Below are 72,089 nucleotides of genomic sequence, written 5' to 3'. Positions count from 1 at the left end.
ACTATCTCATAGGTGCCACCTTTGTTGTCCTCACGGACAACAACCCATTGGTCCACTTCCAGACTGCGGCCCTTGGCGCCTTGGAGCAAAGATGGGCATCCCAGCTAGCCCAGTTCAACTTCGAGGTGAAGTACCGGCCAGGTAGAGCCAACCCTGCCGACGCCCTGTCCCGATTACCATTTGTTTCTCATCCCCCATCCATATCCACTCCGATGCCCCCAGAAGTTGCACTTTCAGAAAGTGCCCTTTGCAACCACCAAAGCATCAGCACAGCAGTTGCCATTCCCCCTGATGGTGACGTGCCACCAGCTCCGTCCCCAACTCAGGAGACTCTGCTGCCACGACTCAGCAGACCCGAACTCCGACAGCTCCAGCTGGAAGATGTGATCATTGCACCCGTGCTGACAGCCTGGCCATCCAAGCCAAAAGCCAGCCAAGACCGTCAGGTACGCACCCTGTTGCAGCAGCATGCCCGACTGGTCTGCGAAGACGGTGTCCTGCTGAGGCGGATAACGGACCCCAAACTTGGAGCTTCCAAGCAACTGGTCCTCCCAAGCACACTTCGCCCCGATGTCCTCGAGATGGTACACGACCGCATGGGACATCAAGGCTACGAGCGGACCATGGATCTGCTGAGACCCCGTGTCTACTGGCCAGGTATGTATGCTGACACAAAAGCATATCTTACCAGATGTCAGCGCTGCACCATGAACCGCCTGCCCTCCAAGATTCACACCCCAGTTACCCCTTTACTGGCCAGCCGCCCACTAGAAGTCCTAGCCATCGACTTCACCAGACTGGAACCTGCGAGTGACGGCCGGGAATCCATACTTGTTGTCACGGATGTCTTCAGCAAGTTCACACAAGCCATCCCAACCCGCAACCAGGAAGCTTCAACAGTTGCCCAGGCCCTGGTGCGAGAATGGTTCCAGCGTTACGGGGTACCAGAAAGAATCCACAGCGACCAAGGCCGTGACTTTGAATCCAAACTGGTCAAGGAGCTGTGCCGCATCTATGGCGTCAAGAAGACCAGAACAACGCCATACCATCCCCAGGGTAACGCCCAGTGTGAGCGGTTCAACCGATCCCTCCATGATCTGCTGCGCACCCTACCACCGGAGCAGAAGAGACGCTGGCCCATACATCTGCCGGAGGTTGTGCAGGCGTACAACAACACGCCTCATGCCTCCACGGGGTTTGCCCCACACTTTCTTTTGTTTGGACAGGAACCCAGGCTCCCGGTAGACGATCTTCTAGGGCGCCCTGAACCGACAGCTGCAGGAGCTGTGGACTGGGTGAGGCAGCACCGACAGCGACTCCAGGTGGCACACCAGAGGGCACTACACCAACTGCAACAGGCAGCCCTGCAACGTGCCAAGTTCAACAGGCAACACAGCACGGCCCATGATCTACACGTTGGGGACTACGTCTACGTAAGGAACCGAGTCCTGGGCCGCAACAAGATACAGGACTTCTGGCAGCCAGACCTCCACCAGGTGACTAACCGCCCCTATGGACACCTACATGTCTACTCCGTGGTGCCATTGGCGGGTGGCCCCGAAAAGGTCATCAACAGAAAGCACCTGCTGCCGGCAACTGAACCCATCGCAGACTGGGAGCCAGACCAGCCCAAACAGCAACCTCCAGTTCCATCTCCACAAGACTCTGACACAGACTCTGATGATGAGGTATGGTTTATAATACCACCCCATCCCCAGCCCAGGTGTGGAACTCCTCCACCCGACACTGCGTCAGAAGCACCCCAGGCCGCGGCCCAGAACGACCTGCCTGCAGCATCGGCTCCTGTGCAAAGACGGTCCCAGCGCCTCAAAAAGAAGGCCAGAATTAAGAATTAACATTCTTTTCCTTTCCTTCCCCAGAATGGACAATTGAGGTTGAAATTCTAGTCTCACTTGCAACTAGGACTATTTCATCCACTCTATTTTTTTCTAGTCTTGCCTCTCCCATGCCCTTTTCTGCCATGTGGCCAGTGCAACGCAAACTGTTTCATCTCTTATGTACATGTTTTCTTATTTTGTTTTCATTCCAACCAGTTTGGGTGGAATTTATATTTTGTGGGTTTTGGTGTACTTTTTTTCTTCTATTTTTTTTTTATTCTTGCCTCCCCAAGGCCAGTCCTGCTAAGTGGTCTTTGCAAAGACAAATATTTGTTGTTGAAATGCTTGCTTGTTAATTTTAAGCACTAGTCGGGCAATCATGTGATACATAGATTGATATGCACAAAACTGAATGCTTTCCAACCCCTTCTCTATATCAAACTCTTCAAAGTTAAGTTAGGATGCATTTGACTAAATCCAAACGCTTAACTTAACCTGGCTAAAGCCACTTTGAATATAGAAGTAGGGTGTTGTTCCTAAGAAGGTTGCAGTCATTTCACATTCACTTAGCTATTAGTTATCAGCTAAATTATCTCCCTTACCTGCCCAATAATTCTTGTTTGATGCTCAGCTAAGTCTCCTCACAAGAATTACTTTAAATTAACCATCGCGGACGATGGTTTTCAAAAGATGGGGGGAGGTGTGACCAAGCGCGCTATGCTTGCTCCAACACTATTCACGCACAAGCCACAGCAGACGACAGTTTTCCCTCATAACCCGCGCACAGAATGTGTGACGTCACTCCGCTTACATCATTTTGTCCTCCTCGCCAGACACCTGCTCACAGCTCGCCCAATGTCGCATCCCGGTACGTCATTGGCTGAGAGCAAACTTGTGTTTCTGTTCCACAGTATTTAATTAATAGCTCTTTTGTTAGATCAGTAAACTACTAGTATTATATACTGGCAGAATCGTCTTAACTCCATCTTTAAATCTATTCCATTTATGTTTGCCTACGTGAAACTGATTTAACGCAGTTTGTAATTTTCAGCGACGAGCTCGTTAAAACTGACCCTGTTCAGGTGACTTAAATTAACATTATAAATTCATCTTAAATAATCAACACTTCATTTTACACTCATTATAAAGTAGGCGTTGAGCTCTTTCTTTTGCAACTTATCCGATGCAAATCGGTTCAGTAATCATCTAGAAATCTGTCACTGAACACCTTGTAACAAGCACAGTTCTCATCAGATTTCTTCAGATTAGTGACGATTTGGTTTGCAGCCCACGTGATTGTCTTTGTAGTTCGCCTAATTTGTATAAATTGGCCGAGCGGGTGATGAGTGGTCACTTCCACACCCGAGCCAGCCGCGGCCAGCACCTGCTCCCTTTGTCTCTTGCTGTGTAGTGGTCAGTGTCGTTCCCACAACAGCATCTCGCTACGTATGGCTGTAAGTACTATTGTGTAGAATGTGTTGACTTGTGCTTTAAAGGTATCCTTCGACACAGTACTTGTGTTCATATAAGTATGTTCAGTTGTTGCTTTGTTCAGTTAATTCTTTGTTTAGTTATGGCTTTGACATGTTAGGCACAGCTCGGTTATGACTGATCTAGAAAATCGCCATGTCGTCATATGTTCGTAGAAGTATTCCATTTGATTCTTTTTACGTCAGTCAATGACGTCTCGGGACACAAGATAGTCTGTTCCAGAATGTTCTAGGGGATGACTCATTCTCTCTCATCTGCTGTCACTGAAGGTTAGGTTACTTATCCCCGCTTCAGCGGAGACGATTTAAATGTTGAGCGCAAGCTTAGCTATGCTCATATTTGGCTTTGATGCAACGGATAACTTGTGTAAGTTCATTCTCCACATAATGGTTAAGCCATGATGGTGCTTCACTTACTCTCTGGTCTATCAGGTTGCCAGTATTATATCTAAGCCACTGATTCTCCATCTTGTTTACTATTCAGGTATTATCTTACATGCTGATCTCGGTTGTACTGCTACAGTGTGCTCAGTACTCTAAGATGTGTGTACTATTCTGTTGAGGTGATTACAAGATAGTGTTTGATTAATATCAGTTATTGGTTAAAACCACCTGATATGTATCAGTCTGTTGATTGTAAGTTAGTTATCATGCTCTCTCCTATACGGCTTATTCCCGTATAGTGCTACATGATAAACTTTGCTTCATTTGAGTCACTTTGACACAGTATGAGCTTTTTGAGTCCAGACCAAGTAATAGTCTTTCCAGCTCAGTTATCATGCTTTCTCCTATACGACATACTCCGGTATAGTGCCACATGATGATTGATTCATTTGAGTCGCTTTAAATTTAATACAGCTGAAATAGTTTTCCATGAATTAGGTTGTTTGGTTACTTTACCAATTAAGTATAACCCTAGCCCTTTAGTTGCATGGTCTTGGGGACCAGGTGAAGAATAACAGACATGTTGCTTTTATGAGTTTACTGTGTATGTGTACTTGATAGTGAGTATATTTTATAAATTATATGTTAAGTGTTTTGTGTACTAAGTTTGGGGTTTGATTTCCCATTTGGAGTTGATAGGATGAGTTTGTTGTATTTTGATAATTCTGTTGTTATTATTTACTATAAAGTATGTTAGTATTAATGGTACTTGACTAAGGGAGTTGCATATAGTTGTTTTGGGCAAATACCAAACCCAGAGGTAGACACAGCACTGTGTATGCTCCATGCTACCCACATCCATGAATGACTGACTTCCCACTTATGGTGCTTCCAGTGTTCATGTATTGTAGAATATGGTTTTTGTGTTTCGGTTTTGTTTTGTTTCCCTCCTTTATGCTTTGTTGATGCGGGTACTCTACCAGTCTTGGTCTTTGCCTCATGTATGTTCATTGTTATACATACATTCAACGTTGACATTGTATTTATGGCTTTTATTTGTTTGTGTCTTGCAGGCACTGTTTTCCTGTATGTAATAGCTGTAGTAAATAAACAACTGAAAGGGCGTCCGCTTTCATATGCTCCTGCCTGCACGAGAACCTGCAACCTTTTACTACTCTTAATTCCTCATTCCACTCCAACCATACCCTTACCCCTATCTCCACTCCACTCCAACCCTACCCTTACCCCGAGTCCATCACATAATTGGCGCTGCGAGCAGGGTTCCTTAAGGAGCAGAAAGTTACCATCCATACAACAACAGGAAAAACAGTGCAGCTGAATACAGCAAACTGAGCAATGGCAAACGAAGCACACGCCATCACCCTCCGCCCTCACAAGCTGCCCAAGTTCTCTGGGGAGGAAGGGACATTAGATGTCGAGGACTTCATCCGCGAGGTAAGGCTGGCCCTCGAACTCCAGCCCTTACCAGACTCAGTAGCAGCGGGGTGGCTCCTCGCTTCGCTGGAAGGCCGGGCCCGACAGGAAATCGTCAGACTGCCGACTGCTGACGTAAACTCGCCAGACAAAATTCTAGAGTTGATCAAGGAAAACTGGGGGGAGCAGCGCGATGGCCCCACACTGGCAGCTGCCTTTTATAGACGCCAACAGGGCATGGGGGAAACAGTGGGGGAGTATGCCTCTCAACTAAGGACTCTTTGGATGAAAGCCAACCATGCACAGGCCCACGTATTGCCACCAGAAGTGCTCTGTCCAACTTTTGCCAATGGCCTTCATCCAGCTGCTTTACGTTGCGACATAAAGCGGATCCTCAGGGAACACCCAGGCACCACCTTTGAAGAAGCCAAAAGGGAGGCCCAGAGGTGGATGAGAGAGGACAACCCAGACCCATTAGACCAGTTTGCGGTGGCAAGGATCGCTCGACTGGAGGCTCGAATTGAGGCCCTCACCACTGCACGGGCATCTGCACCTACACCTGCACCGGCACCTGCACCTACACCTGCACCTGCTGGCCAGAGAGAAGTCGTGTGGGCCCCACCAAGACTGCCACAGCCATCTCAGCACATGCGCCGGGATCAACAACCCCTGCGACAAGGACAACCACTCAAGCAAGAAGCAAGAGATGGAGGGAGATCACGACCACGCTGTCTGTGGTGTAGTCGTTTCGGCCACACTGAGCAACAGTGCCGCACCAAGCAGCGGTACATGCAGCAACGGGGAGGCAAGCCAGGACAACGACAGGGAAACTTCTAACCCCCGTTGCCATCAGTAGGCAGGCAACGGGGGGCGGGAACACACTGATTGGCCAGTGCCCCACAGCAGACATCACTCTCAACAACCAAGTGGTGTCTGCACTGATCGACACAGGAAGCGAGGTGACCACAGTGACTGAGACATGGGCAGCGAAACATCTCAGTCATTTGAAACTACAGGACTGCCACATCACAGTCAGGGCTGTCAACGGCGCAGAGGTACCATACACCGGCATCTACGTCGTCGACATCCAGCTGTTCGACCAACACTGCCCCAACGTTCCAGTCCTTGTTGTCAAGGAGCCCACAGATCCAGCCATGCAGCAACGCAAAATGCACCTGCCTGTACTGCTGGGCATGAATGTCCTGGGTCCATGTCTATCGAAAGCCCAGGGCCTTCCTCCCTACCTCCAGACCACTATCCGTGAGATTCATCTTGACAACGTCTTCACAAGAGGAATGGCACGGACACATCAGAAATGCTGCATCCCTGCAAACTCTATGGCGACAGTGCGGGTGACTGGGAATGAAACTGCTAACCACCTCTTTGCTTCTCCACTGGCCCAACCACTCCCAGGAGGGCTTCTCCTGGTGCCAACACTCATTGCTGCTGACAAAGCTTCCCGGTATGTTCGTCTGGCCAACCTTTCACAGGAAGACAAATTCCTGCCAGCACGCACTCCTGTGGCAACCCTCCATGCTGTTGTTGCAGTTGAGAGCCCAGACAACATCCAGGTCACAGCACATGCCAATGAACTTGTTGTCTCCCTCCAAACCAATGCTTGCCCACCTACCTCTCCCCCTCCCCAATCTACTCCTTTCCCCTCTTTCGATGGCACCGCTACCCAGCAACAACAACTCCAGGAACTGCTGTCTAGGCATGCAACTTGCTTCTCCACGGGTGAGAATGATCTGGGTTATACAGATGCAGTCTATCATCGCATCCGAACGACAGACCCCACACCAGTGGCCCAACCATATCGTCGAATACCTCCACACCAGTTCCAGGAAGTACAGGACCACATCAAGGGGCTCTTAGCAAAGGATGTCATTGTAGAGAGCTACAGCCCCTATGCAGCCCCAGTCGTCGTGGTCCGGAAGAAGGACGGCAGTCTTCGCCTGTGCGTAGACTACAGACGCCTCAACTCCGAGACAGTAGGCGATGCATACCCACTACCACGGATCCAGGAATCCTTTGATGCCTTGGTGGGAGCCCAGTATTTCTCAACACTCGACTTGGCCAGTGGCTACCACCAGATAGCTATGCACCCGGACGACCAGCACAAGACCGCCTTCATCACTCCTACAGGCCTCTTTGAGTATACTCGAATGCCCATGGGGTTGGCTTCTGCTCCAGCTACATTCCAGCGGCTTATGCAGTCAACAATGTCAGACTACCTGTTCCAGTTCCTCCTGGTATACCTGGATGACCTTTTAGTCTACTCCAAGTCATTTGAGGAGCATCTGGGACATCTGGATGCACTGCTGGGTCGCATTGCACAGACTGGTTTGAAACTCCGTCTGGACAAATGCCAGTTCTTATGCCAAGAAGTCACCCACCTGGGCCACACCATCTCTGCAAATGGCGTAAGCTGCGAAGCTGGCAAAGTCGACGCTGTCAGGAATTGGCCGAAGCCGACCACTCTGAAAGACCTCCGCAGCTTCTTGGGATTCGCCAGTTATTACAGGCGTTTCATTCATCGCTTCTCTCACACCGCTGGTCCTCTCCATGACCTTGTGGCTGAGGCAGCAAAACAGGGAAGAAAGAAACTGCTGATCACCCGACTATGGCAGCCCAAGCATCAAGTGGCGTTTGATCAGCTAAAGACGGCCCTCACAACAGCTCCAGTCCTTGGCTATGCAGATTTCACAAAGCCCTTCATCATGGAAACTGACGCCAGCCATGACGGGTTGAGTGCCATACTCTCCCAGGACCAGGATGGGGGTCGACGTGTCATTGCGTATGCCAGCCGTCGTCTACGCCCCACTGAGAAGAACCAGGCTACGTACAGCAGCATGAAGCTTGAGTTCTTGGCCATGAAGTGGGCCATCACAGAGAAGTTCCGGCACTATCTCATAGGTGCCACCTTTGTTGTCCTCACGGACAACAACCCATTGGTCCACTTCCAGACTGCGGCCCTTGGCGCCTTGAAGCAAAGATGGGCATCCCAGCTAGCCCAGTTCAACTTCGAGGTGAAGTACCGGCCAGGTAGAGCCAACCCTGCCGACGCCCTGTCCCGATTACCATTTGTTTCCCATCCCCCATCCATATCCACTCCGATGCCCCCAGAAGTTGCACTTTCAGAAAGTGCCCTTTGCAACCACCAAAGCATCAGCACAGCAGTTGCCATTCCCCCTGATGGTGACGTGCCACCAGCTCCGTCCCCAACTCAGGAGACTCTGCTGCCACGACTCAGCAGACCCGAACTCCGACAGCTCCAGCTGGAAGATGTGATCATTGCACCCGTGCTGACAGCCTGGCCATCCAAGCCAAAAGCCAGCCAAGACCGTCAGGTACGCACCCTGTTGCAGCAGCATGCCCGACTGGTCTGCGAAGACGGTGTCCTGCTGAGGCGGATAACGGACCCCAAACTTGGAGCTTCCAAGCAACTGGTCCTCCCAAGCACACTTCGCCCCGATGTCCTCGAGATGGTACACGACCGCATGGGACATCAAGGCTACGAGCGGACCATGGATCTGCTGAGACCCCGTGTCTACTGGCCAGGTATGTATGCTGACACAAAAGCATATCTTACCAGATGTCAGCGCTGCACCATGAACCGCCTGCCCTCCAAGATTCACACCCCAGTTACCCCTTTACTGGCCAGCCGCCCACTAGAAGTCCTAGCCATCGACTTCACCAGACTGGAACCTGCGAGTGACGGCCGGGAATCCATACTTGTTGTCACGGATGTCTTCAGCAAGTTCACACAAGCCATCCCAACCCGCAACCAGGAAGCTTCAACAGTTGCCCAGGCCCTGGTGCGAGAATGGTTCCAGCGTTACGGGGTACCAGAAAGAATCCACAGCGACCAAGGCCGTGACTTTGAATCCAAACTGGTCAAGGAGCTGTGCCGCATCTATGGCGTCAAGAAGACCAGAACAACGCCATACCATCCCCAGGGTAACGCCCAGTGTGAGCGGTTCAACCGATCCCTCCATGATCTGCTGCGCACCCTACCACCGGAGCAGAAGAGACGCTGGCCCATACATCTGCCGGAGGTTGTGCAGGCGTACAACAACACGCCTCATGCCTCCACGGGGTTTGCCCCACACTTTCTTTTGTTTGGACAGGAACCCAGGCTCCCGGTAGACGATCTTCTAGGGCGCCCTGAACCGACAGCTGCAGGAGCTGTGGACTGGGTGAGGCAGCACCGACAGCGACTCCAGGTGGCACACCAGAGGGCACTACACCAACTGCAACAGGCAGCCCTGCAACGTGCCAAGTTCAACAGGCAACACAGCACGGCCCATGATCTACACGTTGGGGACTACGTCTACGTAAGGAACCGAGTCCTGGGCCGCAACAAGATACAGGACTTCTGGCAGCCAGACCTCCACCAGGTGACTAACCGCCCCTATGGACACCTACATGTCTACTCCGTGGTGCCATTGGCGGGTGGCCCCGAAAAGGTCATCAACAGAAAGCACCTGCTGCCGGCAACTGAACCCATCGCAGACTGGGAGCCAGACCAGCCCAAACAGCAACCTCCAGTTCCATCTCCACAAGACTCTGACACAGACTCTGATGATGAGGTATGGTTTATAATACCACCCCATCCCCAGCCCAGGTGTGGAACTCCTCCACCCGACACTGCGTCAGAAGCACCCCAGGCCGCGGCCCAGAACGACCTGCCTGCAGCATCGGCTCCTGTGCAAAGACGGTCCCAGCGCCTCAAAAAGAAGGCCAGAATTAAGAATTAACATTCTTTTCCTTTCCTTCCCCAGAATGGACAATTGAGGTTGAAATTCTAGTCTCACTTGCAACTAGGACTATTTCATCCACTCTATTTTTTTCTAGTCTTGCCTCTCCCATGCCCTTTTCTGCCATGTGGCCAGTGCAACGCAAACTGTTTCATCTCTTATGTACATGTTTTCTTATTTTGTTTTCATTCCAACCAGTTTGGGTGGAATTTATATTTTGTGGGTTTTGGTGTACTTTTTTTCTTCTATTTTTTTTTTATTCTTGCCTCCCCAAGGCCAGTCCTGCTAAGTGGTCTTTGCAAAGACAAATATTTGTTGTTGAAATGCTTGCTTGTTAATTTTAAGCACTAGTCGGGCAATCATGTGATACATAGATTGATATGCACAAAACTGAATGCTTTCCAACCCCTTCTCTATATCAAACTCTTCAAAGTTAAGTTAGGATGCATTTGACTAAATCCAAACGCTTAACTTAACCTGGCTAAAGCCACTTTGAATATAGAAGTAGGGTGTTGTTCCTAAGAAGGTTGCAGTCATTTCACATTCACTTAGCTATTAGTTATCAGCTAAATTATCTCCCTTACCTGCCCAATAATTCTTGTTTGATGCTCAGCTAAGTCTCCTCACAAGAATTACTTTAAATTAACCATCGCGGACGATGGTTTTCAAAAGATGGGGGGAGGTGTGACCAAGCGCGCTATGCTTGCTCCAACACTATTCACGCACAAGCCACAGCAGACGACAGTTTTCCCTCATAACCCGCGCACAGAATGTGTGACGTCACTCCGCTTACATCATTTTGTCCTCCTCGCCAGACACCTGCTCACAGCTCGCCCAATGTCGCATCCCGGTACGTCATTGGCTGAGAGCAAACTTGTGTTTCTGTTCCACAGTATTTAATTAATAGCTCTTTTGTTAGATCAGTAAACTACTAGTATTATATACTGGCAGAATCGTCTTAACTCCATCTTTAAATCTATTCCATTTATGTTTGCCTACGTGAAACTGATTTAACGCAGTTTGTAATTTTCAGCGACGAGCTCGTTAAAACTGACCCTGTTCAGGTGACTTAAATTAACATTATAAATTCATCTTAAATAATCAACACTTCATTTTACACTCATTATAAAGTAGGCGTTGAGCTCTTTCTTTTGCAACTTATCCGATGCAAATCGGTTCAGTAATCATCTAGAAATCTGTCACTGAACACCTTGTAACAAGCACAGTTCTCATCAGATTTCTTCAGATTAGTGACGATTTGGTTTGCAGCCCACGTGATTGTCTTTGTAGTTCGCCTAATTTGTATAAATTGGCCGAGCGGGTGATGAGTGGTCACTTCCACACCCGAGCCAGCCGCGGCCAGCACCTGCTCCCTTTGTCTCTTGCTGTGTAGTGGTCAGTGTCGTTCCCACAACAGCATCTCGCTACGTATGGCTGTAAGTACTATTGTGTAGAATGTGTTGACTTGTGCTTTAAAGGTATCCTTCGACACAGTACTTGTGTTCATATAAGTATGTTCAGTTGTTGCTTTGTTCAGTTAATTCTTTGTTTAGTTATGGCTTTGACATGTTAGGCACAGCTCGGTTATGACTGATCTAGAAAATCGCCATGTCGTCATATGTTCGTAGAAGTATTCCATTTGATTCTTTTTACGTCAGTCAATGACGTCTCGGGACACAAGATAGTCTGTTCCAGAATGTTCTAGGGGATGACTCATTCTCTCTCATCTGCTGTCACTGAAGGTTAGGTTACTTATCCCCGCTTCAGCGGAGACGATTTAAATGTTGAGCGCAAGCTTAGCTATGCTCATATTTGGCTTTGATGCAACGGATAACTTGTGTAAGTTCATTCTCCACATAATGGTTAAGCCATGATGGTGCTTCACTTACTCTCTGGTCTATCAGGTTGCCAGTATTATATCTAAGCCACTGATTCTCCATCTTGTTTACTATTCAGGTATTATCTTACATGCTGATCTCGGTTGTACTGCTACAGTGTGCTCAGTACTCTAAGATGTGTGTACTATTCTGTTGAGGTGATTACAAGATAGTGTTTGATTAATATCAGTTATTGGTTAAAACCACCTGATATGTATCAGTCTGTTGATTGTAAGTTAGTTATCATGCTCTCTCCTATACGGCTTATTCCCGTATAGTGCTACATGATAAACTTTGCTTCATTTGAGTCACTTTGACACAGTATGAGCTTTTTGAGTCCAGACCAAGTAATAGTCTTTCCAGCTCAGTTATCATGCTTTCTCCTATACGACATACTCCGGTATAGTGCCACATGATGATTGATTCATTTGAGTCGCTTTAAATTTAATACAGCTGAAATAGTTTTCCATGAATTAGGTTGTTTGGTTACTTTACCAATTAAGTATAACCCTAGCCCTTTAGTTGCATGGTCTTGGGGACCAGGTGAAGAATAACAGACATGTTGCTTTTATGAGTTTACTGTGTATGTGTACTTGATAGTGAGTATATTTTATAAATTATATGTTAAGTGTTTTGTGTACTAAGTTTGGGGTTTGATTTCCCATTTGGAGTTGATAGGATGAGTTTGTTGTATTTTGATAATTCTGTTGTTATTATTTACTATAAAGTATGTTAGTATTAATGGTACTTGACTAAGGGAGTTGCATATAGTTGTTTTGGGCAAATACCAAACCCAGAGGTAGACACAGCACTGTGTATGCTCCATGCTACCCACATCCATGAATGACTGACTTCCCACTTATGGTGCTTCCAGTGTTCATGTATTGTAGAATATGGTTTTTGTGTTTCGGTTTTGTTTTGTTTCCCTCCTTTATGCTTTGTTGATGCGGGTACTCTACCAGTCTTGGTCTTTGCCTCATGTATGTTCATTGTTATACATACATTCAACGTTGACATTGTATTTATGGCTTTTATTTGTTTGTGTCTTGCAGGCACTGTTTTCCTGTATGTAATAGCTGTAGTAAATAAACAACTGAAAGGGCGTCCGCTTTCATATGCTCCTGCCTGCACGAGAACCTGCAACCTTTTACTACTCTTAATTCCTCATTCCACTCCAACCATACCCTTACCCCTATCTCCACTCCACTCCAACCCTACCCTTACCCCGAGTCCATCACATAATTGGCGCTGCGAGCAGGGTTCCTTAAGGAGCAGAAAGTTACCATCCATACAACAACAGGAAAAACAGTGCAGCTGAATACAGCAAACTGAGCAATGGCAAACGAAGCACACGCCATCACCCTCCGCCCTCACAAGCTGCCCAAGTTCTCTGGGGAGGAAGGGACATTAGATGTCGAGGACTTCATCCGCGAGGTAAGGCTGGCCCTCGAACTCCAGCCCTTACCAGACTCAGTAGCAGCGGGGTGGCTCCTCGCTTCGCTGGAAGGCCGGGCCCGACAGGAAATCGTCAGACTGCCGACTGCTGACGTAAACTCGCCAGACAAAATTCTAGAGTTGATCAAGGAAAACTGGGGGGAGCAGCGCGATGGCCCCACACTGGCAGCTGCCTTTTATAGACGCCAACAGGGCATGGGGGAAACAGTGGGGGAGTATGCCTCTCAACTAAGGACTCTTTGGATGAAAGCCAACCATGCACAGGCCCACGTATTGCCACCAGAAGTGCTCTGTCCAACTTTTGCCAATGGCCTTCATCCAGCTGCTTTACGTTGCGACATAAAGCGGATCCTCAGGGAACACCCAGGCACCACCTTTGAAGAAGCCAAAAGGGAGGCCCAGAGGTGGATGAGAGAGGACAACCCAGACCCATTAGACCAGTTTGCGGTGGCAAGGATCGCTCGACTGGAGGCTCGAATTGAGGCCCTCACCACTGCACGGGCATCTGCACCTACACCTGCACCGGCACCTGCACCTACACCTGCACCTGCTGGCCAGAGAGAAGTCGTGTGGGCCCCACCAAGACTGCCACAGCCATCTCAGCACATGCGCCGGGATCAACAACCCCTGCGACAAGGACAACCACTCAAGCAAGAAGCAAGAGATGGAGGGAGATCACGACCACGCTGTCTGTGGTGTAGTCGTTTCGGCCACACTGAGCAACAGTGCCGCACCAAGCAGCGGTACATGCAGCAACGGGGAGGCAAGCCAGGACAACGACAGGGAAACTTCTAACCCCCGTTGCCATCAGTAGGCAGGCAACGGGGGGCGGGAACACACTGATTGGCCAGTGCCCCACAGCAGACATCACTCTCAACAACCAAGTGGTGTCTGCACTGATCGACACAGGAAGCGAGGTGACCACAGTGACTGAGACATGGGCAGCGAAACATCTCAGTCATTTGAAACTACAGGACTGCCACATCACAGTCAGGGCTGTCAACGGCGCAGAGGTACCATACACCGGCATCTACGTCGTCGTCATCCAGCTGTTCGACCAACACTGCCCCAACGTTCCAGTCCTTGTTGTCAAGGAGCCCACAGATCCAGCCATGCAGCAACGCAAAATGCACCTGCCTGTACTGCTGGGCATGAATGTCCTGGGTCCATGTCTATCGAAAGCCCAGGGCCTTCCTCCCTACCTCCAGACCACTATCCGTGAGATTCATCTTGACAACGTCTTCACAAGAGGAATGGCACGGACACATCAGAAATGCTGCATCCCTGCAAACTCTATGGCGACAGTGCGGGTGACTGGGAATGAAACTGCTAACCACCTCTTTGCTTCTCCACTGGCCCAACCACTCCCAGGAGGGCTTCTCCTGGTGCCAACACTCATTGCTGCTGACAAAGCTTCCCGGTATGTTCGTCTGGCCAACCTTTCACAGGAAGACAAATTCCTGCCAGCACGCACTCCTGTGGCAACCCTCCATGCTGTTGTTGCAGTTGAGAGCCCAGACAACATCCAGGTCACAGCACATGCCAATGAACTTGTTGTCTCCCTCCAAACCAATGCTTGCCCACCTACCCCTCCCCCTCCCCAATCTACTCCTTTCCCCTCTTTCGATGGCACCGCTACCCAGCAACAACAACTCCAGGAACTGCTGTCTAGGCATGCAACTTGCTTCTCCACGGGTGAGAATGATCTGGGTTATACAGATGCAGTCTATCATCGCATCCGAACGACAGACCCCACACCAGTGGCCCAACCATATCGTCGAATACCTCCACACCAGTTCCAGGAAGTACAGGACCACATCAAGGGGCTCTTAGCAAAGGATGTCATTGTAGAGAGCTACAGCCCCTATGCAGCCCCAGTCGTCGTGGTCCGGAAGAAGGACGGCAGTCTTCGCCTGTGCGTAGACTACAGACGCCTCAACTCCGAGACAGTAGGCGATGCATACCCACTACCACGGATCCAGGAATCCTTTGATGCCTTGGTGGGAGCCCAGTATTTCTCAACACTCGACTTGGCCAGTGGCTACCACCAGATAGCTATGCACCCGGACGACCAGCACAAGACCGCCTTCATCACTCCTACAGGCCTCTTTGAGTATACTCGAATGCCCATGGGGTTGGCTTCTGCTCCAGCTACATTCCAGCGGCTTATGCAGTCAACAATGTCAGACTACCTGTTCCAGTTCCTCCTGGTATACCTGGATGACCTTTTAGTCTACTCCAAGTCATTTGAGGAGCATCTGGGACATCTGGATGCACTGCTGGGTCGCATTGCACAGACTGGTTTGAAACTCCGTCTGGACAAATGCCAGTTCTTATGCCAAGAAGTCACCCACCTGGGCCACACCATCTCTGCAAATGGCGTAAGCTGCGAAGCTGGCAAAGTCGACGCTGTCAGGAATTGGCCGAAGCCGACCACTCTGAAAGACCTCCGCAGCTTCTTGGGATTCGCCAGTTATTACAGGCGTTTCATTCATCGCTTCTCTCACACCGCTGGTCCTCTCCATGACCTTGTGGCTGAGGCAGCAAAACAGGGAAGAAAGAAACTGCTGATCACCCGACTATGGCAGCCCAAGCATCAAGTGGCGTTTGATCAGCTAAAGACGGCCCTCACAACAGCTCCAGTCCTTGGCTATGCAGATTTCACAAAGCCCTTCATCATGGAAACTGACGCCAGCCATGACGGGTTGAGTGCCATACTCTCCCAGGACCAGGATGGGGGTCGACGTGTCATTGCGTATGCCAGCCGTCGTCTACGCCCCACTGAGAAGAACCAGGCTACGTACAGCAGCATGAAGCTTGAGTTCTTGGCCATGAAGTGGGCCATCACAGAGAAGTTCCGGCACTATCTCATAGGTGCCACCTTTGTTGTCCTCACGGACAACAACCCATTGGTCCACTTCCAGACTGCGGCCCTTGGCGCCTTGGAGCAAAGATGGGCATCCCAGCTAGCCCAGTTCAACTTCGAGGTGAAGTACCGGCCAGGTAGAGCCAACCCTGCCGACGCCCTGTCCCGATTACCATTTGTTTCCCATCCCCCATCCATATCCACTCCGATGCCCCCAGAAGTTGCACTTTCAGAAAGTGCCCTTTGCAACCACCAAAGCATCAGCACAGCAGTTGCCATTCCCCCTGATGGTGACGTGCCACCAGCTCCGTCCCCAACTCAGGAGACTCTGCTGCCACGACTCAGCAGACCCGAACTCCGACAGCTCCAGCTGGAAGATGTGATCATTGCACCCGTGCTGACAGCCTGGCCATCCAAGCCAAAAGCCAGCCAAGACCGTCAGGTACGCACCCTGTTGCAGCAGCATGCCCGACTGGTCTGCGAAGACGGTGTCCTGCTGAGGCGGATAACGGACCCCAAACTTGGAGCTTCCAAGCAACTGGTCCTCCCAAGCACACTTCGCCCCGATGTCCTCGAGATGGTACACGACCGCATGGGACATCAAGGCTACGAGCGGACCATGGATCTGCTGAGACCCCGTGTCTACTGGCCAGGTATGTATGCTGACACAAAAGCATATCTTACCAGATGTCAGCGCTGCACCATGAACCGCCTGCCCTCCAAGATTCACACCCCAGTTACCCCTTTACTGGCCAGCCGCCCACTAGAAGTCCTAGCCATCGACTTCACCAGACTGGAACCTGCGAGTGACGGCCGGGAATCCATACTTGTTGTCACGGATGTCTTCAGCAAGTTCACACAAGCCATCCCAACCCGCAACCAGGAAGCTTCAACAGTTGCCCAGGCCCTGGTGCGAGAATGGTTCCAGCGTTACGGGGTACCAGAAAGAATCCACAGCGACCAAGGCCGTGACTTTGAATCCAAACTGGTCAAGGAGCTGTGCCGCATCTATGGCGTCAAGAAGACCAGAACAACGCCATACCATCCCCAGGGTAACGCCCAGTGTGAGCGGTTCAACCGATCCCTCCATGATCTGCTGCGCACCCTACCACCGGAGCAGAAGAGACGCTGGCCCATACATCTGCCGGAGGTTGTGCAGGCGTACAACAACACGCCTCATGCCTCCACGGGGTTTGCCCCACACTTTCTTTTGTTTGGACAGGAACCCAGGCTCCCGGTAGACGATCTTCTAGGGCGCCCTGAACCGACAGCTGCAGGAGCTGTGGACTGGGTGAGGCAGCACCGACAGCGACTCCAGGTGGCACACCAGAGGGCACTACACCAACTGCAACAGGCAGCCCTGCAACGTGCCAAGTTCAACAGGCAACACAGCACGGCCCATGATCTACACGTTGGGGACTACGTCTACGTAAGGAACCGAGTCCTGGGCCGCAACAAGATACAGGACTTCTGGCAGCCAGACCTCCACCAGGTGACTAACCGCCCCTATGGACACCTACATGTCTACTCCGTGGTGCCATTGGCGGGTGGCCCCGAAAAGGTCATCAACAGAAAGCACCTGCTGCCGGCAACTGAACCCATCGCAGACTGGGAGCCAGACCAGCCCAAACAGCAACCTCCAGTTCCATCTCCACAAGACTCTGACACAGACTCTGATGATGAGGTATGGTTTATAATACCACCCCATCCCCAGCCCAGGTGTGGAACTCCTCCACCCGACACTGCGTCAGAAGCACCCCAGGCCGCGGCCCAGAACGACCTGCCTGCAGCATCGGCTCCTGTGCAAAGACGGTCCCAGCGCCTCAAAAAGAAGGCCAGAATTAAGAATTAACATTCTTTTCCTTTCCTTCCCCAGAATGGACAATTGAGGTTGAAATTCTAGTCTCACTTGCAACTAGGACTATTTCATCCACTCTATTTTTTTCTAGTCTTGCCTCTCCCATGCCCTTTTCTGCCATGTGGCCAGTGCAACGCAAACTGTTTCATCTCTTATGTACATGTTTTCTTATTTTGTTTTCATTCCAACCAGTTTGGGTGGAATTTATATTTTGTGGGTTTTGGTGTACTTTTTTTCTTCTATTTTTTTTTTATTCTTGCCTCCCCAAGGCCAGTCCTGCTAAGTGGTCTTTGCAAAGACAAATATTTGTTGTTGAAATGCTTGCTTGTTAATTTTAAGCACTAGTCGGGCAATCATGTGATACATAGATTGATATGCACAAAACTGAATGCTTTCCAACCCCTTCTCTATATCAAACTCTTCAAAGTTAAGTTAGGATGCATTTGACTAAATCCAAACGCTTAACTTAACCTGGCTAAAGCCACTTTGAATATAGAAGTAGGGTGTTGTTCCTAAGAAGGTTGCAGTCATTTCACATTCACTTAGCTATTAGTTATCAGCTAAATTATCTCCCTTACCTGCCCAATAATTCTTGTTTGATGCTCAGCTAAGTCTCCTCACAAGAATTACTTTAAATTAACCATCGCGGACGATGGTTTTCAAAAGATGGGGGGAGGTGTGACCAAGCGCGCTATGCTTGCTCCAACACTATTCACGCACAAGCCACAGCAGACGACAGTTTTCCCTCATAACCCGCGCACAGAATGTGTGACGTCACTCCGCTTACATCATTTTGTCCTCCTCGCCAGACACCTGCTCACAGCTCGCCCAATGTCGCATCCCGGTACGTCATTGGCTGAGAGCAAACTTGTGTTTCTGTTCCACAGTATTTAATTAATAGCTCTTTTGTTAGATCAGTAAACTACTAGTATTATATACTGGCAGAATCGTCTTAACTCCATCTTTAAATCTATTCCATTTATGTTTGCCTACGTGAAACTGATTTAACGCAGTTTGTAATTTTCAGCGACGAGCTCGTTAAAACTGACCCTGTTCAGGTGACTTAAATTAACATTATAAATTCATCTTAAATAATCAACACTTCATTTTACACTCATTATAAAGTAGGCGTTGAGCTCTTTCTTTTGCAACTTATCCGATGCAAATCGGTTCAGTAATCATCTAGAAATCTGTCACTGAACACCTTGTAACAAGCACAGTTCTCATCAGATTTCTTCAGATTAGTGACGATTTGGTTTGCAGCCCACGTGATTGTCTTTGTAGTTCGCCTAATTTGTATAAATTGGCCGAGCGGGTGATGAGTGGTCACTTCCACACCCGAGCCAGCCGCGGCCAGCACCTGCTCCCTTTGTCTCTTGCTGTGTAGTGGTCAGTGTCGTTCCCACAACAGCATCTCGCTACGTATGGCTGTAAGTACTATTGTGTAGAATGTGTTGACTTGTGCTTTAAAGGTATCCTTCGACACAGTACTTGTGTTCATATAAGTATGTTCAGTTGTTGCTTTGTTCAGTTAATTCTTTGTTTAGTTATGGCTTTGACATGTTAGGCACAGCTCGGTTATGACTGATCTAGAAAATCGCCATGTCGTCATATGTTCGTAGAAGTATTCCATTTGATTCTTTTTACGTCAGTCAATGACGTCTCGGGACACAAGATAGTCTGTTCCAGAATGTTCTAGGGGATGACTCATTCTCTCTCATCTGCTGTCACTGAAGGTTAGGTTACTTATCCCCGCTTCAGCGGAGACGATTTAAATGTTGAGCGCAAGCTTAGCTATGCTCATATTTGGCTTTGATGCAACGGATAACTTGTGTAAGTTCATTCTCCACATAATGGTTAAGCCATGATGGTGCTTCACTTACTCTCTGGTCTATCAGGTTGCCAGTATTATATCTAAGCCACTGATTCTCCATCTTGTTTACTATTCAGGTATTATCTTACATGCTGATCTCGGTTGTACTGCTACAGTGTGCTCAGTACTCTAAGATGTGTGTACTATTCTGTTGAGGTGATTACAAGATAGTGTTTGATTAATATCAGTTATTGGTTAAAACCACCTGATATGTATCAGTCTGTTGATTGTAAGTTAGTTATCATGCTCTCTCCTATACGGCTTATTCCCGTATAGTGCTACATGATAAACTTTGCTTCATTTGAGTCACTTTGACACAGTATGAGCTTTTTGAGTCCAGACCAAGTAATAGTCTTTCCAGCTCAGTTATCATGCTTTCTCCTATACGACATACTCCGGTATAGTGCCACATGATGATTGATTCATTTGAGTCGCTTTAAATTTAATACAGCTGAAATAGTTTTCCATGAATTAGGTTGTTTGGTTACTTTACCAATTAAGTATAACCCTAGCCCTTTAGTTGCATGGTCTTGGGGACCAGGTGAAGAATAACAGACATGTTGCTTTTATGAGTTTACTGTGTATGTGTACTTGATAGTGAGTATATTTTATAAATTATATGTTAAGTGTTTTGTGTACTAAGTTTGGGGTTTGATTTCCCATTTGGAGTTGATAGGATGAGTTTGTTGTATTTTGATAATTCTGTTGTTATTATTTACTATAAAGTATGTTAGTATTAATGGTACTTGACTAAGGGAGTTGCATATAGTTGTTTTGGGCAAATACCAAACCCAGAGGTAGACACAGCACTGTGTATGCTCCATGCTACCCACATCCATGAATGACTGACTTCCCACTTATGGTGCTTCCAGTGTTCATGTATTGTAGAATATGGTTTTTGTGTTTCGGTTTTGTTTTGTTTCCCTCCTTTATGCTTTGTTGATGCGGGTACTCTACCAGTCTTGGTCTTTGCCTCATGTATGTTCATTGTTATACATACATTCAACGTTGACATTGTATTTATGGCTTTTATTTGTTTGTGTCTTGCAGGCACTGTTTTCCTGTATGTAATAGCTGTAGTAAATAAACAACTGAAAGGGCGTCCGCTTTCATATGCTCCTGCCTGCACGAGAACCTGCAACCTTTTACTACTCTTAATTCCTCATTCCACTCCAACCATACCCTTACCCCTATCTCCACTCCACTCCAACCCTACCCTTACCCCGAGTCCATCACAAATATATATTTCTTACCATCCATTGTTTGAGTTTTGATCCCCAAGTATTGCACTGTTCCTAATCTTGACTGCTAGAGTGAGTGCGGACTAGTCGCCTGACATGCCGTCTCTTTTGCTCTCTCAAATTTTTAGTGATTGTTTTATTCCCTGCGTTTTAAATCGTGTTTATATCTGTCAGACTACTTGGCGATAGACATACCTTTAATGTGGTGGTTTTATCCCGTTCCATGTGCTTTTAAACTGTTCGTTTGAAAATTTTTGCTCTGGGCTTCAGTTTCCTATCGCCGTCCGCCATTGCTGGAAGATGGCCAACACGCACGGCGTTCAGTGCAAAACATCAACACACTGCACGCGCCTCGCCATGCAAGTACACTCGGCACCATTTGCTTACACTGGGACAGCACACACACACACTCTTTTATCTCAGGATGTGATACGACATCTCAAAGACTTGAACATTGGCTGCAACCTCCCCCGTAAAAAAACGATCTTGTCGGGGGGGAGTACGGAAAAGAAAAATACGTGTCGTTCAAGGCAGAACCAACATTTCAAATCCCGAACCACACATGATTCATAAGGTGAGAGTAAACTCTTTTGATCTTATTCATAGAATCCCCGTGAAGAATCCACAGTCAACTGACTTACCCTCTCACCCGTCATATCTAAAACTGATGTGTGTGAACGTTCAGTCAAGCAGACAGTAGCCGCTTTTATTCACGATGTGATTGTTGACCATGCTTTTGACATCGCCATACTGACTGAGACCTGGTTGTATGAGCTTACGCCGCAAGGGTACAAACTGAAATCATTCCCTAGACAAGTTAGGAAGGGAGGCGGTATTGCAACCATTATGAGAAGCCATATTCAGGATATCTGTACATTCAAACCCCTCGATTATACATCATTTGAGGGTGTAGCATTAAGGGTTGAGTGCAATAGCTCAGTGTGCCATATTATTTGCGTTTATAGACCCCTCACCATGTCGACACAATAAATGTAACACACAGACTTTTATTACTGAGTTTTCAAATTGCCCGGATAAATACAACCTAGAAGCAGGAGACTTAGTTTTAACTTGCGATTTTAACCTTCATTGTGAACAGACCAGCAGTTCAGATACACTATGGTTGGCGTACTCTACTTCATGACCAAAGGTTAAAACTGCTAATATGTGAACCAACCCACAAACATGGTCACACTCTCGACTGGCTTGTGGTTCGAGAGAACATTCACCCCACCCCCCCCACCCCCTCCCCCCAGTTTAAGGTCATGGACTTGGCTCTTGCTGATTACATGGCAATTCTTTATGACATCCATTTTAAAAGACTGAAGCGACCAAAACGTTTCGTTACATCACGGAGCACAAAGATGATCAACCTTGAGGTATTCCAGGCTGATGTCAAATCCTTCATGGATGGAACTGACTCAAGCCCATCTCCTCTGACAACATACAACACTGCCCTCCGTCAGATACTGGATCAGCATGCCCCTCTCTCCACTCGCCTTGTTACTGACCGTCCCTCTGCTCCCTGGATGACTGATGAACTGAGGGCCGCCAAGCGTCGAGAACGACAGGCCGAGCACGTCTAGCGCTCCAACAAACTGACTGTCTCCAGACAGATTTATGCGAAGGAGCGTAATAAACTGAATGACATGCAGACAGCTGCAAAGTGTCAACATTTCAGCGCCTCTATCAGTCAGTGTTCCATGTCCAAACAGCTCTATGCTGTATCAAACCAGCTCATTGGCAAAAGTAGAGGACTGTTGCTGCCAAAAAACATTCCTTCTCAGGAACTCCCTGATGCTTTTAGTAATTATTTTAATGACAAAATTAGCACACCAGGGGACCGATTTGATTATTTTAAAGTTAATTTAATGACATGTTTTAGACCTACCTCTGAAAAAGCTGTAAGAGATTTTATTCTTAAATCTCCAAGTAAGAACTGTGACCTTGATCCATTGCCCACTAACCTGTTGAAATTATGTATTGATGACCTTCTCCCTTTGATCACCTGAATTATTAATCATTCTCTCGAGTCAGGCATTGTTGATGATTGTCTTAAATTGGCTATTGTCAGCCCTCTTTTCAAAAATCACAATCTGGACACAAATCAGCTAAAGAACTATAGACCTGTCTCTAATCTTTCTATCATTTCTTTCTTTCATTTCTAAAATCATTGAAAAAGTTGTTACATCAGCTCCAGGAACATCTCCATGAAAATGGCCTGCTTGAAACTTGTCAGTCCGCTTATCGGAAAAGCCATAGCACAGAAACTGCCCTTCTTTCGGTCACAGATAGTCTCCTCTCAAACACAGACAAAAGACTTACATCTGTTGTGGCATTTTTAGATCTGTCAGCGGCATTTCATACAAATTCTTATCAATCGTGTTAGCACTGCTACTGCTCTAAAATGTTTGGAGTTCCAGCACCAGAAGTTTAAGAAAGCTATCACTGTCAAGCCACTATGAGCCGTCAGTGTATTTTCCCCTCAATGCATGACTAAGCGTGTTGGGTTAGGCTGCTGGTCAGGCACCTGGTTAGCAGTGGTATAGCGTATATGGATTTGTTTGAACGAAGCGACGCCCCTTGAGTAACTGAACTGAACTGTAAGTCTCCCCACAAGAGAAGACCTTGTTGTGTACTTCGACTGATACCTTTCATGAGGTATTTTTCTCTGCTTGGAATGCTTTCCTTAAAAAAATGCAAAGCCTAGATAGCAAAGCCATGAAGCTGGCCCTAGGTGTTCCGTTTCATACGAACACATTACAGTCGTATAGAGCTGCAGGAATACTACCTCTTAATGAATTAAGAAAGCTAGCATCGGCAAAATATGTAATTAGAGCAAATGCTACAGAAAATTCTGTCAAAACTGAGATTAATATACGGTCTGACAAACTTTTTTCGAAACGAGCGAAACAGAACAGAAATCTAGAAACCATTTCTTCATACGTGTCAGATACTTTTAATCAATCAAATGTTGATCCACAAAATGTTGCTCCAATTATGAGCACTTCACCAGTTCCATTATGGGAATCTGAAACATACCCCCACCACTTAAAAATATTTAAAGACGGTTCTGTTCCAGAAAACCTGTTTGCTGGTTCTGGATATGCAATTCCTGCTTTGAAAATTGAAAAGTCATATCATATTGGAAAGGGCTTCTCAATTTTTACAGCTGGATTAATTGCCGTCCTTATGGCATTAACATATCTAATTGATTCTGCCCCTAAACTTGATTAATGTTTTATTTTGTGTCAATTCAAAATCAGTTCTGCAGTCTATCAAATCAGGTTGTACGAACATTAATTATAACATCATTTTTGAAATAAAATTTTTGATTCACTGTATTCAAATGAGAGGAACTAATATTGAAATGTGCTGGATTCCCTCACACTGTGGACTTTTCGCTAATGAACGTGCAGATCATCTTGCAAAGCTTGGAGCTAAAAACGCTTTAAATGCAATTGAACTTCCTCATCGTTTATCATCATCTGAAATGTGTAATATTGTTGAAAGAAATATGCAAAATTCCATTATGTCTTCAGAAGTTAACACTTCTGCCTTCTTAAATGCTAAAAGAACTCGCAGGGCTGTTAAGAGCATGGCATTTAGGTTATTACTAAATGCTCCATACACAAAATATTGTGAAAATATTGAATGCATTTGCAACGGTTGAGCACGTTTTAACCCGCTGTTTAGTAATGAAACCTTTTTTGCCTCCAGAAATTACGGAACACGTGTTACCAATTTCAAATGTTAACATTTTTTGGAAAAAGTTATATATTTCAAACTGTTCTTTATTAAAGTTAGCTAGCTATGTGTTAAATAGTCCAGTTGGTTGTTTACTCTATTTCCCACAAGAACCTCTTTTCAAATAATAATCTACAGAAGTAGTGCATACAATATTTGATTATTGATATCCCCACATGAACCTCTTTTCAAATAATAATCTACAGAAGTAGTGCATACAATATTTGATTATTGATTTTTTGTTGTTGTTGTTGTTGTTTTGTTTTGTTTTGTTTTTTTGGTCCTAACCCCGCTTCCCCCGTCCCGTCTCTCACACACACCCTTCCAATATTATGTTTTTTTCTTTCTCCAATCACTGACACTCACCCTCTCCATTTTAGATTTTGTACTCTATCTTTTCCACATTCTGTTCTCTCTCTCTCTCTCTGTCTGTCTGTCTCTTCCTTTCTTAGTCCCCTGCCCCTTGCCCCCACCACAACCCCTCCCCTCCACCTCAACCGCCCCCCTTTTCATTCGAATATGCAGAAATGTCGACTTCTAATTAAAAATAACAATCATCATTATGATAGAAATGATAATATCCCAAATGATAATAATATCATTTATTTTCAGTCTAATATCATCATCTTAGATGAACAGACTATAAATAAATAAGCAAGCTCCCCACAAGAGAAGACCTTGTTGTGTACTTCGACTGATACCTTTCATGAGTTTCATTTTTACCGCTCCAGTTTACATGTCCGTTTTGACAGACATATTCTTCACAAAAGATAGGTCCTTACTGAGCTGTGGGGACTTTCTCTTTGTTTCAGTATCAGTGTTTCTCTCTGGTCAGCAGTCAGGAGTGGGTACTGTGCCCGAAGAGCACTACACAGTGCGAAACAGCTGTCGTTTGCTGTGCATACAAACTTCCCATTTGGAGGTACAAAATGGCTACCATGAGCATTTATGAAACATTTTAAACCCACACCCAGCTCCTAAAGAACAACACATCACGCCACCCCAAGGCAAGTGTCATGTTAGATCTACAATCAGATTTGTTCTTTCAAATCCCTGCTCAAAGACTGTGATAAAAAAATAAAAAAATAAAAACATGGAGACGCAGTTGGCAACACTATAAATATGGAAGTGAGTGGGGCCAAAGCAAAATCTCCAGCATGGGAAGTTAGATCTGCAATAAGAAGCAACAAAACAACCCAAACACAGTCTGACACCATCCATTTTAATCAAAAACACCACAGTTATCAAAAATGGCAACATCATAGCACAACATATGTACATATGCTAAAGGAATGTAAGAAACCAGTTACACAAATCAAATAGCCCTAGATCTACAACCAATGCATGACTGTGTTAATCATCCAGGAACAGAATCAATTCAATTCAGTTAAAACGACTTTACTGGCTGCTTTTAGCAATTGAAACATTTCATTTTCTTTCGGCTCATTTAGATATTCGTCAACAAGTAATCAATGTAAATGAAAATATGTAAATGAGTAACCCCGCACACGTTTACCTGATCACCAAACGCACACCAGTCAAATAAACGGAAAACATTCCGTTAAACGTGTTCCACAAGTCAAATAATAACAAATGAAACACGGACATCTTTAGCATGTACATTTCAATCATCATGTAAAGGGAAAACATTCCGTAAGGTAATATTATAATAAGACAAGTGAAATTGAAAGTAAACGAATAACTTGTACACCCTTCCCGAACTGGATGCATCATCAAATAACGTAAAACTGCACTGGGTGCGAAAACTAACGCGGCACAGATTAATGACACCCCCACCCTACCCCCACACCCCCAAACCAGGTGGCTCTGAGGCAGACAGGAACGTTTTGGAAAGTACACAAAATTGATTAAGTGATGCTTTACAAACATGGAGTCATTTACACAACAGGCTGCCTACCTGGGTAGAGCCGACTGACGGTTGCCATTGGGCGCTCATCATTCGTTTCCTGTGTCATTGAAATTCTGTCCAAATACAAATGACTATGATCATTCTCAGCAAGAGTCATCTTTTGTTCTCTTTACTAATTACTTCATATGAATCAAGTCTTCTGAATTCTGGAAGCTGGTTGTGGAATCGACTTTCCACCGTTTTTAACTCACACACACACACGGATTCCGAATATTATACCATGACATTTTGACGAATAATATAAATCTCACTGAAATTGTATTTTCCTGCCGAGTATAAATTGAACACATGTCTGTACATCTCTCTATTAGTTCCCAACTTACTTTTATTTAGTCTTTATCCTGATATGCAGTGTATCATAATGAGTTTCTTTCTCTCATTTTTATTTTTGAAATTTTTGTTTTTAATTTCCTTTCTTCTGTTTTTGTTTTTTTGGTTTTCTAGGGCTGGATATAAAATGCATGTATGCTTAATTCATTACCCCTACGAAAAAAAAGTTCATTCATTCATTTATTCAGTTTTCATGACTATGGTAAGTTTTGTTGGCTGTAAAAAAAAAAAAATAATAATAATAAAAAATAAAAGCTCTTACAGTTTTCAAGCCAACGCCATGAACACTTACACAACTGAAGATTGCATGAAAATTTCGGAACTATTTGATAAAAAGTCTCAACTTGATACTGTTATCATTAATGTTGCATGAATGACTTAGAAAAGTAAAGACAAAAAACCTAGCAGTGAATTGTTAGTAGATCAACCTAGCAGTGAATCGTTAGTGGATCCTGTCAAAGACATGGGGTGTGTAAAGTCTTATTGCGAACAGAAAACAAAACAAGCAAAAACACAAAAAAAACAGTAGACCAAAAGTCCAGTGGTCGTCAGCAAAGCAGGTTCACTCACAGCACCTATGTAGAAGGGAAGAAGGAACTGTTCACTGCGTATAACTTCTCTGCACTGCAAGACCATGGAAGTGTCTCTCTAAAGCCAGCAACAATGAGTACACAAAAGACACGATCCATCCAACGGAAAAGTGTTTCAATATTGGCTGGAAGCTCGGACGTCATCTCCACTTCTGGCTAAAGAAGGGGAAATGGCTGAAGACACTGAGTCTCCACTAACGGTTCAATAGCCAACAGCCAGACCAAGAAGCATGTCTGCGAACAAAACTTCAGTTGGTATCACTGAAAACAACAACTACTCTCACAACCAACTCGTGGCACTCCAATTATTTTTGTATTGAACCCCTTCCGATTTTAAGGCTGGAATGAAAGGGAAACGTTTCAATACCACCATCATCCAGTGTTAAGCTCCAACAAACGAAAGTGACAGAGAAACCAATGATGTTAGTGTGGAGGGAAGGTTGTGTCACTATGAATGGCAATGGAAAAAGGCTGCTGGAATTTTGTACTTCTTACGACCTCATGACTGGAGGGACCCTCTTTCCGCACAATGACATACACAAGCTGACTAGATGACCCATGACAAATTTGCTTGATGGAGAAAAAACTGACAATTATTACAGATGGGGACTTCTTAAGGAAGCGTGCTGAGAAAGGTGGTGAAGTAGCTGATGATCTGACACGTGCACGATCTAGTGTCATGGCTCAGGTCAGAAAAGAAGGAAAGAAAGCTTATAGCAGTAACAGGAAATTAGTGGTTGCTCCTCTGCCCCCGGATCCCAGGACGTACGCCCAAGCTGCATCAGTGGGGGTTGTAGACTACTCCTGCAGTATACGACACGCCGAGTGCATGGAGGATGATGGACTCGAGAGTCAAGGCCGACGAGACACAACCAACGACAGTGAAGGGTCCCCTCCTGATGACGTCACATATGTGTCACCAGGTGACCGACATTGACATGAACTGGCTGACAGGACCAGCCCCTGGCATGATGACATCAGTGTCTCCCAGTGTCAAGGCCATGGTCAACAGCAGCGAGTCACGAGAGGGACGCCCCGTGACGTCACACAACACAGCAGCCACGCACGTTCAGGGCCCACTGGTTCTGCAGGAAACAGACAAGCCGGGCTTCACGGATTTTTTTGTTTGTTTCGTTTTGTTTTTCCCGAAGAGCAGCCCAGCAAGCCACCACATGGTATCAGTGACAGAAAAAAACAAACAAAAAAAATAACAACATGGGACAGACCTGACCATCAAATGAATGGACTTTTTAAAAATTAAGATTGGAGAGCCTGTACGGTAAACTGAATGATATATGTTTTATTGATTAAGTCAGTTCATTAGATTTCAATTGTCTTACTGAAACATTTCTTGAATCAGCATTATGATAATAGTGGCATTTTCACTCTTCATTTAAAACTTGTTGCTCTAGCTATTAGATTTCATCATGGGAGAAACTTTGGGGGTGTTGTATTGATGGCTAGGAAAATATTCAAAATCAGTAAAATACTGAACATCAAGTGAAAGGGATATAAATGAACGTGTTTTTGTTGTTGACAGACATGTGATGCCAACTGCCTGTTATGTTGCCCCTGGGGGATCACCATTCTACGAGCATACTGAGTTTAAAAAAACAGCATTCCAAAATTAGATCTGATACAGTGTGTAGTGATGGCCTAGAGGTAATGCGTCTGCCTAGGAAGCAAGAGAATCTGAGCGCGCTGGTTCGAATCACGGCTCAGCCGCCAATAATTTCTCCCACTCCAATAGACCTTGAGTGGTGGTCTGGACGCTAGTCATTCGGATGAGTTGATAAACCGAGGTCCCGTGTGCAGCATGCATTTAGCGCACGTAAAAGAACCCACGGCAACAAAAGGGTTCTTCCTGGCAAAATTCTGTAGAAAAATCCACTTTGATAGGAAATACAAATAAAACTGCACGCAGGAAAAATTACAACCAAAAAAAAAAAAAAAAAAAAAGGGTGGCACTGGAGTATAGTGACGCGCTGTCCCTGGGGAGAGAAGCCTGAATTTCACAAAGAGAAATCTGTGGTAATAAAATGAAATACAAATACAAATACGAAAAAAATGTTCATGCTGGTAGAAAGTCAGGCTGGTATGGCCACGAAAGAAGATTCAATTGCCTTGCTGAAACAATCCGTCAGGGAACTGTTGTGGGAGGGAGAAGGAGGTGAAAACAAAAAAGCCCCAATGGACTGACAACATTGTAGATTCGACATGGCCTCCTCCTTGAAGAAGTGCCAACACAAGGCGAACATAAAATACATTCCAAATCTTTCAAATCGACAGGAACACTATTTGCAGAGACCCAGGATTTGACACACAATCAAGACTTAGAGGAATCTGGTGAACCGGTCTGTGCGGTGCTCCAATTTCTCCTCACACACTTGAAGCGTTAAGTAGAAGAAACACACACTTGATTTGGCTTGATATGAGACTGTCCCTTTTTTCTTTCCCAGTCACCGGTCATCTGAAAGTATGATTTCCTGCTCACTCAGGTACTCAGGTCATTGCCAATTCCATGTTTACCCCCTTCTAAGGGGCTAAGGCCTATGTCTACGCCTACGTCACTGTCATCGTTTTTGTCCCCGTCAGTGTGTTGGCCAGCATCATGAGAGATGCTGAACTGTAGGTTCTCCTTCAAGAAAGAGCCCCTGTCTGTGTTGTATTGAAACATGCATGTGTTGCTGTGGTAGACGTAGAAGTTGTCGGCGATGACAGCTATGGGGAGGGCAAGGACCACAACCCCGGACAGCGCGCACAGTGACCCCACCAACTTCCCCGCCAAGCATATCGGGTGGACATCGCCGTAGCCCACCGTTGTCATGGTGATGATGGACCACCACGTGGCATGAAAGATGGAGTAGAAGGTTTGGAGGCCAGAGAGCATTTCGGACATGTAGGCCAGGGTGGCGAAGAGCAGGGCGAAAGTGATGGCGCAAGTGAACATCAGCAGCAGGTCCTTCAGGCTGGACTTAAAGCAGAGGTACACAATCTGTAGACAGGAGGGCATTGTGTTGTACAGTTACATGGCAAAATAATCACTGACCTTTTTTTTATTCTTCTTTTTCTTTCTTTCTTTTCTTTTCTCTGCAATCACCCAAGATGATTCAGTGGCATTACCCCCACACCGCCCTCATTCTGAGTCCCCTCTTTCCCCTCTCCCTCATACGATTCTACACCAAAGTTCACCTACCACAGTCCAAGCAGTGGCAGATCACATAAAGCAATCAATGGTACGTCACCATAAGGCCACATACCAGAGAAGCCCCTGCACTGATGCTGAGTCACTTCAAGTCTGTACTGTAAGCTTCCTTTCATGTATCCCTGAGTCAACCCGACCAGAGAGATATAGATATTTGCAATATCGGTCAGGGAATTTGAACAACACTCCCAAAGACGCATCAGTGAAATGGATGACCCTCTCATTATAAACCTTGTCTTCCGATTTCATCACAAACACACTCTGGGTGGCATCTGAATATCGCAAACAAGTTTTTGTCAAACCGAATGTTGCATATTTGAAACAACAATCCTATATCAAGCAGCCCACTTCGTTCAGGATTTCGTTGATTTACGATCAGAACATAGACGTGTCAAAGTCTAAAACGTTTCCTGTCTATATCACAATATTCTATAAAACATAATCGCAAGACATATTTGTTAGCGTAATGTGCACGATAATTACTCTGAGTGAGTCCTTTTCTTTTGACAAATAATGTTTAGCGGACTGGCCATCTATTCTCCGTTAATCAAATAGAGTGACCTGAGGTGTGTACACTTCTAAAGTGTGTATACATGTGTACATAACTACATGCATGTATATGAATGTGTATTGTGTGTGCGTGAGTTCATGTAAGTTTGTGCCTGCCTATGTGTGCGTATGTGTTAGGGTAGCTGTTAGATACACATGTATTTTTAAAATGTATGTATGTAGTGTGTGTGTGTGTGTCCGTGTGTGTGCGTGCGTGTGTGTGTGTGTGTGTGTGTGTGTGTGTGTGGTCACATTTTGGTGTGTGTATGTAACATAGATGTAATGTTTTATGTTAATAAAGCGTTTTTGTAAAGCACGTAGATGAGATTTCTGGATAGTGTGCTATATAAGTATCCATTATTATTATTATTATTACTTTAGAAGAGTAGTAATATATTCAGAATAAAGTCCCATGCATGCGATATTTCATACTAAACGAACCAACACCCCCCCCCCCACCCCCCCCCCCAAAAAAAAAAAAAAAAATCCCGTTTGAAATAAAAATGATAAAACTGTTATGTAAGTATATAAAGCGAAAGTGCAAAATTGAAATTGAGAAATAAAAATGAGACAGTAATGTGATTGCTGATCTGTCTTGGCTTTCTGTTGTTGTTGTTCATTATTATAATTTTCGTGCAGTTATCAGAAGTGCATTGTCATTACAATAAGAAATTATGAAAAGAACAGATATTTCCCTATTTTAAGCCAAAAATTGGTGTTGACAGACTAAGCATTCAAAATGAAAATGAATATGTGAATGTTTCACACACACACACACACACACACACACACACACACACACACACACAACGAAACAAAGAAACAACAACCTGAAACAGTGTTAATATAAACATTCATATTGTGACCATTGAAAAAAAATTCGACACGTTCGCTGGTGATAGGCGAAAGACAAAGTGCTGGTTAAAAAGCAAATTCAACCAGGAACACCTCATGAAGAAATATATAGAAACACTGAAAGCTGAGCTTTGATTATTGTTCATTCATCGAATGCTTTAAGAATCACAAAGAATGGTATGAAAATGTTAAAAATAACTGTGATTTTGTGTTCCTGATACATGCTAAAAAGTCTTTCCAAATAGAGGCGTTTTCATAACATAAACATGTTGACACCAGGTAAGCTTCGACTGAATAATTAGAATGAAACCGTTGGGATTCGGCTTTCTTCACATTATGTAATCAATTGATTCTTGCAGTTGGTGACGACGCCAAACTCGGTAGTACAGGCCTCTACTTCTGTACCAGTATTGTGCCCTCCTTGTTCTGCACAGCCTTTCAAATCGTGTGTGACAGTCAAACTGGATGGGCAGGAAGTCGTCGCTTTACGTGACAATAGAGCTACCACACTGGTTGTCAATGAAAAAGTAGTAAAACCTGAGAGCACTCTAGCGGGCAGAAAACAAATAACCATGGTAAAAAGTTCTTGTCCAGTCGTGTTGGTTAACCTGAACTCACCCTTTTATCAGGGAAAAGCACAGGCTGTATGCTGGAGGATGCTGCAAATGTCATTACTGGAAACCAACTGATGGGAGAAATAGGCTGGTGTCATCAGTTGTCCGTCTATGCCGATCCCACTATCTGTGCTCCTGTGCAAACAAGGAAACAGAAGAAGAGTGGAGAAAAGTTAGTTGCACCGTCTGAAGTCCAAGGACAGGGTGAGATTGACTCTCGAGCTGAACTGCAATTAGCACAGAAAATGATCCTTCCTTGGCCACCATTTGAAGTCTTGCCAACCGAGCTGAAGTCAGACCATCTGGAAAGAAAGGGACGGTCCAGTTTTTGTAGAAAAAAGGACTTCTTCAATGGGTTTATGATGGGTCTGAAGGCAGGTACACTCAGATTGTTGTTCCAGAACAGCAAAGACGGGAAGTATTGGAACTTGCTCACGATGTGGCTACAACAGGACATCTTGGTGTAAAACGCACCCAGGAAAGACAGTGGCAAGGATTTTATTGGCCAAGACTTTCTTCAGGTGCCAGACGGTACTATGCATCATGCGACTGTTGCCAGAGTTTTTCTCAAGGGTAGGGTTCACAAAGTACCACTGGGAAAGATGCCTTTGATGGAAGAGCCATTTCAGAGACTTGGTATTGATCTGATTGGTCCGCTCATACCCGTCACTGATCGTGAAAACAGGAACATTCTGGTAATTGTAGATTATGCTACTCGTTACCCAGAAGCCATTCCATTAAAAGGGACTGAAGCTGCGAAGATTGCTGAAGTGCCACTGGAGGTTTGGTCACGTCTGGGATTTCCATTGGCTTGAAAAAACTTGTAAAAATCCGCCAAACGTTATGCTCAAGCCTTTGACAAAAGAGCAGTTCAGAGGGAGTTTGCTGTTGGCTCCATTCTACTCCCCTGCAAAACCAGTAAACTTGAGTTGTCACGGAAGGGACCCTTTGAAATTGAAGAGAAGGTTGGAGAAAATGACTACCGCCTGAAGATGGGAAATATGACCCAAGTTATACCATGCAAACCTCCTCAAACAATACATTGAGAGACCACTTCAAACATACCAGGATCAACCAGTTGAAATGGTTAACGTAGTCTTGGTACCAGAGGACATGGAAGACGTTCCTTTGGGTTCTCGAAATGTACCCTTGCTACCATTGGTATCCGAGGAAAACAAACTCAAGTGTCACTGTCACCCAAGCTGGCCCAACCTGAAAGAAAAGACACTGAACAAGTGTGTGACCAATACAAGGACTGTCTTACTGACTTACCTCACAAGACTCACTTGGCGCAGTTTCGCCTGGTACTACTGGATGAGAAACAAGTGAATGTCAAACAGTACCCTCTGCCTTATTCCCAACAGGAAACAGTTGACTGTGAAGTTGAAAACATGCTAAGAATGGGAGTCATTAAACCAGCGTCCTCCCCTTACAGTGCACCCATTGTCCTCATCAAGAAAAAGATGGATCCACCAGTATCTTCCTGATCTCATTCATCTTTACATTCCCTCACGCCAACTCCGCTCTTCTTCTGAGACCTGTATGCCCACTATTCCTCTGTGCATGCTACCGCCCAGACGTCTCTGACTCTGCCGGCCTGATGCGATTGATGTATCCCTAAGAAGAGTCGCTGCAATGCAAAACGCCCAGCTCCTGATAGCCGGCGACCTCAATTTCCCCTCTTGGGACTGGAAGAAGATGACATTGAAGCCCCACCCAGCCAATGCCACACTTCACCAAGTGTTCATCGACCTAGTTTATGACACCGGTCTTTAGCACATGGTGCTAGAACTGACCCACCTGGAGAACAGCCTGGATATTGTGATGACCAACTGCCCTTCCCTCATTCCCAGAGTTGAAGTCATCCCTGGCCTGTCTGACCACAGCATTGTGTACTTCGAGTACAAAACAACACCTGACCTGCTGAAGAACTCCCTGTGCCCTATCCTCCTCTACCGGCGTGCCAACTGGGACGAAATGAAACAGGAGATGGTCGAGCTCCAGCAGGATTACAAGGACACAGGTGATATCTCCTACCAAAGAACTCTGGATGCAGTTCAAAACAGCCCTGAAGGACAGTATGGCCAGGCACATCCCAAGCAAAACACCCAAGAGAAGGGACTCATACCCATGGATCTCCACCAATACATGCAGGCTGATCAGGAATCGCGACAGAGCATACCGGCTCATGAAGAAGAGTCGCTCAAAAGACCTGCAGAAAGAAGTCAGGGGTCTAAACAGGGAGATCCGAAAACAACTCCGCCGTACTTACTGACATTACATAGAGAACCTTTTCTACTTCCTCCAACATGGACAACAATCCCAGCGCAGGCCATAAACGTTTCTGGACCAACGTGAAACGCCAGCGCTCCACGACAACAGAAGTCCCAGCACTCAAGTCCAGTGGACGACTCATCACTGACCCTAAACAGAAAGCAGAAGTACTCAACAGCCAATTTTTCACTGCTTTCAGTGCTGGTACCAGCTGCCCTTAACCCGTATCAGGAAGCCCATGAATGCCAGTACCACCTACTCTCTCCATGGCCACACCCTCCAGTGAGTTCCCTCCGCTGAGTACCTCGGGGTCACACTGCAGACCGATCTTTCCTGGGACGAGAATATTGACAAAACCTGTGCGAAAGCCAACTGTGCCCTGGGCTTCCTGTGGCGAAACCTGAAGGTGTGCTCCAAGACGACCAAGGAGCTGGTGTACAAGGACCTTGTTCAGCCAATTGTAGAGTATGCCAGCACTGTTTGGGACCCCTACACCAACACGCAAGCCTCCAGGATTGAAAAAGTCCAGCGAAGAGCAGCCAGGTTTGTCTTAAACTGACACAGGAATGCCTCTGGTGTAACATACTCCATCAGCTCCAGTGGCCTTGACAATCTTTCCATGCTATATAAAATAAAGCATTGTGAAGCATGTGTGAAATGCACAGCCCTCAAACCTCTGCCCCCAAGCAGCACAGTAAGCGCATTCCCTGCTGTACGGACTGTAGAAACACCACCTTCTTCCCAAGAACGATCCGCGACTGGAACACCATCCCCTTCTGAATCAGCCCAGTCCCCAACCCTGAACATCTTCCTCCAGAGGGTGTCCAAGCAGAAGACTATTCATCCCTGCCCCCCCAACCACCCCCACCCCCCTCCCCCCACCCCCAAAACTTGATACGGCGCTTTGCAGGCCTGGCGCACTACTAGGGTGCCCCGGGGCACCACTTGCCTCCTGCTTGCTGGTGGGACAAAGCCTAACAGCTGTGGTGCAGCTCTGCATACATCTGTATACTGCAAATTAGTATAACCCCCCCACCCCCCGCTCCCCCTCCGTTCTACCAACAATCTCGCTCTTTCTTTCTCTCTCTCTTCGTCTATGATTATTATGATAATGGGCACAACCTGAGTTCTGTTATGTTATACATTTAAAACAACGAACGTACATGTTTAAGCGGACTTGCTCACGATGGAAGGCATTTACCTTTTTGAATTTTCGATTCATGTGTTTGCATGCCCGGTTTTACAAAATCGAGTCTGCGCGCGCGCGTGTGTGTGTGTGGGGGGGGGAGAGATGTGGGAAGGGGTGTGGAGGTGTGGGATGGGGTGTGTGTGTGTGTGCTCAACATTGTAATGGGTCAGAAGGCCTTCTACAATAAAACAGTTCTGAGTTCTGAGTTCTGAGTTCTCTTCGTCTAACTAATACCAAATCGATGCACAGCTTCTCCAAATGTCAGTAATTGCCAAGGTTGGCAGCTGGGCATCACTGGAAGAAGAAGAAGACAGTAAATGGGGCATCCTGTTTGGTGATGGATCCTTGTAGGGCTTCAGCATCCTAGGAACTTTGGCCTCTTGCTACAGGAGGATATTCAAAGTCTGTTTGAGGTATTTTGAATATTTATTTTTGATTTTCATGTTTGGTCGAAGTTCCAGTTACCCTGTTTCTCTCCTTGTGAATGAGCGGAATTTTGTAGGAAGTGTACTGTATCCATGGTGTGAGAGTGTGTGAGTGAGTCAAGAAGTTAATGTGGATATTAAATTAATGTAAATTCATTTCTGTGTTTTATCTTTGTCAGCTACCTTTAATCACTGTGTGAGTGAGCCATGTGATGAACATTGTGTGACAAAGTGAACTACTTACTGATCGTGAAATAAGTACTTGAAGGTAAGCTTACGAATATTATTTAAGAATACTCATAATAGTATCTTTCGTATCGCTTCTGTGCCATAATATGGGAGTAAGTTGAAGGCTATGAACCCTATCATTTCCACGCAGAACACTGAACCAAATGGCTCTTCACTTGCAGTGCAGTTGCTCAGAATATCAGAATAACTTAACACAGGGGTTATTAGAAACGACGTTTTGAACTTATTTTAACACATCAAATAATATACAGACCCTTGCCGATCAATCTATACTTTACATGAACAGAGAATTGCTCATCAGCAATGGTCACAACTACGTCGCCCATAAATGCAGAGCTTCTCTCACTTCATCAGATCTAAAGATCTGTTGTGTGTGGCTCATTGATGTAGAACGGTTTCATACTGAGTGACAGCAGGAAATTACTTCCCAGTCAGTGCGTTGTTACCGTGCTGTATTAATGATAGTGATGATATTAATGCTAACACACACAGCCACACACACACACACACACACACACAACCTGCAACATAGCTACGGTAATGCTTGGCAAAATATATGTGTTGAGATCATCATAATGACACACGCATATGTGTCAATGTTGCTAGCCATATGTTGGTCTTAAAGTATGAGACAGGCACAGCATAATGTCTAATGGTTCATATACAAAAGGAGAACAGGTGACACATATTTCCAAATCTGCAACAAAGGAAAACAAATCTTGATCCAGACGCGTTGACAGTATGTTCATGAATCTGTCTGAAACTATCATAAGAATTCACAAGGCAAAAACCAGTCAGAAAATAAGAAGATATTCATAAGCTAACGGCCAATACTCAGACTCATTTAATAGTCATAAAAACCCACATCTCCCCTTTCTTAACGTGCATACTCAAATCACTCTATGTGAGCACTTTATGTCATTGTCATAAAAACCCACATCTCCCCTTTCTTAACGTGCATACTCAAATCATTCCATGTGAGCACTTTATGTCATAGACGCAAGGGATTTCTGGTTTTACATTGGACATCAGCAGGTACCATTTATTTCCTTTTCTTTCTTCAAAACATTAATATTCAAGCATGGTGTTCCTTGAGAGTGTTATAAGTAACATCCTACAGTGAATATCATCGCCTGCAATCCGCACTGATAATCCGGCTACCTGTGGCTGTATTTTGTGGCACAAATGTGCAGCAGGCAGGATGTCCGAACCAGTTTACGTCACGGTGAGAGCCCTGCCCAACTTCAACGGCATGCCTGACAGCACAGACATCTGCCTTGTGAAAACAAGGGCATTGGAGTTGCTTTGAAAAAAATCCCCAAAAAACCTGGGTGCAAAGGGGTGCAAATTCAGATCCCCAGTTACAGTTTGAACTCAGATTGTCGATCTTCCTTTTTTAAACCACACTGTGTGTCAAGGGGGAACTTTTTTGTTTTCTAAAAAATGAAATGAATATGTTAAAGTTGACTACGCACACACAGAAATACACCCCATCCCAACCCACACACAACAACAGATAACCGAAACAGTGTTTCTGAATGGATTGAAGGTATGTGTAAACATAAACACGAGCTAGTAAAGTCTCATTGCATTCAATATTCAAGCAGAAATGCAAGAAAAAACCCGATGAAAATGAAAACTTAAAGCAACTATTAGTACAAAAAAATGCATTATGTGAGGATCCTCATTATATTTAAAAAAAAAAAAAAAAAAAAAAAAAAAAAGACCAAAAAATAAAATAAAAATATTTTTTTTAAAAGAAAGAAAGAAAATGGCGACAGAGGTGTAGGAAATGAAACTTACAAGGAGGCCCAAGTTCAGATGAGAATGAAATGGGTGGAGTAAGGAGAAAAGAACACAAAAGATTTCCTGCATATTGAAAGAAATCAGGGAGAAACAACGCAATGTCATTAACAACAAGAAAGGCAAGGCCTTCAAGACTCACTAGTGATAACCACTGAAAGTTGTTGTTTTTGTGTTTTTTTAATGATAAGAAGAAGAAAAAACATTTAAAAAAAAAATAGTTTGTTGTGTTCTCTATTCGTCATAATCACATAAAGCTTCACTCTTAAAAAAAAAAAAAAAAAAAAAGTCCTGAAAGCAGATTGGTCGCATGGATGTTCGGGTCGAGAATGACTGGTTTTAAGCACGAGGCTTATGCGGGTTCGAAAATGATGTTTAAAAATTATCATTAGAGCATGTATTTTTAGCGGAAAAATCGACAATGGTAATCGAAGTGATAACGCCGTTTAAATCATGTCATTTGGTAATTTCGGGCATTCAAGAATTTCTTTCAAATCCGAGGTAAAGGAGACGTTCCTATCACTTCCAACACACCGCAATATGCGTCCGTTTGTTTGGTTGTTGTTGTTGTTTGTTTTTGTTGTGTTTTTGTTGTTGTTGTTGTTTTTGTTTTTTGTTGTTTTTTATTTATAGATCTACAAAAATCACTGTCCGACAACTCTTTACTGAGAAACTACGACGCTGTCCATTCAATTTCTCTTTTCTGTTCATTCATCAAGTATCGACTTTACACATTCATATGCAGTAAATACGTCCATGCTTCTTTGATAAATTCTTTTAGTTTGACGGTAAAGGAGACGTTGCCATCGCGTCAGGCTTTGCAAAATGTTTTGTCAAGATCCGCACAGACCATGCAGTGTAGCAAGGATGACCTTAACTCAGTGAAATTGTCGATTCTTTTATGTTAGTTAATTCAGTGTCTACTTTAGAATATTCAAATGCAGTAAACACGTTAATAATGTTGTTAGTGTCACTGCATGTATTCTGACCAGAATTTGTATTTTGAGAGAAAATGGCAAAGTTAACGTTTAACACACACACACACACACACACACACACCGAACATCACATTATAACATAAACTCACTTTATTTACACAAGTGAGTCAAAAATTGATAATCAATCTACAGAGAAACAAAGGTTTTCAATTCAACCACACACACACACACACAAATATATATATATATATATATATATATATATGTGTGTGTGTGTGTGTGTGTGTGTAGAAACAAAGTCATTCACAAACCAGAATGAAAACACATCATTTCCTTGAAAATGAAACATTTTCAACGATCATGACCAACACCTTTTTCCATGGTGGTTCCTTCATTGAATGCTTTATTTGATGAAGTATTAATTGCAGTTCATCTGCATAAACATATCAAGATATGGTGAAACACACACACACACACACACACACACACACACACACACACCGGATATGGCGCCAACCACGCACGGTAAGGGGGCGTCCGTAAACGTCAAAGGGGTCGTAACGGTGTTCATGGGTGATGTCATAACGGTCTTCATGGGTGACGTCGTAACGGCTATAACGCTCTCAACAGTCATAAAAGTCTTCGTGGGTCATAATGGTCCTAACAGACATAACGCTCAAGGTTATGACGTCATTAAGCGGCATAAGGCCCTTACCGGAAATGGCGTCACAAGGGCAATGTTTATGTTCTTTAACGAACAAGAAAACAGACTTGAAGACAAAATGGGATAATGAATCTGTTTTGTACACAATCAGCCGCTCACACTCACACCACCCACTTCATCCGAACCCTACATACAGACACACATTATACAGGCACCGTTACACACGTGAGCCCTCGTTTACGCACTAAATTTAGAACATATCGAACAGATATGTTCCCTTGCCAGTCATTATGTGTGAAGAAGACTAAAGAAAAGGAGACAGGGAAGACAGCAGTACCGATGAGAAGAGGAAACACAGAAGCAACAGATGGAAAAGGCAGAGAAGGAAGCATAACAATGGCCAGCAAGACGGGGGAAAAAACCCCGAAAAAACAACAAACAAGCTGCAAATTTGAAGAAAGTGAATTCTGGACAAAATAGCAAAGGCGCTCAGCTTGGAGATCAAAAGACAATGACAGAAAACAAGGCAAGAAATGCCACATTACAATATATACAGACATGCAGTAACGGACAAAAACAAACTCTGCCAAAGGCATGAAGCACCTGAGAGATACAACATAATTTGAATGATGAAATCAGTACAGCCAAGTCATCATCCCTGATGACGAAACTGTCTGGTTTCCCATAAAAAAGGAGAAGAAAGAAAAGAAAAAAGTCTAGTCGCCTGTCTGATGATGATAATCTCAAGACATATAAACAATGTGTTTTGTGTCTTCTAACTGTAGTCGGCATGATCTTTACAAGTGTCTCACATGACTTTCAATCCTTACAAGGATGATCATACTTCCATCCCTTTTCGGCTTTGTTTTTATAATGTCCTTGCCTATTGAAATCCAAGGCTGAGGAGCTGCTATCTGAAGAACAAGCAGGCTTTAGAAAAGGGCGGAGCACTGTCGAACAAATATTCAACTGTTGAGTCCTCACTGAAAAACATCTACAACACCAAAAGGACATCTTTCACAACTTCATCGACTTCAAGAAGGCATTCGATCAGGTGTGGCACAGCAGCCTCTGGCAAGTACTGAGAGGCTTCAACATTGATGAAGGGCTCATTCAAGTCATCCAGGCCCTCTACGAACATTCCAGCAGCACAGTGCTCCTCAACAATCAACAAGGACAGTTCTTTCGGACCACAGTCGGAGTCAGGCAAGGATGCCTATTATCCCCAGTACTTTTCAACATCTTTCTGGAGAGAATCATGCAAGAGGCCCTCGAAGACCACCACACTTCCATCGCCATTGGCGGCAGGCCAGTCTGCAATCTTCGATTCGCAGACGACATCAACCTCATGGGGGTCACTAACACCGAGCTCCAGGATCTAACAAACAGACTTACTACAACAGCAAGTGCTTACAGCATGGAGGTCAGCACAGAGAAGTCAAAGGTCATGGTCAACAGCACAACTAACATCAGTGCCAACATAACCATGAATGGTGAGCCCTTGGAAGAAGTGACCAGCTTCAAGTACCTGGCAGCAACCCTGTCCAAAGACGGCACCGGCACAGCAGAAATCCGAAATAGGATTAATTCTGCAACGGCAGCGATGGCCAGACTGAACAGGGTAAGGAAGAGCAACATCAGATTCCACACAAAATTCCTGCTCTACAAGTCACTGGTGGTCTCCATCCTCTTATATGGATGTGAGACATGGACACTGATGGCAGAAACAGAAGAATCCAACCATTCGGAACCAAGCGTTTGAGGAGACTACTACACATCTCCTACAAGGAGCACAAGACCAATGACTATGTGCGGAACCTGGTCAGCAACCTTGTTGGGCCCCAAGAACCACTGCTGGCGACTGTCAAACGACGGAAGATGGCATGGTTTGGTCCAAAACCATCCTGCAAGGGACTGTAGAGGGAGGGCGCAGACGGGGCCGGCAGAGAAAGAGCTGGTCCGACAATGTCAAGGAATGGACCAAAATGACGATGCCAGACCTCCTCACGACAGCTGCCAACAGAACGGCGTGGCGAGCTATGACATCTTCCTCATGTCCCCCCAACGACCCCAGCGGTCGAGGGAATGAGGTGAGTGCCTATAATGGTATATGTATGTTTATTACGAATAAAAATGAATTATGCTTAATTGATGATGCTATTACACATGTTATTTACAACACACACAAAAATCTTTTTTCGAGTATTTGATAGTTTGGATATGTATATACTAGATTCATACCAGTTTAGCGTCTTCTGTCTATGCCAGCAGTTTTGTTTTTTCGCCGTTTCGGGTTGTTTTGTATTTGTTTGTATTATTCTAGAGTGATGTCGTTTTAACTTTTCTGTACAAGGTCATCTTTAGGGGCCGCACAGTCAAGCTGGCAAGCACAGGGGAGACAGTTGTGTGGAGGGAAGGAGTGGGGAGGGTGGTGGTGGGGAGAGTGATTATGAAAATGACGCCGCTGTCGTGTATTACTTGCATGTATGTATTTTGCTTTATATGTGTAGCTTTTTGATATCTTTGGTCCAACCTTTCTCATATTGTGTGTGTGTGGAGAATACCAGCAACAAAATCTAAATGCTGACAACAAGGACAGTGACAGGACTCACCTTCAAATCAGGGAACACATTGCCCAGATAGAGGATTCGCAGGACGCGGACTGCCGACAGGGCGTACAGAATCACAGTCACCGACTTCTCCGCATGGCTTACTTCTTCCGTTTCCTTTGAGTAGACCAACTTCTCCATCACGAAATGCAGTATGGTCTTGGTAAATATCACCATCTCCAGCCAGTTCCGTGGCTGCTTGAAAAACCTGGTTGACATTGAAAATAGAAATAAGACGAAAAGGAAAACATGTGATTGTGGTGGTGATAGTGTTACTTTTCTTGTTGTTGGAAGTGGTGGTGGTTGTGGCTGGTGTGTGTATTTTTTGTAGGGAAAGGAGCAGAGACCGAGGAGGGAGGGAAGGAGTGACGAAACGAAACGAAACGAAACGAAATTTTATCTCACGAAGGTAAAGAAGTAAGCACAAAGTACTTGTTTACATCCGGCCCTCTGGGCAAGAATGATCATTAAGAAAAAAATAAAATAAAATAAAAAGCAAGAGTCAATTCACAACACCAACATTCAAATTACATAAGAATGTGCAAACATAAGTACAGAACTTATGTAGAATACAATATCGCAATTCAAACCCGCGTCCTCTCGGCCGTCAGTCCACGACGCTGTCCACTTCACCACGGCAGCTGGTCGATGCATAATTATTGCTTTTACGACCTTAGTCAACAACGTCATTGCAGTTTTCTTGACAAACCCCAGTCTTGATGGAACATGAAGCAAAGCCTATCCTGGCAAATGTCACCCACCCATCTTGGAAGAGGCGGGTGTTCCCAACAGTCGTCACCAGCATTCCTGGAGTGGAGAAGAGAGGAACACAGTCAGACACCCAAACGAAGGCCCTGGCCATGGAGTACATCTGCAACCAGTACCCCCAGGACGACTGGACCCATGTCTTTACAGATGGCTCTGCCACAGAAGCAACGAGGGATGGTGGAGCTGGAATCTTCCTCCGATACAAAGACGGAGATGAAGAAATTGCAATCCCAACGGGAAAATACTCCACCAACTTCTGAGCTGAGCGAAAAGCCCTCTGTAAGGCAGCCGCAACAGTCTCGAAGAACTCCACAAGAACAACAGGGCAGGTGGTGGTGTTCTCAGACGCTCTTTCCGTGCTCCAAGCCCTCAAGAACTCCCGCTGCAAAGAACAGAACCATCACACTTCAGCCCTTGTTGCCCTGAGTGCCAGAGTGGAGAAAGTGGTGATACAATGGGTACCAGCACACTGTGGCATCAGGCAACGAAAAAGTGGACATTCTGGCAAAAGACGGTGCACAGACGGAGCAGGCCAACAAACTGGTGTCATACAATGAAATCAAGACAATCATCAAGGCACAGCAAGGAATAAAGTGGCACCTCCAGCATCCCAAATATAACCCAGAAGACAGATACCATTTGCTGAAACGATGGTAACAGGTCAAGATCTTCCGCCTGAGGACTGGACACAACCGCCTGCTCCACCACATGCACACAAAATTTAGCATTGGACAGAGTGGAGAGTGCCCTTGTGGTGAGGGACCAATTACAACCGACCACATCCTTCAAGACTGTACGACGCATGCAGCATCCAGGAGGAAGTACTGGCCAACACCGACAGCAGTGGAAGCCATGCTGTACGGCACCCTGGAGGAGCTGCGACGGACGGCAGCCTTCATCAAGGACACCAGGCTGCTCATCTAACGGGAGGCGAACGAGGAAGAAGAAGAAGCAGTTTTCACATACATTTAGATATGTGCCATGTATACGCAAAGCATTGTCAATGTTGTCAAACATTATGTTTATTCTGTACCTCTATAAACTGTATTTTTCGACGTGAGACTTGCTGTTCAAAAATTACCGTATCCTTGTAACACGAGTGTGTATACACCAAAATAACTGAACTAGTAAATCGTCACTCTCAAACACTACTCTCAGTTCTGGTGTACCAATCCTGCGGTGTCTTACAAAGGGATGTACATCTGACAGTGTTGCACGCACGGTGCGTATGTATGTGTGCAGACACATGAGCACACTCGTGTGCGAGTGAAGGCGTATGGTTGGCATGCACACACAGTTCCAGCGTCGGCAGTCCACAGGGAACCATCGATGTTAGGTCGCCAGGAGGCCACACACCAGAGGAGACCCTGCACTGCTAATGAGTCACTTCGGTAGTGTTCATTGGTGCCTGTTCTGATTTAACGTACTTAGGACACCACCTATTAAGCCCCCTACTAAAGACAATAATGGCTTAGTCGCGGAGCCAGACTGAGTGAGCGTCCCTCCCAGAGTGGAGGCCGCCACCACGTCCCTCAAACAACAGCCACCTATGAATCTGCCGACACTGAAGACATTGACAGGACTCACCCCAAGCACGGAAGTGGAGGGGTATCGAAATTGAGGTCACCATGAGAGCAGGGCATGAAAGGCCACAGACTTATTGAGACTGTTTTGTTTATATTGATGATGATGAAGGAGGAGGATGCTTGATTCTCTGAACAATCTGCGTGTCGTCAGCATGGTCAGACAGCCTCTCCTTACTAAAGAAAAGAAAACACTGGAAAATACTCCACCCAGAATGGTGGGGATTGCAAAAAGGTCAGGGTAAGACGTGGTGACCTTTGTGGACCATTCTACAAAAGCTCAAGACACCTAATGTGAACTAATTCACAGCTCCTGCACAGCGGTGTGCAGAGAAAGGTGCAAATTCTGCAAGACCAACTTAAAGTGCACATGCTTGTTTACATATGGCAGGGACTGTCACAAAGACTAAACATTGCCCAGTTGGAAAGAGACAACCCAACTGGTCGAGAAGAGATTTTCAGCAACTTTGTGATACCAGCTTGATGTTTTAGTTTTTCATTCAAGCTGAAACTATCAAAATTGTTTATTTGGTTTCCCAGAGTGCACATTATGTACTTTGTGACTCTTGTAACCATACATCCGATGACATGCAAGTGGGATTTTCATCTCAAGAAAACGTCCCTCACCCCTACACCCAAACTCACATTACCCCTCCTTTTCCATTGCCCTCTGATGTCTCATGAGAGTGATGAATAAATGAACGCCCACTAACCCCACCAAAATACTTATTCAGAGCCATAAGTCTCTGCTACATATCTCCTTTGCAATTTCTGTGATGTGGCCTGGTGTCCCAATGGTAGATGAAAGCAGGCAGCAACCGGTCTGGTGCTGTGATTGGAATGGACTGGTCACTTTTGTAACTTTTGTTATGAGATTGTGCCAGCCTATTATATATCTAATCAAGTAAGTATGTTGTTGGATCTGTTGTTTATAGTCAAGATCAGTTACGAGAGCACTGTCTGGAAGAAGAGGACTTTGGCTGAAGGGTAAAAGCAGATTTACATGTTTTTAAACTTCTGAGGACTGTGAGTTGAACATTCATTTTTTGTGCTTTTTAGTATCATAGCAAATATGATTTGAAACGAGAACTGTCTTACTGTATTTCCCACATTACAATATATCTGTTTTGGTAGTCACAATAGCATGATTATACGCAGTTACCACGAACTTACAAAATATATGTTGTTGTTCAGGCATTAGAAATCCCCCACGCCTAATTATGGATTGGCTGGTCAAGGCATCTTGCTGTGACCTTATTACAGATTATTTTAATTAATGTCCTGACGTGCGGCTGATAGACTTTAAACAACACAAATCAGTTAGATTCCAGGTAATTCGAGCGCTTATGAATATAGTGATTACAGATCTAGTGCAGCAAAGTATTTGTGTGAATGGTCACAAGTAGTGCAATAAACAAACAAACTGTTCAGAACAATAGTCACCATAATGTAGTCAGTGCGTGTAGTGACCTAATTTCAAGACTAAATTTAGCCATTTGAAGAAAGTGCTGGTAGGTCTATGTGCCTCAAAATGTTCAGATAGCAGAATAGTACATGCATGCAGCACATGTTTTCATTCAGTTGTCTCTGCCTACAAATTTTATTTTTGTCTTCAAAACATTTTGAGTTACGGGTTTGCCGGTCCAGGTCATCTGGTTATACTATGATCAAATTATATGTTAAGTGCTAAATCTATTCAACAAAGTGTCCGAAACGAATAATATACATAACACAACACACTGACTGTTTGAAAATCAAAAGTGATCCTCGAAGGAAAGACCACATTTAGAACTGCAGTTACAGTCGGTTCGTGAGGGGTGGCCTAATTTAGTAGCTATTTGTAGCCAAACGAGGAAAGTTTCAAGATGTCTATTGCCTAAATACGTTCAGATAGACTCACAGTTCATGTGTGCAACAGGTAATGCTTTCACTTGACAACCCAACTGTTGCGATTCGTTGAGAATTGCTGAGAGCCACGCAGATGGTTTTCGAAGACGCCATATTTGTTCACTTCACATTGCGTCAAATTTATGAACACATATATAGGTCCTTCCATAATTTTTTGTGAGTCACACACACCACAGAATGAAACAATATCAATAAAATTATTCTAAAGAAAGCCTGAACGTTCAATAAAAATTGAATTTTTTCTAACTTTGAGTCGGAAACTTGGCAAAATTCAAAGAATCGATGGGACCTGGCAAAAGTTGCAACTAACAGAGGGTAGCCAGTAAAACCGTTGAAAAATGACTACATTTATACGCTGTCTTGATTCAGAAGGTCTGGGGGAGATGATTAATGCCTGTTCACTGCTCATTTCCATATATTACTTCGCAGACCGGAATTTCCCCGTCTTTGTTGCTTTCAGCATGCAACTGAAATAGGGCAAAAGAGTGTAGTATTTTTGACTCACTTGTGTAAACAAAGTGAGTCTATGTTTTAACCCGGTGTTCGGTTGTCTGTGTGTGTGTCTGTGTGTCTGTGTGTCCGTGGTAAACTTTAACATTGACATTTTCTCTGCAACTACTTTGTCAGTTGACACCAAATTTGGCATAAAAATAGGAAAAATTCAGTTATTTCCAGTCATCTTGTTTAAAACAACATTGCGCCTCTGGGATGGGCACAAAAAAATAAAGAATGAAGCCTAATTATATGCAAACTGCATTTACTGTTATATTTATATTTTTTGTATTCTCTAAACTTGGCACTTTGATCTGATATTCTGACCCAACAGCTAGAGCAGTCATTATTATCATTTTTTGTTCAAACAGGAACTTCTTTTGCTAAGCATGGAAGTTTTATTTATTTTGCAAACGTTTTGGTGCAGATAGTAAAAAAGGGAAATTACTCTGTAATGCTAGGGGGGAGTTAATTTGCTTTAAACTGATCTTTCTCATCTCAAACATTACATTTTGAAACAACAGAGGCAAGGCCTTCAAGACTCACTTATGAGGCACCTTTTAAAAAACATCCAAGCTTTTTATGTATTGAGTATAATTTCAAAATGTAATGTTTAAGATGAGAAAGATCAGTTTAAAGCAAACTAAGTCCCCCAGGAGAGAAATTTCCCTTGTTTTACTGTCTGCACCAAAACGTTTCCAATAAACAAAACTTCCATGCTTAGCAAAAGAAGTTCCTGTTTGAACAAAAAATGAAAATAATGACAGATCTTTTGTTGGGTCGAATATCAGATCAAAGTGCCAAGTTTAGAGAATATAAAAAATATAAATATAACAGTAAACGCATTATACTCAATATATAAAAAGCTTCGATTTTTTTTTGAAAAAGTGTATCACAAGTGAGTCTTGAAGGCTTTGCCTCTCTTGTTCTACGTGGTTTTGACAGGTATGCACCTGAAAACATTGAAAATACTACAGTTCCTGGGTATTTTGTGCAAAGATACTTACCGACAGCAAAGATAAGACTTCGAAGATGCGATATTTATAAAAATCCCGATCTTGATGATTTTGACCCAAACCACTTGTTTTAGTGTACATCAAAGAATCGCTGGATGCCACTTTAGCTGGATTTCGCGGGCTGCGTCATAGATAGATATATATAGTTATATAAATATATATATATATATATATATATATATATATATATATATCAGTATTCTGCCCAAGCTTTTAACGTTGAAATGCCTGCCTTTGCCCAAGTAATTTTTACCAATGTGATGACGCGAGAGGGTATGGTTACAATAATGCTCATAAAAGCTTTAATATGGTTGATTTTGATAAAATTTGGCATTCTTATTTAAAAAAAACCCAAAAAAAACAAAAACAACAACTGTACTTTAGTACTGAAGCCTTTAAATGCAGGAAATCTATATCTAGTCATTACAAATTATTGTTAGAATAAAAGAAAACAGGGGGAAAAAACACACGCATAAAACATGCTTTTTTGCACAATATATCAGAACAGATCTAAAGAAAACATGAAGTCTGAATCATTAGCCACTTTTTCACCTTCCTCTGCACTCAGTTTGACGAAATTACCGCTATTTTCCTCCTACTTCGTATTCCGATTCATCATTCTTCTCATGAGTCCTTCACGATTTCGTTGACAGCCAAGTCCAAAGTCAATTTTCGTTAAAAACTCATCTATGTTTGGCTCCAAAATCACACACAAGAAACACGAATTTCCCTTTGTTCGAGCTCTTCCGGTTTGGTTTGAATAAGAGTTTCTCCCCTTTAATCGAAACCAAAAGTGACAGTGACCATACGAACGACAAAACTACGTCTGCAAGCGACAAACGCAGATCTGCACGAACGTACGTTTGACGTCCGCAGGCAGAAATGTGATACATTCACACACACACACACACACACACACACACACACAAACACACACACATCGCCTTTACTGAACCTAACACGGACTAAACCAACAAAGTCCCCTTACTTTTTCCGCATTGGACAGGTCACGAGCCTCAGCATAAAATCTAAAACGAAGAAAGCGATGGTGATATAGCGGAGAATTAGCTGCCACGTGTCAGGAAACGTGACAACCATATAGTGCACTGGGGATACCTCGTTGTAGGTTTCAGTCAGAGTCGTGTTATGGGCATCCAGGTACCTTCTGAACTTGTCTGTGGGCACCCGGAAATAAGGATCCGTCTCGACAATGAAGTTAAAGATGGACATGAAGACGAAGATGAAGAAGACGAAGCTCCAGATCTGTATGTGACCAGAAAAGAGCTGAGAGAAGTAGGTCAGCTGGTACTGTTGAACGGTGGCCTGGTGGTAATGTGCCCGACTTAGACCCATAAATGGACTGTGATTTTAATCACCCCCCACCCCCTGCTTCCTTCACTAGATCTTGAGTCAATGTCTGGATGCTAGTCATTTGGATGATAAACTGAGGTCCCGTGTGTAACATGCACTCAGCGCAGGTGAAAAAACCCATGGCAACAAAAGGGTTGTTCCTGGCGAACAGAAAAATTCACTTTGACAATAAAAACAAATACACATTCAGACCAAAACAAACAAACTTATGGTGGTGATGCGCAAAAACAATATCCCAGGAAGTGGCCTGAATTTTACACAGAAATATATCATGACAAAAAGTGATAACAATACTAATAGTAATATACTACCACTGCTACTTTGATCGAGTGGTCAGGGTATGATTCCCTGTTTCATCTGGTGCTGTGTCCTTGGGAATGCACTTTACTGTGATTTTCCTCACTCCACCAAGGGGTGAATGGGCACCTGAGTTTCGTTTGAGAGAGTTACAACAGTGGAAGGAGAGGACTGGGTCCTGCCTTTCTTTGCTGAGCTCCAACAACATGTGGATGAATTCAGTGCTTCAATGGCTGTAAAACGTTATGGGACTTTCAACCTATTTAACTACAACTACTCCTTCTACTGCTGCTACTACTATTACTACTACTACGACTGCTACTACTGCCACGACTACTGCTACTACTACTAATGTTGGAAAAAAATTTTAAATGCTATTGAGAAGATGGAAGATATCAAATGGCAAAATCCATATGAAGGAGATGGTGTCTTGTGGTATATGTCAACAACTTTGGGAAGAGAAGGAAAATGGTTTGCTGTTAACATCTGCTGGAAGAGAGGAAAAGGGTTTAAACCGTGAACATGAGGAGGAGGGGAAGTGGTAGTCGATAGAGAAGAGTGAAGGGGTTAAGTGTTTGTGGTGCTGGTGTTGATATTTAAGGAAAGAGAAGGGAATGTGTAAAAGAATCAATAATGCAAAAGAAGGGGGTATGACTGATAGGGAGTATGTGGGATTTTAAATGTCAGCATCTGTGAAAAGGTTATGGACATGTGAAGTTAGAGACTTAATTTAACTCTCTCTACTTTGTCATGGCAGTATTCTTATGCTCATCACTCGCTTGCTGAGGACTCCTACAGGGCTTGTGACCTTCAAAAATTTATATGCCTGATGCAGCTTTGAAGAGACCATGCAGACTGGATCCCGCCTTGCCTTATTAGCATAACTTAACTTCAGACGAACAACTGTTATTGGACAATCTCTCTCAGTTACTGAGGTTTCGATCTGTTTCTTTTTATTTTTTTTTTCTATTGCAACTTTGACTGATGGCATACACATGTGCCAGTGGTGTAACAAGATCTAAAACGTTTTCTTTGAAACAAATTGGTAAGTCATGCTGTTGGGTTATGTGATTGGAAGATATGGTTCTGACTTGAAAACGAATTTTTGAAGAACAGCTGTTTCTGTCCATAGGGACATATATATACATAGAGAGACAAAAAGCGAGAGACAGAGGCAGACAGATATACAGAAACAGAGACAGATTGGGAGGCAGATGCAACTGAAGAGACAGATACAGAGAAACGGACAGAGAAAATATTCCTCATATCCCCCCAATATTAAATACACACACACATGCCCACCACCCTTATACCCATACCTTAGAAGCTAGCGAGTCGAAGGAAAGTTGCAGCATGTTCCACAACCTCAGTCTCCAGCTCGTGGCTCCCTTGACCACAGCCTCCGGGAAAGAGGCCTGAAAGAGCTTGTGCATCTCAGCCATAGCATCCTTCTGGTTCTGGTGCTCTTTGAATTTCTTCCAGCAGCAGGCGCTCATCAGCTCGACTGGAATCTCCCAAAACTCCAACTCCTCCTCCACCTTCAGTTAAAGCTCATATGTTTTATTTTACCATAAAATGTTGTAACTAATGTTTCTATGCCTGTAATTGGTGGGGTTTTTTTTGTTTTTGTTTTTTTTGTTTTTGTTTTTTTGCCTTACTTGCTTGACCTTACTTGTGTGTGTGTTTTGTTGTTTTGTTGTTGTTTTTTAATAGTTTCAGTTTCAGTTTCAGTAGCTCAAGGAGGCGTCACTGCGTTCGGACAAATCCATATACGCTACACCACATCTGCCAAGCAGATGCCTGACCAGCAGCGTAACCCAACGCGCTTAGTCAGGCCTTGAGAAAAAAAAGGTGAATAAATAATAGATAAGCTTGCACAAATAAATAAATAAATAAATAACGACTATAATGTAAAAAAAAAATAAATAAATAAATACATCAATAAAATTTTAAAAATAAATATATTTTTTTTTTTAAATAAATAAGATAACAATGATGATAAATAAGCAAATAGATGTAAAACATGAAGACACACATTCACATATACACCCACACATGCATAACAGATATGCACCGAACATGCAGTTTCACAGATATAAAAGCACAGTCAAATACATATAAACGTACATGAGCTCCAACACACACACACACACCACACACATTACCCTGCACCTCCTCTACCCCCCTCCTCCACACATTCATTTCTAGTCTACGTATCGCAGCTTCCACGGCACACACACACATACACACACACACACACACACACACACACACACAGATGAACACTTACTTGTACAAGCACACACACATATGCCCATATCTCCACACACATATATACAAAGATACGTTCCAATATCCTGTTGCTCCCACAGTGTAGGCATGCATACACTCACAGACCTCATCCTCTACCCCACCTCCCCCCGCACCCCCACCTCCCCCTCACACACACACACACACACACACACACACACACACACGTGCACAGAACTCTACTGACACTTGTGTACACTTACGCTCTCGCGCATGCACAAACGCACTCAAAAATACAGACCCACACATGCATACAAACACACACATACACACACGCATAGAGGCTGCCACTGATTGGCCGCGAGAGGGATGGGAAAAGATCTCTGATGCCAAGAACGTGGCGTGTAGTGTGTTGCTCAGTCTATTGTATTTGGAAAAACCCACAGAGACTTGAAGAAATTTGCGCAATGTTGGTTTAGAAATGATGCCGATATTTGTTGGATTTGCAAAGCATCCTGCTCTACCTTTCATGTTAGACTTACGGCCACTCCCTCTCTCTGCTTTTATTTCTTTGAGGCGATCGATGGTGTGCTGGCCTTGTACCTGTTCTTTTTGATATTCTTTGACTTTTCTGAGGATTTCCGATTTTCCTAGATGTAGGCCGCTCGTTGGTGTTGCGTTACCAGCAAGTCTGTGAGCTCGCTCATTTCCCTTAACACCTGCATGTCCCGGGCAGTATGACCATGTGAGGTTTTTTTATCTGAAAGTTGCGCATTGCCTTATGCCACTCTGGGCTTCCCATTCCGCTTTCAATTTTCTGTATGAGGTTCATTGAGTCAGTTAGAATCATGGCATGTTGGGTTTCTGGGCGTATGGATGGACGATAGCCACTGGAGGGCATGTATCACAGCTTCAACTTCCATCATTAGTCTGGAGGTTGTGACTATGTAGGCAGCATTCTGTTCCCTAACTGTTTTTCCATTTTGTTTTGCAGTGAATCCCCAACTGGATTGGTCTTTGGTGACTGACCTATCTGTGTATATGATGATGTCCTCTTCTTTACTGTTTTCTTCTATGAGTAGCTTCACTTCCGCATCAGTTTTGCCCTCTGGCCATTCCCGACAATGTCTTCCTAGAGTGGGTGAAATGGCTGTGTTGAAAAGATGGTTGAGGTTTTCAGGGTTTTCCTCCCATTCTTTTGTTTCTTTCAGGTCTTGTAGTCGGCATACTAGCTGGATTGTATCTTCTGCTTGCCCCATCCATGATCTTCCTCGTCCTAGGCGGCTGCCTTTTGGTTCTTTGACTGCGTCATGCAGTGGGTTTAGAGGGTTTTCTAATGCTTTGAAGTAGGTCTTGACCTGTTCTAACTTGTTTCTGGCTTGCACTGAAGGAAGGTCAAGCAGGTATCGCATGGTTTCTGTGGGCGTGTCTTTTGTTGTTCCAAGGATCAGCCTCAAAGCTTCATTTTGAACTCTTTCTAATTTTAGGAGGTTGCTTTGAGACCAAGTCCGTAGTCGATCGTAGTCGAGTGATTGGTATAGCAGGAAGAGGTGGCGTTGTTCAATACCTTTGGTTGCCATTGCTTTTAAGACTGAAAGGCCCTTTTTGCATTTGAGAACAGTATTTTCCGTATTTTTTCTGAAGGTCAGCATCCTGTCGAAGTGTATTCCTAGGTAGCATAGGCATTCAGTTTTCTCGATCTGAATTCCATCGAGTGACACAGACATAGCTTTTTTGTTTTTTAAATAACAAATTGGTATTGCTTCTACTGAGTTCACCACCTTATATGTTTGTTATGCTGTGCACATGTGTGTACAAGAAACTATCATTGGGTGCGTGTGATCATAATAAAATTATGAGGCTTGTGCATGAGCGTGTGTGTGCACTCACACATATTCGCATGTGTGTGTGTATGTGTGTGTGTGTGTGTGTGTGTGTGTGTGTGTGGTTTGAATAGTGGCAAGATGCTGTATTTATCAGGCTTACTTTACTATGACTTCATTGTGTGTAATTTTGTCATGCATACTGTATGCCAAATGCTACTGTTCTGCTTATATGTCTGTATGTATCATAGTTCACCATAACTAATTTGATTTACTGAAATAATACATTCATTCTGCTTCTGATTCTATTACCAGGCTGCAGCAGATGTTCGATGGCAGATGGAGCTCCCCCTTACGGTACAGGTCCAGAACACTGTTCATCATCTTGGGGTTCCTATCGAAGAAGAACTTCTCCATTCCGCTGTTCTTGCGTAGCTGGCCCTTCTCCTGGACCAGTCTGCCGAGTCGGGTGTTGGGTAGCTTCATCAGGGTGTCCCTGGTGGTTCGGAACTTCTTGCCACCCACATCCAGTATGATGGAACTGGCCGGCACAAAAGTCCAAAGACTTAGTAAATACAAATATCTGGGAACGATTACTGAAGTTAAACTCAGTTTTACATCCATACATACAAATCCAAAAGAAATGCCAGTCCCGCATCTACTGCTTACAGAAGGTCAGGAATATTCAGGTCTCCTGGGTTTTAACCGCTGCTTCATTTGCACTTTCTCTACGATGCGATGGCACAGAAGTTAAAACGTGAAGAACAACAATCTACTGAGCAAATTTGTAAATGTGTCCAGCAATATAGTTGATGTCAAATCAGAACTTCTAGATCAGCTGTACAAATGGTATGTGAAACAAAAAATCAACACAGATCATAAGCAATGACAGCTATGCTTTTCTCAAAGTACTAAGAACTCATACCTTCAATAAACGATATTGATTTTACAAACAAAAAACTCTTGAAAACCAAAACACTTTTATAGCACAGTCAATTTTAGTTCTTAAGTAACATATTAATCTTGGCACGCATCCGTCTTTATCATAATTCATTGATTTTGTCCTTGTATCTCTCTTTCCGTGTGTGTGTGTGTGTGTGTGTGTGTGTGTGTGTGTGTGTGTGTGCAGGCATGGATGGATGCCTATGTGAATTATATTCATTGTATTGATTTCAAATATGTCAGGTCAGGTCTCTACCTGCCACAGGTACCATGTAACCCTGTGCTACCTGTCACATGTGGGCAGATGGACTCGACAGCCTGGGAAGGCAGTCCATCTAAGACAAGGAAAAGTCTGAAGTAAAACCCATGAAGTGCTAAGGAATGCAGGACAGTCTCGACATGCTTTGACCCTGGGTCCATGGCCATGTCCCGACTTTCAGTAGCCGCGCCCCCGTGCCTCCGAGGAAGGATTTTGAACCAGAGGCTAGGACAAGGACAGTCTGATATAAAACCTAGGACCTGAGGACCTCACTGTCACCGTCCCAGCTTGCTAGGCTATGGCAAATGAACCACGGGTGCAAAGGGTGGGGCCAGTACTGCGCACACTGCACTCCACCTAAAAATTCCATTGCGCAGGCTTGAAGGACACGTCCACGTCCGCGCCACCAACTATTCCAAGCCCTGTAGCGATGGGAAAGGGGCGAAAACGGCAGGTGGAAGATGTCACTGGAAGCCGCAGTTCCAATCCTGCATGCAGGCGGTTCAGGATATTGGTCGCCTGATTGTTGACCCGGAGGTGACAGCATCACTCGGCAGCACCCTGAACGACCAAGCAGCCTTTTCTAGGGACAGCACTGCTTGCTCCACACGGAAAAGGTGGTCCAAACAAATGCTCATCTCCATACCCCCCAGGTGGCTAGCCGCGGTCAACGGGCATCTCCAAACGCGGTCGAACAACAATAGAGAAGAAAAGGCTGGCACCTGCCTCACAATTAGGTGGAAAAGGACTAAAGGTAGCATGCTGGAACATCCGAACCATGCGTGACTCTGCAGACAGCAACCACCCAGAAAGGCGTTCCGCTCTAGTCGCACACGAACTTCAGAGACTGAACATTGACATTGCTGCCGTCAGCGAAGTCCGCTTTGCAGGGGAAGGCAGCCTCCAGGAACACGGCGCTGGGTACACCCTCTACTGGTCAGGCAAGCCAGAGACCGAGAGACGCCTTTATGGCGTAGGCTTTATGGTCAGGAGCACCATTGCCTCCAAGCTTGAAAACCTGCCAACAGGACACTCAGACCGAATTATGTCCATGCGCCTCCCACTACGGAACAAACAGCATGCCACTCTGTTCAGCGTGTACGCTCCAACCCTCCAAGCGGACCCCACAGAAAAGGTCAAGTTTTACACTGATCTGCGCAACCTCGTTCAGAACACCCCTGCTGACGACAAGGTCATCATCCTTGGCGACTTCAATGCCAGAGTTGGCCAAGATTCAGAAGCCTGGAAAGGAGTCCTTGGCAAGCATGGCGTTGGTAATTGCAACGACAATGGGCGCCTTCTTCTCGAGTTCTGTGCAGAGCAGCAGTTTACCATCACCAACACCATTTTCCAGCAGAAGGACAGCCTGAAGACAACGTGGATGCATCCTCGGTCCAAACATTGGCACCTCATTGATTACATCCTGATGCGCCAGAGAGACGTACGAGACGTCCTACACACCCGAGTGATGCCCAGTGCGGAGTGTCATACTGACCACCGCCTCGTCCGCAGCAAGCTCAGGCTCCACTTCAAGCCCAAACCAAAGAAAGGAGGAGCTCCTTGGAAGAAATTCCAGGTCGGCAACTTTCAGTCAGCTGAAGTGAAAGCTGAATTCCAGGCGAAGCTTCAGGACAAACTTGAAGACCCCAGTTGCCCCACAGACCCCTCTCCAGAAGCACTATGGGCACAGCTGAAATCAGCCATCCTGCAGTCCTCTGAAGAAGTCCTAGGGTTCTCGTCGAAAAAGAACAAGGACTGGTTTGACGAAAACAACCAGGAGATCCAAGAATTGCTGGCGAAGAAGAGATCAGCCCACCAGGCTCACCTTGCACAACTGTCTTGTCCGGTGAAGAAAGCAACCTTCCGGCTTATATGCAGCAACCTCCAGCACAAGCTTCGTGAGATTCAAAATGGGTGGTGGACCAACCTGGCAGAGAGGGCTCAGCTTTGTGCAGACACTGGTGACTACCGGGGCTTATACGAAGCCTTGAAGGCCGTGTACGGTCCCTCATACCAGGTCCAGAGTCCTTTGCGCAGCGCAGACGGCCAGGCGCTCTTCACAGACAAGACGTCGATCCTGAACAGGTGGTCGGAACATTTCCAGGCCCTCTTCAGCGCCAACCGCACGGTTCAAGACTCGGCAATTCTCCGCATCCCACAACAGCCAGTGAAATTACAACTGGACGAGCTACCAACCCTAGAAGAGACTGTCAAGGCCATTGAACAGCTGAAATGTGGCAAGGCAGCAGGGGTTGACGGAATTCCGCCGGAGGCGTGGAAGAATGGAGGCCCAGCACTACACTCCAAACTCCACAACCTCTTTGTCTGCTGCTGGGAGCAAGGCAAACTACCACAGGACCTCCGTGACGCAGTCATCATCACCCTGTATAAAAAAAAGGGAGAAAAGTCGGACTGCTCCAACTACAGGGGGATAACTCTGCTCTCCATCGCAGGCAAGATCCTCGCCAGAGTCCTCCTAAATCGGCTGGTGCCTACTATCGCCGAAGAACATCTCCCAGACAGTCAGTGTGGCTTTAGAGCCAACAGAGGCACCACTAACATGGTCTTCGTTCTCAGACAGCTACAAGAAAAATGTCGGGAACAGAACAAAGGACTGTATGCGACATTCGTCGATCTCACGAAAGCTTTCGACACCGTGAGCAGAAAAGGTCTGTGGGAGATCATGAAACGTCTAGGATGTCCCCCAAAATTCCTCAGCATGGTCATCCAACTACATGAGGAACAGCGTGGACAGGTAAGACACAGCAACGACCTTTCGGAGCCCTTCCCAATTGGAAATGGAGTGAAACAAGGTTGTGTCCTCGCGCTGACCCTCTTCACGATCTTCTTCAGCATGATGCTCCAACAGGCCACTGAAGATCTTGGCGACGACGACGGTATCTTCATCAGATACCGCACTGATGGCAGCCTATTCAACCTGAGGCGGCTACAGGCCCACACCAAGACACTGGAGCAACTCATCAGAGAGCTTCTGTTTGCCGACGATGCTGCCCTCGTCGCCCATACAGAAGCGGCCCTGCAGCGTATAACGTCCTGCTTCGCAGAGGCTGCACAGCTCTTCGGCCTAGAAGTCAGTCTGAAAAAGACGGAAGTTCTCCACCAGCCTGCCCCACGGGAAGAATTCCACGCTCCTCACATCAACATCGCTGAGACAGAGCTGAAGTCGGTCCACCAGTTCAGCTACCTAGGCTGCACCATCTCGTCTGACGCCAAGATCGACAAGGAGATCGACAACAGACTTGCAAATGCAAACAGCCCATTCGGCAGGCTGTACAAGAGAGTGTGGAACAACAAACACCTGAAGAAAGACACAAAGATCAGCGTGTACAGAGCTGTTGTACTGCCCACCCTGTTGTATGGCTCCGAAACCTGGGTCACCTACCGGCACCACATACGACTGCTTGATCGCTTTCACCAGCGCTGCCTTCGCACCATCCTCAGCATCCACTGGAGTGACTACATCACAAATGTCGAGGTCCTGGAGCAGGCAAAGACTATCAGCATCGAGGCAGTGCTGCTAAAGACCCAGCTACGTTGGGCAGGGCACGTGTCCAGGATGGAGGACCACCGCCTGCCCAAGATCGCGCTGTATGGCGAACTGTCCACTGGCCACCGTGACAGAGGAGCACCCAAGAAGAGATACAAAGACTCCTTGAAGAAAGCTCTCGGTGCCTGTCACATTGACCATCGCCAGTGGTCCGCAGTAGCCGCTGATCGAGAGACCTGGCGACGCACCATCCACCAAGCTGTCTCCTCCTTCGAAAACAACCGCAGGGCCAGCCTTGAGGACAAACGCAGAAGGAGGAAGAACCACGATGCTGCAGCCGTGAACCCAGACCAGACTTTCCCTTGCAACCGCTGCGGCCGACTCTGCTTTTCCCGCATTGGCCTTGTCAGCCATGAGCGTGCCTGCATCAGACGTGGACAACGCCCTTCCTAGATCTTCGTCAGCGAAGCCAGGCCATGATGATTGATTTCAAATACTGTTGAAATACTGTTGTTGTCTGGTTTTGATCTTATATGTCTTCGTTTTAATGATACTTATATAGTATGATATTTATGTCTGTTCTCTTACTGTGAATAGTGCATGTTGTTTTGCAATTATTGTTTGAGAAATCATATTAACTTTGTATTTATACATTTATGTTTATGTCTTCATACTAAATGACTGTGAAAGTAGTGTGATTACTGCACGTTTATAGTTGTAATTATTGTATGATATTTTGCATTTCATCATTTTATGCCTTCTGTGTATTTATATTGATTGACTGTGATTCTCGTGTAACTAGTTTTTGTGCACCACAAATGAATATTTTTTATTGGGATAAAGTATTCTGTAATCTAAGTAAAGAGAAAGAGGGGGTTGAGTAAGAGATGAAGAGAAGAAGAAGAGAAACAATAACAATATTAACAAAAACAATGCAGTAGCAGCAGCAACGCCATCATTTTCAGCATCATGATCATCACCATTACCACCAAACAGCAACAATGATAATAGCAACAAATTGATCACACATTTCCCAACAAGACACTCAATTAAAACTGACAGACAGGAGGATGGTACAGATCATAAACCTTTAAAAACACCCACTGAACCCTGTCTCAGCACTTACAGGTGATCTGGAGGATTGACCTCGGAGGAAAGGAGTGGCTCTGGGACTTGATCTATCAATTTTCTCTCCGTTTTCTGCTGTGCCTTGTTGGCCGAATCCTCCTGAGGTCTGTCTGGTGAAAGTTGACCACGAGACATCCGTCCCGTGTTTGCCTGTGGTTCTGCAGGTGTGTCGACGGGTTTAGTAGCCATGGGGTAGGTGTTACCTTTGGTAGCTGGGTCAGACGGAAATCCCCGTCTTTCTTGTCTTTTTCTGTCTTTTCCCTCTTTCTTCTTCTATTTTATTTCTGGTTTCCTGTAATGGACATGAGAAATGCAAAATAAGTCTCTGTGTGCGACTCGAAAAGGGGAAAATCCTTTTGAGACATTCTTTCCTTTTGGTATTGCGTGATTGTTATACAGATTTTACTTTTTTATGAGGGAAGGATGAAAACAAGGCAAATGTGCTTTTTCTTTTTTACCACAAAAGTTCTTTCGTTCTCTCTCTCTCTCTCTCTCTCTCTCTCTCTCTCTCTCTCTCTCCAAATATCTCAGATCAAAGGGTCACTTAGAAAAGGTGGCTAAGCGTGAATGGAAATGCATTTTATCCTCTAACCCTGTTATGTTACACTTTTTTCTCATTTTCCTTCTTTTGGTTTCAGCTGTCTGTGTTTGTTAAAGATTTCAAACTATGAATATGTCAGTTCCATTTGAAGTTTTCCCAAAGAACTGGTATGATTCCCTGTCTTTTCTCCGCTATGCTAGCTCCAGTTTTCGCAGCCCTATCTGCCCATACGTCGTACAGATTTTTTCCCCTCAAGGCCTGACTAAACGTTTGGGATACGCTGCTGGTCAGGCATCTGCTTAGCTGAATCGCAGACATGCTGTAGCTTACATGGATTTGTCCGAACGCAGTGACGCCTCCTTGAGTTACTGAACTCAGATAAATGGAGAACACTGAGATGTTTAAGAAACCCAGCAAAAGTAAATAATTATCTCTAATCTTAACATGAAAATATGTGTAATGTGATTTTTTTCATGAATTATAATGATCTTGGACTGTCTTTTGCGTCTGACGAATTAAAAGTGTGATCACTGGGATTTTGTATTAACGCATCATAAGACTTGCATGAAAATTGAGATACACTGGGGAATCAATAATATGATTACCAGACAAAAGAACACCTATCAGTTTAGCTGTGAATATTCATATCATATCAATATGAAGGAGTGTCAGGTCAGGGGCACTGCCCTTGCTACTGGTACCATGTAACCCAGTACTACCTGCCGCATGTGAAGTCTCCCAAAGACAGACCAGGCGGAGGAGGAAACCTTTCCCAACGGCTGTGAAGGCGGAGGAGAATGACCAAAGGGTAGGGAGAGCTCTTATCCTTGATTGGAAATCCTCGGAAGACGGAAGAAAAAACCTGCACCTGCCAAGGCCGTTCTACACGTGGCAGTATCTGCACCTGTGGGACTGTGAGCGTTGGTAGGTGAGAGACTGGGGAAAGGACTGCACAACTCCTCTCCACTAAAAAAAAGTCACCTGTGCTGGTCAGGCAACCAGGCTAATGTCCGAATGACGAGCTAGCCCTTCAACACCCAACTTTCCCAAGCCTTGCGGCGATGGAGAAGTGATAATGGGGACAGGCAGAGGATGCTGCTGGCAGTTCCTAGTCACACAGGCGACTGTGGGGTGATGGTCGTCCGCTGTCGACTGGGGCAGATGCGGCGCCCGTATCCTCCCACAGCGTCAGAGCAGCCCTTCTTAGGGACAGCACTGCTCTTCCCACATGGAGAAGGGGAGATAAAGGGATCCCTAAACAAAGCCTGCCTCGCCTAGCACCTAGTAGGAAACCGCACCTACTTGGACATTCAACACTATCGGTCGAAAACAACAGAAGAAAAGAACCAGGAGTCATGCCCTGACTCTGGGTGCCTGGAATGTTCGCACCCTTTTAGACAGAGATGACAGATCAGAAAGGCGCACAGCACTCATTGCTAGAATGCTTGATCGCTACCAGGTGGACATAGCAGCCCTGAGTTAAACCAGATTTGCCTGTGAAACCCAGCTGGAGGAAGTTGGAGGGGGCTACACCTACTGCACTGGGAAGCCAGATGGCACCCCGAAAACGTCCGTGGGCTTTGCCATACAAAACAAAATTGCACGACAGCTTGACAGTCTTCCACGTGGAATAAACGATAGGATGATGACCCTGCGTCTGAAGCTGTCAGAGGATCGCTTCTCTACAGTCATCAGCTGCTATGCCCCAACGATGACCAACCCTAATGACATCAAAGAATCTTTCTACGAGGAGCTCAGCTGCACCATTTCAGCGGTAGACAGAAAGACAGGCTGATCATCCTTGGGAATTTCAATGCCCGCGTCGGCGTGAACTTCTCCTCGTGGCCAAAAGTCCTAGGACAGCACGTCACCAGCAAGTGCAACTCCAACGGACTGCTTTTGCTCTCGCTCTGTGTGCAGCATGGACCGGCCATCACCAACACCCTCTTCCAAGAAGTGGACAAGTACAAGAACACATGGATGCACCCCTGCTCCAAGCAATGCCACATGCTGGACTATGTGATTGTCCAGCAGAGGGACAGAGGTGATGTTTCCATTACACGCTGCATGAGAGGAGCAGTCTGTTGGTCGGACCATCGCCTGGTACGCAGCAAGATGAACATCAGATTTGCACGCAAGCTCCAGCCAGCCAGGCAGAAACCCCCTTGGAAGCTGAACATCCACTGACTCCCTATCACCAAGGACGTCCTGCAGCAGCAAATCCAAGCAGCTCTCCAAGAAATTCCTGCATCGACTGATGCAGAAGAGGCATGGAGCACCTTTAGTGATGCTGTGTACACAGCAGCAGCTTACACACTCGGCTTTGAACAAAGGAGCCACAAAGACTGGTTTGACGAGAACGACTCTGGAATCTCCAAGCACCTGAACACACTGCATATACGGCGTCAGGATCACATTTCCGATAAAGACTGCCAGAGGAAGGAGAACCAGTTCTTGCGAACCAAGCAACTCGTACAGAAGAGGCTGCGTGAGATGATCACCTGGTGGGAGAGAAAGTCCGAAGAGCTTCAGTCCACTGCTGATGCTCACGACATGAAGACCTTCTATGATGGTCTCCGAGCTGTGTATGTGCCAAGAGTCACAGGATCAACCCCTGTCCGAGCCTTGGACCAGACCACCCTTCTCACAGACAAGAAAGATATCCTTGCCCGCTGGGCAGAGCACTTCAACACCCTCCTCAACAGGGAATCGTCCATATCTGACGAGGTAATTGCAGCCCTCCCACAGCTACCAGTTAATGATTCGCTAGCTGCCACTCCCACTAAGGCCGAGACCCAGAAGGCCCTGAAGCTGACAACGTTAGGAAAAGCACCAGGAGTGGATGGAATCCAGGCCGACATTTACAGGTATGGAGGCGAGGTGCTGACAGACAACCTGACCACCCTGTTCCAGTCTATCTGGGAGAGAGGGGAGGTTCCCCAGGATTTAAAGGATGCTTCAATTGTCCACATTTACAAACGGAAGGGAGACAAAACATCCTGCGATAACCACCGTGGAATCTCTCTCCTCTGAATCGCCGGCAAGATCTTTGCCTGCATCACACTGAACAGACTGGTTGACCATGTCTGCAACACAGTCATCTCTGACGCACAGTGCAGCTTCCACTCAGGCAGGGGAACATGTGACGTGGTGTTTTCCGTACGCCAGATGAAAGAGAAGTGCCGTGAGCAGAACAAGGAGTTCCACATGGTCTTTGTAGACCTGACTAAGGCCTTCGACAAGGTGAACTGCCATGATCTGTGGAAGATCCTCCTAAATTTTGGCAGCCCAGAGAGCCTAATCCAGCTGATTGCGTCATTCCACGATGGCATGCAGGTGAGAGTACAGGAAAATACTGACATGTCGGATCCGTTCCCTGTGGTAAATGGAGGGAAGCAGGTCTGCGTCCTGGCACCCACCCTGCTCTCCATTCTCTTCTCTGCCATGCTGACTGATGCCTTCCAAGACTGTGACTGGGGCATCCACATTCAGTTTTGCACAGATGGCAAACTTTTCAACTTGCGGCGACTTCACGCCAGGTCCAGGGTGTTTGAAGCATTGTTGAGAGAGTTCCTCATCGCTGATGACTGCGCTCTTGCTGCACGCACCCATGAGGACATGCTGTTCATTATGGACAGGTTCTCAACCTCCTGCAGGCGCTTTGGACTCACCATCAGCCTCAGCAAGACCGAGTCCATATACCAACAAACTAGCTCACAGAACGCCAGTGCCTCTCCCTCACCTGCAATCAAGATCGAAGACACAGAGATCAAGTCAGTCGACAAGTTTTGCTACCTTGGCAGTACCCTATGCAGCGATGGAGCCCTTGATGCAGAAGTAACGCTGCGCATCGGCAAGGCCAGCTTCGCCTTTGGCAGGCTCAACAATAGGCTGTGGAACAACAAGGGCATCAGGCTCAGCACCAAAATCAAAACCTACAGAGCTGTTGTGCTGACCACCTTGTTGTACTGCTGTGAAACATGGACGACGTATCGCCGTCACATTCAACAACTCCAGCAGTTTCACCAGAGATGCCTATAAAAGATCCTCGGCATAAAGTGGCAAGACAGGGTCTCCAACCTCCAGGTCCTAGAGAGGAGCGGCCTGCTCAGCATCAAAAGCCTGCTGATCCAGTGCCAGCTACGCTGAACAGGACACGTTGTCTGCATGACAGACAGCAGGATCCCGAAGATGCTTTTGTATGGCCAGCTGAAGGAAGGCCACCGCGAAATTGGAAGACCCTGCAAGCGCTTCAAGGACACCTTGAAGACAAACCTCAAAGCCTGTGACATAGACATTGGTTCCTGGAAAACTGATGCCCTTGACTGCTTTCGCTGGAGGATGCTGCAACACCTGTGGGAAGTGCTGCGCATCCAGAATCGGCCTTTTCTTCCATATGAGGACACACACCAACAGATAAGCCTGCCTGCCTACTTATACGTCGGTCCAACAGACTCCATCATCATCAATATGAAGGCCTTTAAGCTTGTAAGGCCTTTTGCCCGCTTGAAATGGGGGGAAGTGAGACTCCCATAAATGTATAAAGATATTTTTATAATCTAATTGTGTGCAAAGCTTATTAAAGAATAACTAAATGAGTTTTGTATTTAAAAATTTTAAAGTAAGTGTCAGCACGATTTTTAAAAGTATTCATTGTTCCTGCGGAGACAACATCTTGTGGCATATCATTCCAAACATTTGTTAGTCTGTTAGTTAAAAAAAATGTCCAAATCTGCAGGTTTTAACAGAAACTTTTAACAGTTCGTAGGAATGACCTCATGTAACATTGTTGTCGTGAACAAAGAATATATAGTTTTACTGTCATTAAAGCCATGAGTCATTTTATACATCTCTATTAAATCACCGCGCAGTCTTCTATATTCTAAACTAGGTAATCAGTAAAGCCAATAATTCTTTTCGTAAATCTTCTTTGTACATTTTCAGTTATCTCTGTATGCTTAACTTGTCCTGTGTTCCAGACTGCATTCCCATATTCCAAGACTGGCCTGTCTAATCACTTAAATAAAGGTATCATTATGTCCTTACTTTTATACTGTATATTATTCCCAACTAACATTCAGGTGAGTCTATTAGCTTTTTATGGTTTCATGAATATGAGTATCAAAAGAAAGATTTGGGTCAGCAATAACCCCGAGATCTCTTTCAGATGATGTTTCCTGCAGTATGTAATACCTTTAATGTGAATTATTCTTTCCTGCACGTAAACTTTACATTTATTGTTATTAAATTAAATTTGTTATTTATCCGGCCAATCTATTAATCAGTCTATATATGTTTCCTCATAGATCTTTGTGTCATCAGCAAAGATTTTCACTAAACAGTCAAGAATATCAGGCATATCATTATACACAAAAAGAGTGGGCCCCAAGACACTGCCCTGAGGAACACCACTAACTTTGAAAGGACACGACGACTGAGACACTACTGATACATATTGTGTTCTTTCATACAAGAAGTCTTTTATCCATTCCAACATATTACCACCAATACCATACCCTTGCAATTTTACAATTAACCTATTGTGAGGAACTTTGTAGAGGGCTTTGTGTAAATCCAGATAAATTGCATCTATGGTTTATTGTTTTCAAGGGATATGAACCAGTCATGTAAAGTGCTCAGTGACTGAGTCAGACAGGATCTACCTATGGTAAAGCCAAACTGATAATCTATTGATCTATTTTGCTCCAGTATAACATGACCTTTCTGTTTTTAGATCTGGTATAATGAAACTGGACCTGCTAGGTGATTTTTCTAGAAGTGAACCGTACGTTAAACATTGCTTTCGTTTTCAAGGTGAAATCGACCACCAGTTGCCATACGATTTGGATTTTCATCCTTTTTCAATGTCAGTATGACTTACATTGAAATATTCTTTTGTCATCCCCCATATGGGGCAAGGACTTACCGTCTTTTGTGTATCGAAATTATCTACGAGTGCAATCAAAACAACTGAAGAAAAGTCAGTGGGTAGAGAAAATAGGCCTAACAGCAAGTCTGGACTACCTCGGAACGCCAGCGTGTCGATACAGCAGACGTAATATGACGTCACATTGAAGTTCTAAATAAAAGAAATCGGACTTTCCTCCCGTCAGTATTTCTACACAACTATATACTACACAGCCTTGATAACTCCCCCTTACGCCTGTAGTATTACTGTCATTATTTTTTTTTTTTTTAAGTCAGTGAAATTTAGTCCAATCCTTCATAAAGGATATTCCGAAGTTTTTCACTTCGGGATTAACAATATGAAAGACACAGACTCTGACAATATAAAACAAGAGAGGCAACTCCTTCAAGACTCGCTTCTGATACACACTTAACCATCAAAGGAATCATCATGAGGAACACACACACACACACACACACACAGCCAAAAAAAAAAGGGGGGGGGGGGACTGGGGGGCGGTGGTATGGGGGTCGGGGGTTGGGTGGGTTCGTTTAAAAAATGTGTTCTGTATTAAACATTAAGCTTTCAACAACCACAAAATAGATTTTTTTAAACCAAGAAAACAAAAAACCGCAACACGAAGCCATTTGCTCTAGATCTGGTAGAGCTACCACTGGAAACTGAGAGCTAGGTGCCGTCGATTCATTCGAATTAATTCAGTATCCACTTTAGAATATTCATATGCAGCAAACACGTTGATGGTGCAGTTAGTTTCATTTTATGAGTTCTGTCCAGAATTTGTGCATTTCCTTTCTTTTAATCGTGAACAAGGAAAACGATCTCATGCCGTCTTTAAATCTAAACATACGTTTCGGCAGCTGGGAAGAGCCCAGTTGTAGATTTCTGAATCTCTTGTTTCAACGAAATAAACCGTTCACTATCCGAAAATGTGGCTTAACCTGAAAGATTTTCAACCTATTATTGGAATAACTGTAAAGACTGTTTTTTCTACTATGTCTAATCCAAAACTGGTATTGGCAGACAAAGTATTTCCAGAAAAAAATAATTAGTTATGGTTTCACACACACACACACACACACGAACACGGGATCATAAAAAAAACAAAAACAAGAGAGGCAAGGCCTTCAAGACTCACTTGTGATACACTTTTTTTTTTTAATCCAAGCTTTTTATGTATTGAGTATAATGCATTTACTGTTGTATTTATATTTTTTATATTCTCTAAACTTGGCACTTTGATCTGATATTCGACCCAACAAAAGATCGGTCATTATTATCATTTTTTGTTCAAACAGGAACTTCTTTTGCTAAGCATGGAAGTTTTGATTATTGCAAACGTTTTGGTGCAGACAGCAAAACAAGGGAAATTACTCTGCAAGGGAAATTACTCTTAGTTTGCTTTAAATTGATCTTTCTCATCTTAAACATTACATTTTGAAATTATACTCAATACATAAAAAGCTTGGCTGTTTTTCAAAAAGTGCATTACAAGTGAGTCTTGAAGGCCTTGCCTCTCTTGTTTCAAAATGTAATGTTTAAGATGAGAAAGATCAGTTTAAAGCAAATTAACTCCCCCAGCATTACAGAGTAATTTCCTTTTTTTACTATCAGCACCAAAACATTTGTAAAATAAATAAAAATTCCATGCTTACCAAAGAAGTTCCTGTTTGAACAAAAAATGGTAATAATGACTGCTCTAGCTGTTGGGTCAGAATATCATATCAAAGTGCCAAGTTTAGAGAATACAAAAAATATAAATATAACAGTAAATGCAGTTTGCATATAATTAGGCTTCATTCTTTATTTTTTTTGTGCCCATCCAAGAGGCGCAATATTGTTTTAAACAAGATGACTGGAAAGAACTGAATTTTTCCTATTTTTATGCCAAATTTGGTGTCAACTGACAAAGTAGTTGCAGAGTTAAAGTTTACCACGGACACACAGACACACACACACACACAGACAACCGAACACCGGGTTAAAACATAGACTCACTAGTTTACACAAGTGAGTCAAAAAACCAGCCCAAAAAACTTAAATGAATCTGAATCTAAATCAATATATCATTTTTGTGCCAAGAATTTTGATGATTATACAGTGTTGCAGTAAAGTTTCCTTGCAAGGAAACTGAAAATGAAGAAAAGGGTGGATTTGGGAAAATAGATTTGAAGAAATAAAAAAGCGCAACATGAAGCCCTTTGCTCTAGATCTGGCAGAGCTACCCTGGAAACTGAGAGGTGCCGTTGATTCATTCTAATTAATTCAGTATCCACTTTGAAATATTCATTTTCAGTAAACACGTTGATTTGTGCAGATAGTGTAATTGTACGTGTTCTGTCCAGAATGTGTGCTTTCCTTTCTTTTGATTGCGAACAAGAAAAACGATGCCATGCTGTCTTCAAATCTAAACATACGTTCCGGCAACTGGGAAGAACCCAATTGTAAATTTTTTTATTTGGAGTTTCAGCGAAATATACCGTTCACTATCCGGAAATGCGACTTAATCCAGAGGAGTTACAACCTGTTATTGGAATAAGGGGTCCATGTCATTGCGTCGACAGCTCATTGCGACAGCTCATTGCGTCGACAGCTGATTGCGTCGACAGCAAACAAATAATAAAGAACGGGGGGAAAAAACTAGTGCACATACGATACAAGGTTTACGCGTTAAGAGTGTGTGTGTGTGTGTGTGTGTGCGTCTCTCTCTGTTTCTCTGTCTGTGTCTGTCTGTCTCTGTCTCTCTCTCTGTCTGTCTGTCTCTCTCTCTATCTCTCTCCCTCCCTCCCTTCCTCCCTCGCCCCCCCCCCCCCCCCACCCCCTCTCTCTCTCTATACTCTCTTTCGTGTGTACGTGTGTGTGTGTGTGTGTGTGACGGTGCCGATATTGTAATTGTATTCTGAAAAATGTTTTACCGATCCTAAAATGTGTATGAGCTGTCGACGCAATGAGCTGTCGACTTTACGGGTACCTCCCGGAATAACTGTAAAAATTGTTTTTTCTGCTGTGTCTAATCCAAATTTGGTTTTGCCAGACTAAAGTATTTTCAGAGAAAATGAATTAGTTATGGTTAACCACACACACACACGCACACACACACACACACACACACACACACACGAACACTGGGTAATAACACTGACCAATTTTGTTTACACAAGTGAGTCAAAAACCGGCATGTATCTGAATCTAAATCTGAATCAATATATTGTGCCATCAATTTGATGATTATACAGCGTTGCAATAAAGTTCGCTTATGAGGAAACTGGAAATGAATCAAATCAAATAGAGTTAGTAGAAACACAGGAAAAGAGAAAGAAAGAGAATCCCACCTTTTCACGTCTCCAATTAGGCCAATACGGAAACCGTAACAGTCTCCGGGGACAAACCCTAAACCGGCACAGCCCCAACATTCGTAAACCGTACACTCATTCCAAAACATAAAAGTGGTCATGAAGATACCAAAAAACGCCCCGCCAAAGACCTTAGACCTCCAGGCAAACCGCGAACTCTTCTTCTTCTTCCATGTTCCCTGGCCATGCTAGATTTTCAGTCCGGTCAGGACAGCGAAGACCGGTCCCCACAGTTTGTACTGGAGCTCCATGCCTGGCGTCTCAGAGCGTGGAAGGTGGGGTAGGACTGCAGGATAAGGGAGGGGGGTCTGTTGGCCTGTGCCACAAGGGCACTGGTCATTATGTGATATCTTCAGACGGTAGAGATAGGAGAGGAGCTGACAGCGTCCCGTGTGCAGTCTGAAGATTGTGACCAGTGCAGCTCTGGATGCAGTCTTTTTCGTCTTCCAGCCCGATGTCCAGACGTTGACGCCATGCTTTCCTGAAGCTATCTTCCAGTATCATCTTTGCCTCACTGTAGAACACTGGGTGTGCTGGCTGCTCTAATTTGCTGCCTGTCTTGTATAGGCTATCTGTCTCTTCATTGCCCTCTATGCCAGAGTGGGAGGGGATCCACTGCAGTACCACAGCAGTTCTCTGTTTGAGGAGATTCGGTTCTTGCCTGATATCTCTTAAGATCTGCTCTCCTCCTGGTGCCTGGAGACTCTGCAGGATAGACATGCAGTCAGTCAGGAACACTGTGTTGGTGGGTAGTGTGTCTTCCTGGCTGAAAGTCTGGGCTGCGAATAGCAGAGGACAGGCCTCAGCATGGAAGTTAGTGGACAGGACGCCTATAGCCACTGACTTGCTGATGGTTTTGTCGTCAGAGAATCTAATATACAACCCAGTTCCTCCGTTCTTCACTGCCTCTTCAGCAGACACATTTGTGTATGCTCTGCCTAGGTATCGGGGGAGTATTTGGTGCTTAGTGCTTCCAGAGTCAGCGATTTTTTTAGTTCAGCTGCTATGTGGCACTCCTTTCTCTCGACACCTGGGATGTTGAGCATGATGGCTGGGGTGTCTGCCTGCCAGTCTTCACAGTATTGGTGAGATTTAGTTGGCTGATTGGTTGCCAACAGAGGATTGTGGTGTTTCCTCTTAAGAGCCTTGATGAGGTGGTTTGGGCTCTGTCGCTTCAGTCAGTTCTTTGTGGGGGCTTTCAGTTTGGGGAGAAGGGGGTGTGAAGGGAGTCTCTTCAGTTTTTCATTTTGCTTCAGGAGGGGTTTTTTTGTGGGGGTTTTTGTTTGTTTGTTTGTTTGTTTTGTTTTTGTTTTTTTGTTTATGTTTTTGTTTTTTTAAATAAACATTCTTATTCGAGTTTAACATTATTTAAGACATACTGACGTACAAAAGAATATTTGTAATTATTCAAAAATCAGGAAAACAACATAGCATTGTTTTATACACAAACAAAAGAAGAAGAAAAAGACAAAAATCTATAAAAAAAAATAATAAAATAAAATAAAATAAATAAAAAAAGTAATACACACAACATAAAGGAAAGAAAGAAAGAAGAAAAAAAACACACACACAAAACAAGAACAACAACAAAAGTTACATTCGTGTTTGTCTTTTATCCCTCTCCTCTTCCTCTCTCTCTCTCTCTTTCATTTTATCTGGTATTTATAAAGAAAATGTAGTCAAATATTTAATCTGTTTTTGTGATATCATCATTTCCAAATAATACTAATTCTATATTCAACCTTACATCTGCACAATTTTCACATTTTTCCTTCGAGACTCGCTAAGTCCCCCCAAAAGAGCTGGAACGCTGAGTACACTGGGTATAGTGCCTTAAGTAGTGTTGAATTGTGTCTTTTTCATTTTCACAGAAATTG

At 44.7% G+C, this 72,089-nt stretch overlaps 1 protein-coding gene across 1 annotated transcript; it reads right to left on the bottom strand.

Moving 5' to 3' along the window:
* Positions 1-30,167: 30,167 nt before the first annotated feature.
* Positions 30,168-60,581, bottom strand: LOC143288252 (potassium voltage-gated channel protein Shaw-like). The gene is made up of 8 exons (XM_076596601.1): positions 60,391-60,581; positions 54,868-55,096; positions 51,802-52,020; positions 49,931-50,137; positions 43,051-43,242; positions 35,430-35,600; positions 34,817-35,098; positions 30,168-30,668 (listed from the first exon to the last, which is right to left on the bottom strand). The coding sequence occupies exons 1-8, from the start codon at positions 60,579-60,581 to the stop codon at positions 30,168-30,170; spliced, it is 1,992 nt and encodes a 663-aa protein (XP_076452716.1).
* Between the last annotated feature and the right edge of the window lie 11,508 nt (positions 60,582-72,089).

The sequence above is a fragment of the Babylonia areolata genome, chromosome 12 (assembly GCF_041734735.1).
Source record: "Babylonia areolata isolate BAREFJ2019XMU chromosome 12, ASM4173473v1, whole genome shotgun sequence".
NCBI lineage: Eukaryota > Metazoa > Mollusca > Gastropoda > Neogastropoda > Buccinidae > Babylonia > Babylonia areolata.
This window is presented reverse-complemented; position numbering and strand designations above follow the sequence as displayed.

Coding starts and splice junctions, on each gene's coding strand:
- LOC143288252 (XM_076596601.1), bottom strand. CDS start 60,581: ATGGCTACTAAACCCGTCGACACACCTGCAGAACCACAGGCAAACACG. Junction 50,138..51,801: donor TCGACTCGCTAGCTTCTAAG/GTATGGGTATAA, acceptor CATTACCACCAG/GCCACCGTTCAACAGTACCA. Junction 35,601..43,050: donor ATGTGTTCCCTGATTTGAAG/GTGAGTCCTGTC, acceptor CTTGTACACCAG/CTCCTTGGTCGTCTTGGAGC.